Source organism: Trichosurus vulpecula, chromosome 2, assembly GCF_011100635.1.
Source record: "Trichosurus vulpecula isolate mTriVul1 chromosome 2, mTriVul1.pri, whole genome shotgun sequence".
In the NCBI taxonomy this organism is placed as follows: Eukaryota; Metazoa; Chordata; class Mammalia; order Diprotodontia; family Phalangeridae; genus Trichosurus; species Trichosurus vulpecula.
This window is the reverse complement of record NC_050574.1, coordinates 426,208,274-426,280,362: the sequence shown is the minus strand read 5'-3', so window position 1 is coordinate 426,280,362 and position 72,089 is coordinate 426,208,274. Positions and strand designations below refer to the sequence as shown.

General features: G+C 38.1%; 2 protein-coding genes across 2 annotated transcripts; both read left to right on the top strand.

The window, feature by feature from the left end:
* The first annotated feature begins 3,339 nt into the window (after positions 1-3,339).
* LOC118839156 (olfactory receptor 186-like) lies at positions 3,340-4,278 on the top strand. The gene has a single exon (XM_036746600.1). The coding sequence runs from the start codon at positions 3,340-3,342 to the stop codon at positions 4,276-4,278; it is 939 nt and encodes a 312-aa protein (XP_036602495.1).
* Positions 4,279-30,563: 26,285 nt separating this feature from the next.
* On the top strand, positions 30,564-31,520 carry LOC118839446 (olfactory receptor 5K1-like). The gene has a single exon (XM_036746915.1). It carries the CDS (start codon positions 30,564-30,566, stop codon positions 31,518-31,520), a length of 957 nt encoding a protein of 318 aa, XP_036602810.1.
* Positions 31,521-72,089: the final 40,569 nt, after the last annotated feature.

Sequence of the window (72,089 nt, the reverse complement as noted above, 5' to 3'; positions counted from 1 at the left end):
CTTTTCTCCCGGCTTGTGAATGTTTTTTCCCACATTTCCATCTATTCAATTTCTTCTATTCCTTCAAAGTCAGTTGAAGTGCTAGCTCATTTGGGGAGTGTTCTCTGATCCTATCACCTAAGAGCAATCCCTCTCTCTCAAAATCTCTCATGCAACCAAGACTTCCTCTATGCATCCATGCTTTATGCCCCTTCCAACCTCCTTTGTTTATCTGTATTAATCTTCCCTAATATATTGCAAGCTACTTCAAAGAAAGGGCTATAATATTTTCATCTGTAAGGTGTTGCCTGAAGGAAGGTATTGCCTTACATCATTTATATGATTGTAAGAAATGGGAGGAGGAGTTTTGTTTCCACAGAACTAAAGGTGTACTTCCCCCCCTCCTCCACCCCAGCTTTAGCAGAAACCAGGCCTCAAGGTCGGTTAGGTGAAGGTCAGAGGCTTGTATGCATGCTTTTTGAGAAGGCAGTCAGGGGAACCAGGTTGAACCAGTTCAAGCTTATCTAGGGTCTGGTCTTGGTCAAGAATCCAGGCCTATTGATTTGCATAATTTGCATATGTTAAAGTAGGAACTAGGGGAGTAAAGAATGTAGATTAATCCTAAACTAAGACAAGGAAAATCTAATTAACTTCACTTTTGATTCTGTATCCTTATTATCCTACCTATGTAAACTGTATAACCTAGGAAAACTATGTAAAAAGTAAAGATTGTGAAGTAACTATAACTCTAGCAGGAGTGGACGGAATGGTTACCTCTGCTCCTGCAGCTGTGTTGGTGTGAAGGTTCTAGTGAGCACTACACCCACTCTCTTGAGGAGCATAATAAAATGCCTTCCTCTGTCCACTCTAGTCCTGACTTCTTTGGGTGACAATGGGTAAATCACATGGATTTTCCTAAGGTTAAGGAAAGGAAAGCAATGAGCAGTGGAAGCTTATCTTGGCCTTACCTCCTGATCCTGGCTTGGGGAGTCCTGTGATCCCCACTGTGGTGTTAGGAAGTTGACCACTCGGGATTTCCCTGGGGAGCCCTGTGGTCTGCACAGCCTTCTTAAGGGGACACCACTTGAGACTTCCGACCCTGTCTCGGGAGCCTTGTGATCTTACCACCATCCTAAGGGGCCATCACTTGGGTCCTCCTTAGGATCTGACTCCTAGGAGGCCCTGTGATTCCCACAGATTAAGGGGGCCTACCACTTGTTCTTCCTCTGGCAGTCCTGTGGTCTGTACAGCCTTCCCTAGGGATTATCACAGGGTTCTTCCTCAGGACTTTGGCCCTGCTGAGGAAGTCCGGTGATCCCCAAAGCCTCCGCGTTTTCTCACAATTTGGGAAAGTCCAGTGATCCCCAAAACTGTGTTTCTCACAATGATTTGCATACAAAACATTTTTGTGTAAAACGCTATTTGAATATTTTATTTATTTAGCACACAGTTTTGTGTGAAGTGTTATTTGAATATTTTATTTATTTAAAATATCAACAAAAAGGAAATTTGCTTGAAATACCAAGAAAAGCAGTCTCTCATTAATTGACTAAAGCTATAGACAAGTCTGAGGACCTGAGAGAAAGGCAGCCCTCCAGATACAAGCGTTTAGGAGATCTGAGAGTGAACAGCTCCTCTGGGCAGGGGAGGGGGAAAGGGGATTACTTACTCAAAACAAAGATGGCTAAGGTGCACCATTTCCCAGCAATTAATTTACATTCGTCTTGTCAAAAATAGGCCTTTGAAGTTTATAGCTGGAAAGCTCTGAGTCAATGAACTAAGTGGGTACTATGGACCAATTGAAGATAGGTGTCATGTGAAAGAGATGTGGATTTTGCATTTTTCAACCAAAGATTGCATTGGGTCTTTACACATGAGGGAGCTCCTGTTGTGCTGCAGTAGAAACATTAGGAGCTGACAACAGAAGCTAAGAAATCAGAAATCACAAAACACAGAGGTCAATAGAGCTGAAAACCCAGCAAAAGTAAGGTAGCAGAATGGAGAAGGAAGAAGATAATGTCATCTACTCTGAGCTGAGACCAGCTGACTAGAGAGAGGCTCTGCAGTTGGTGCCGGGAGAAAAATGCAGTTGCTTGAAAGGGCAGTGTGGAGGTTAAGAATGATTTTCTGTGGTTTGAAAAAGCTGACTGAGCATATCTACTTTAACCCTTAAGTGACACTTACAGCTTAAAAGAAGGGAAAATCTTCAGAGGTTTGGTTACCTTGCCTTTTAATGTCTTCTTGGGCTCAAGAGGGGAAACTCAGAGAGCAGATCTCAATAGCTTTTCAGATCCCAGGCTTCTGGGTATGACTTTTTCTTGAAAGTGGATACTTGCCTGAGCACCCAAGAGAGACCACCTTGGAAGCTCTGTAATCTAAGGTTGCAAAAAGGAGCTTAACATGGCTTCAGTGGCCCAAGAGTAGCAGAGAAGCAACTTCAATCACCAGGAAACTGGAAAGGCCCTGAAAAGGAGCAGTTGTGCCCAGCAGCTGATGTGTGGTGCAAACTATTCCCTAAAGAGAACAAGGTCATGAAGGTCTAAAGTCCAGACTTGTGAGTTGCCTCTAGCACATGGGTTTTCCTACTGCTAAGCTTCTGTAAGTTTTCCTCCCATTCTTCCCCAAGGATGCTGTGTATATTGCTGGGAGAGTGTGATGGTTTGTGGGTTTACTCTTATGTACCGTTAAGTGATTATTCTTACCTCTTCTATTAGTAAATGTTTAAGAGTCAGTGATGTCATGTTGGCTGATCTGATTAAATGGGAAACATACCAGTGGGGTTTAGGAGGTACAGTTTTGAGTGGTAGGTGTATAATTTAGCCTCCTCAGGATTACCTCTATTTCCCTGATAGTGAGTTGTAGTACTGGCTGGTTTTCTTGAGGAATTTCCCTCATCAGTGTGGGTGTAGGTGAACCAGCAGCAGCCCACAGTTCGGGCCAAAACTGTGCCCTAAACTACATTTGCATTCCTAGTGCTTAGCGTAGTAAATATAGTAAAAATTCAATAAATAAATATTTGTTGGATTGGGTGAAAAATTATACAGAAATAGCCTATAACTTATTCAGATTAATTATATTGCTTCTCTTCTATACATTGGGGAACCAAGGATGCTTTCTTCAATGCATAAAATAACTGCATTTATTTAAAATTTTGCAGTTTTCACCAATAGGCAGGTTCCAGAATGCTTGTTATTCCTATAACATATATAAAGATAAAACAATCAGATCTTTAGATATGTTACTTAATAAGCAACCAGAGAAAAACATTTTATTTGCATTATAAGAAATCTACGTTTCATGACTCTTTGTGACTATATACCTTTACTTCCTTTTATTCTAACTTTTAGATCCTGTGTAGACATGATGGAAGAAAACAAGACCCTGGTAACAGAATTTGTTCTTTTGGGATTTACAGATCATCCAAGGCTTCAGGTTGTCCTCTTCATGGTGTTCTTAGGTGTCTACATCATAACCATGGTGGGAAATATTGGACTGATCATGCTTATCTGGATGAACTCTTATCTTCACACCCCTATGTACTTTTTACTTGGTGATTTAGCTTTAGCTGATGCTTGTATTTCAACCACAGTGAGCCCTAAGATGCTGGTGAGCTTTATAACCCAAAATAAAAGGATATCTTTATCTGAATGCATGGTACAATTCAATTTTTTTTCATTCAGTGCAACCACAGAATGTTTAATTCTAGCTGCAATGGCATATGACAGATATGTAGCCATCTGTAAGCCCTTGCTTTATCCAGTGGTGATGACTAATAGGTTATGCTGCCAGCTATCAATCTTTTCATATGTAGCTGGCTTTCTTCATTCTATCTTGCATGTGGGTTTGTTATTGAGGTTGAGTTTCTGCCACTCCAACAAAGTCCATCACTTTTTTTGTGATATTATGCCTTTATATAAAATTTCCTGTACTGACCCTTCTATTAATATTCTGATGGTTTTTCTCTTCTCTGGGTCAATTCAGGTCTTTACTATTTTGTCTATTGTAATCTCTTATACTTGTATCCTCTTTGCCATTCTGAGAAAGAAATCTCAAAAGGGAAGAAGCAAAGCCTTCTCTACTTGTGGTGCTCACTTGTTCTCTGTGTCCTTGTTCTTTGGCTCTCTCCTCTTCATGTATGTTCGTCCTCGATCATTGCATGCAGAAAATCAAGATATGATGGATTCCTTGTTCTACACTATTGTAATTCCTATGCTAAATCCTTTTATCTACAGCCTGAGGAACAAGCAAGTTACAGAAGCCCTGAGAACTGCATTAAAACAAATAATATTTCCTAAGTGAAGTTGTCAACCTGGTCTCTTATCTGATTTTATTAAACCAGTCACCAAATGATGCAGTAACACTTTGAATTTATATTTGTTAATGTGAAGATGAGTTTCTTGTCATCTCAGTCATATCTGATATAATAATTTATATTGTTAGCAAGATTTTAATATGGGATGTAGGACAAGATTTTAATGATGATGTTACTCTATTCACAAATGCAGCAATTAATTTTAATCTTAAATACAATTTTCTAGGTTAATTAAAAAAGAAAATACTGGGTTACCTATTCTTGCATTTAAAAAGGTGGCTGTCTTGAAGAGTACTTTAAAAATAACATTCCAAAAAAAAATAGCTTAAACAATATAAAGAAAAGAATGATGACAAGAACTTATTTTTGTTGCCCTTTAAAATTTAATAACTTACATTTACTTAATACATTGCTTTATTTTGTATTCACATATGTCAAAGCAGATAAACTGAGGCAATTTGCATTGTGTTTAATGTTCTGATGCATCAGAAATAATATTTCTTAAGTAGAAAATTAGAATTGGAAAAATATTCAATCCACTGTTTGGGGATAGTCCTGTGATCTAGAAGTGTCCCAGTTTGACACAAGAAGTCTACTGCTGTAGAAATCTTCATGAAAAGTTCTAGGAAACTCTAGATGTCTCTCAAGTTGTAGAATTTTACATGAAAATTAGAATTTAGGAATATTGGCTTTTAGGTAGAAAAGAAAAATAAAGTAAAATTATATTTTGTGATATTAAACCATAGCAATCAGTATCATACAGCTTCAAGGACTTCCAAGATAAGAGAAAGATACTGAAGATCACCACAAATCACAAAGATTAAAACAATAGTCTGGAGGAGAAACTAAATTCTGTCTTATAATGCAGATAAAATGTCAGTGTTTTCTGTTATCTTAAAATGTGTTCTAGTATTTGTTTTTAGGCTATTTTTGATTTTTATTATGAAGTATACCTTATTTTCCCCCATTCATTTGTTTATTTATTCATAACTTAAAAAAATTTAACTAAGACACCAAAAAAGCATTTCCATATGCATAGTAGAAAAAGATTATATGTAAAATTGTGAATAGCCATCGTTTTTTAAAAGTATGTAATAGATTATCTCAGGAAAGACTGATTTTATTCTGAAAGGAAACTGAAGGGGAAAAAGAAGCTAGAGCAAAAGGAATCCACTAAAGGAATTTACTATTTCTCAAAATTGAGGTACGTGAGAAGAAAAGCACACAAATGTGGAGGAAGGAGTGGGAAGGTGTCATATGAATTTCACTTTTTTCTAAAACAAAGAAGGTTGAGCACATATGCACATATAGTTTGGTGCAAATACATCAAACTGAAAAGGGAAATGAGGGGGTGCAAGAGGAATAATAATACAGGGAAAAGGTGAGTCTCAAGCAAAACAAACTTCTTAATCCTGAGGTGGCAAATAAAAGAAAAATTTTAAAAAGACCTAGGATTTTAGAAGGTGTCCATCAATAGGAGAATGGCCAAGCAAATTATAGAAAATATTAATGTAATATAATATTGTTTCACCATAAGAAAGGACAAAAATAGTCTATTTCAAAGAACCTTGTATAGTATGAACTGATATAGAGTAAAGGACAAGGAGAACAATTCATATAAGGACAATGACATTTCAAATGAAAATAACTTTGAAAGATTTTTAACAAAATAGTGACCATCTATGTCTCTAGAGGATATATGATGAACCATGTTATCTCTTGACGGAAGGGTAAAAGACTCAAGGTGCAGTAAGAGATACATTTTGGACATGGCTACAGTATGGGTTTATTTGCATGACTGCTGTTTGAAATTAGATTCTCTTTTTCCAATGGAAGGGGTGGGGGTTAGTAATACTGAAGCAAAAAAAAAAAAAATCCCATCACAGCTTCTTTTAAATGCCCAAAAGAGAACAGAAGGAAGTATAGACAAACAAAACATAGTACATTTTTGAAAGTAACCTATGGGATTTACTACATACTTTTAAAAAACAATGGCTAGTCACAATTTTACATATAATCTTTTTCTACTGTGCATACGGAAATGCTTTTTTGGTGTCTTAGCTAAATTTTTTTAAGTTATGAATAAAAAAACAAATGAATGGAGGAAAATAAGCTATAGTTCGTAATAAAAATCAAAATAGCCTAAAAACAAATACTAGAACACATTTTAAGATAACAGAAAACACTGACATTTTATCTGCATTATAAGACAGAATTTAGTTTCTCCTCCAGACTATTGTTTTAATCTTTGTGATTTGTGGTGATCTTCAGTATCTTTCTCTTATCTTGGAAGTCCTTGAAGCTGTATGATACTGATTGTTATGGTTTAATATCAAGAAATATAACTTTACTTTGTTTTCCTTTTCTACCTAAAAGCCAATATTCCTAAATTCTAATTTTCATGTAAAATTCTACAACTTGAGAGATGTCTAGAGTTTCCTAGAACTTTTCATGAAGATTTCTACAGCAGTAGACTTCTTGTGTCAAACTGGGACACTTCTAGATCACAGGACTATCCCCAAACAGTGGATTGAATATTTTTCCAATTCTAATTTTCTACTTAAGAAATATTATTTCTGATGCATCAGAACATTAGACACAATGCAAATTGCCTCAGTTTATCTGCTTTGACATATGTAAATACACATATTTATACAGCTTTAAATCCCCAGAAGATAATAGAAGGTCAGACAGGCTCACAGACAATTCGCACGGCTTTGAAAGTTACATGTTGAACTTATGATACTTTATATTTAAAGTAAAAGCAAACTGAACAAAAAAGAGATCCACCATTTCAGGCACAAATCTCTTCTTCAGTTCTACTACATGTATGGAAACACACTTTTTTTTTTACATTCAAGTTCATAATAAAATAAATAAATAAAAGAATACAATCCATTAAATTAATCCATCAAGAATTTAAGTGCCTACTATGTACTATGTACTGTGATAGATGCTAGAGCTAAAAATATAAATCAGAAATACTCCTGGCAGAACGTTGTGCACAGCCACAGGTATATGGATTCCGTGAGGACCAACCCTGACATACTGCGCTTTTCTCAGCAACCTAAGGAGCAAGGACAACTCCAGCAGACTCACGATGGAGAATGCTATCTTCATCGAGACAAAGAACTGCGAAGTTTGAATACAGACTGAGGCACACTACATGCTCGCCTTTTTTGCTTCTCTTTTGTTTTTGTTTTTGGGTTTTTTTTTTTGGTTCTGTTTCTTCTTTCTCATGATTCATTCCATTGGTCAAAATTCTTCTCCACGACTTGACTAGTGCATAAATTAATTTAATGCGACGTTATACATGACAGTTATATGAGACTCCATGCCGTCTTGGGGAGGGAGGGGGGAGGGAGGGGAGAAAAATTGGAACTCAAAACTATGTAGAACCATGTGTGGTAAACTAAAAATAAACAAAGAAATTTATAAAAAAAAAAAAAAAGAAATACTCCTGGCTCTGAAAGGGCCTTCTTTCTATGGTGGGGGCATGGGGGTGGAGCAACTCATGCACATATTAGTACATTATACATACATACACACATATAATATAGATATTGCGTATATTTACATATAAAAACACAAGGGAATTAGTGCAAGGACACTAATGGGTGGTTCCCAAGCTATGTGCTCCAGGGCACCACAGTGAACTCACAAGGATGTTTGAAATTTTTCTTGGAAACATAGCAATACTCAACATCTCTCAGCACCATGTGAGTAGCACAAACTTATTTTCATTTTTGATAATATATTGTGCTGCATTTTTGATGATGTTCTGAGTGTCTGAGATATGTTTTTCTTTTCTTGTACTTTCCACTAAGCCGATATCTTCTCAGATTTTCTTGTTTGCAGTGTCATATCTTTGCAAAACTGGGTTTTCAGTGGTTGCTGTGATGAAAAGGATGTCCCTCATGAATAGGAAATGGAATAGGAAATGAACGTAGTGATATCCAATCTGAATATAAGATTTAAGAAGTTGTGCAGTGCCTGGTAGATGCATACATTCCATTAGTAAGTAATTCTAGTTATTTAAAAATGAAAAGAAAATATTATTCTTTCAATTTATGTGTATTTTTTCCAAATGGCTAAGTTGGACATGAATACTTATTAAGTTGTTTAGTGGATGGAACTGTTCAGTATGATTTTCAGCCTAGTGTGTTATACAAAATGATGTGGGTGAACCAAGAAAATTTGGGGACCTCTGATTTGGGGGCCTTTCTGAAAGAAGCTGGGAATTCTGTTGAAGACATAGTGTATACTGGGCAATGGGAACTTGGTTATACAATGAAATGGAGATGTGAGATAGAATGCTGTGTGAGGAATAGCAAGAAGGCTAGTTTGGCTGAAGTGCAGAAGAGATGAAGAAGAGTAATGTAAATTGCATCTTGAAAGGTAGTTTATGAAGGGCTTTAAATGTTTTTAATTGTTGCAACTTGCTGTGTCTGATGGGATTTGTTCATCAGGTTTCCAAGTCCACAATGCCCAGTAGGACAACTTTACTTTATTCTAAAGGGAATTCTTAGAAACTATTGAGGGATTTCCATGTTTTTTTTTAATGTATCTGCTGATTACTGTTTTTGAAGCAAATTGAAATAAATACTTAATCCTAAGATTTGGAGCCACCAAAGAGAATCAGCACAAAGAAGTGACCATTGTGGCTTTTCTCCCAGTGTTTCCAAAGGTAAGCTTCTCTTTTTCTGGATCTCTCAATTGGATCTGGGTAAATGTGCAGTGATTTCCACAATTTTCTTTTTTTTTTGTAGAAAGCATATTAAAGCCCCATTTCCTGTTCATAGCAATTTTAGGCTGTCAAATATAGAGATAAAAATTAAAATGTTAGGTAACCACTAGAACCTTTTAAAAGGAGTAACACACGCCCTTCTCAGAACTTGAGTCTTTTTCCATTCATCTCTCATTTAACTTCTATCTCTCTCCCTGTTCCTCTGTTTGTCTCTTTGTCATTTTTTTCTGCCTGTTGTTATCCCTACCTCATTTTTCCCTTTCCATCTTTCTTCTCCCTTTCCCCTATTTCTCTTTATGTAAATGAAATATATGTGATGCATATATCATCCAACAAACATTTATTAGTTGCATACTATGCGTCAGTCACTGTGCTACATACTGGAGATCAAAGATCCAAGTCTTTACCTTCAAGTATATTACGGTATAATAGGGGAGATAATATGAATTACATATATATGCATATATATACACACATGTATATGCAGCTATATACATGATACATGACAAATGAATGCAAGATAGTTTTGGGAGGGAGTAAATTAGTACCTGGAGGAGGGAAGGGCACTAGATTCTTGTAGAAATGCACTGAGTCTTGAAGGAAACCGCAGATTTAAAAAAGTAGAAGAGGATGAAGAGGGAACAAATTCCATTCATGAGGAACATCTATTGCAAAGGCATAGAGATGAAAAATGGATTGTGTAGCCAACAGACCAATAGAGCTGTTGTATTTACTGAATCAAATTTTATTTTTCAATATTAATTTAAAGGCAGGTGAGTGCAATATTTTATATTTCTCTTCCCCCTGCCTCCATCTATTTAACTAAGTTGTCTATTTACTATTTACTGTCTATTTAATGCAAAAACAAAAATGGATTGTTTTACCTTGATCTGAAAAACTTCCTACTCCTTAACCTAGAGAATTGCTAATGATTCCCAACTTTTTGTTGTGCAGGATATTTCTACCCTCTCTGCTAGCACTGACATCTAACTGAAGTTTCTTAAGAAGCATTTTAAGACTCTGTTTCAATGAATCAATAAAAGTATTTATCTTGTATGTAACATCCATTCATTCTCAGGAAATGTCCTACCAGGTTTATTTACTTCAGGTAAATATCATCTATCTACTATATCGTTGTCATAAGTCATAAATTCCTTTCCTTTAATTGTTAACATCCTTTGGACCCTTTCCATTTTCCCCCTAAAATTCCATATGTGTGAGTATCAAATTAGAGCAAATAAAGCTGGTATATGACCTTGAACAAGGTACATCACCTCATTGAGTGGCACTGTAGCAAGCTGTGATAGAACTCTGCTACTGGGATCAGGAGATTTGGATCTGACTTTGACTCTGCCATTCACTTGTTGTGTCTCCCAAGTTCATTCAACTTCACTGAGTCTTACTTTCCTTATCTCTAAAATCAGGACTGGGCAAATCACTTAACTAGTCTGGTTCCATTTCCTAAAGTAAGCGGGCTGAGCTATCAGGGGTTCCTCAGGAGTGCCTCAAAACCCTTTCAGGGCGTCTCTAAGGTCAAAACTATTTTTGTAATAACTAAAAGATGTTTACATTTCAAATAGTAAATATCAATAGATGTAACCCACATAAACAAAAACTCTTGGGGGTGTCCTCAATAATTTTTAAGAATGTAAAGGGGGCCCCAGATAAAAAAGTTTGGAAATTACCTATCTAGATGATCTCAAAAATTCCAGAACTTCCAGTTATATTCTTATGATTCCATGACATTAATTAAGTGACCAACCTCAGAAGGTTGCTGCTAGGAAGGTGCTTTGTAAATATGACCTATTGTTTTTATTCTCAACAGCATCTACGGCAATAAAATGGTAAAAATTCTGCCTGGCGAAGAATATATTAAAATGAGATTTTGTGTGAAAGTGACTACATGTGCTTACAATTTAACATTCACTCTCTAGGCTTTAGTTATTACTTAATAGGATTACTAAAAATGCATTATCTGAAGTAGAGAACAACTCAATTTATACTGCAATTCACTTGAAATTATCTGAATAAAAGCAGTGTTTTTTATATCAAGGCTTTTCTTATAGTCATTATCTTGAAATACTAAGCTCAGCAAAGATTGAGAGATCCTTTTGATAAGAGTTGGACCTTGTGTTTGGCTAATTACTTTATAAAAACAAAGAATGCAGATCATTAGTTTCCACTGAGCACTGGGCTAGGAATCAGAAAATCTGGGTGCTAGACTCAAACTGGAAAGTGATCTGGGGCAAGTCTTTAAATATCTCTATGTCTTGGCTTCCTCATATACAAGATGGAAGGATTGAAAGATGTGAGCTATAAATGTCTTTCTTATTCTAAATTCCATGACTTAGATTTTTCATTACAAATTTCATTGACCATTTAAAGGATTTAAAGTCCTCCATAATTTGGTTCCAGTTTATCTTTAATCATCTCACCCTACTGCCCACATTATTTGTTCTAGCCAAATTATGCTACTAGCCTTTTTCCAACTCAGTCTGCTTCCTTTCACCTCTCTCTATTTTATGAAAAGAGGTGGACCATATGGTGTTCCCTTGCTTCATGTAGATTCCAGTTTTCTCTTTCTGTTAAGATCTTTCCTTTCTTTCACAATATAGCTCTCTTCATGACAATAACTTCACCTCCTCCACGGAGTCTTCTCTGGTTCCACTATCTCCTTAAATCTCTAAAGATAATCAGATTTCTTCTCTGTAAGCATAATACCATAAATTGAACTAGTTTTTTCATATGTGTCTTATCCCCTTACTATATCATAAATTCCTTGAAACAAGTATTGTAATTTCTTATCTTTGTAATTCTACTACCTGACATAGCATTTTGATCATAGAAGACACTAAATAGTTCTGGAATTAAATTGAACATAATTACTCAATGGCATATAACTTGTGCAGTTTAAACTGCTTTTCTACTAGATGGTAGGAGTAGAGAATTCTCTAAGTCCTATGTCTCAAATAAGTGCATTCTTTAAAATTTTCTTAGCATACCATTGTTTTAAATTCCATAGAGTGAATTTTCCTTTAATGTTCTGATGGTTTTTATCTTCTCTGAATTCATGGGTCAATGTTTATTAAGCACCAGTAATTATGTTAGGTACTGAGGACATAAAAGCCAAAATGGAAGAGTCACTATCCTTAAGAAGTTCGCATTCTGTTGAGGGAAATGACATACAAAATAAATACAAGATATATTTTTAGGCAAGGAGAAATGAGTAACTAGGGGGATAAGGAAAGACTTCATAGAGAAAGTGCCACTTGAGGTAAGCTTTAAGGGAAGCTAGAGATTCTAAGAGGTGCAAAGGTAGAGAGGAGAAGAAAGTGAGTTCCTGGCATGGGTTTTCACCAGGGTAAAGACATTCACTTTAAATATTCTACTTACTACCTTAAAAAAGAATTCTTAAGAGATCAGCAGCAAATCCTTGAAAAAATCTGTCACCTGTTCTCTTTCTCATACTTTGGTTCTTTTCTCTTCATATATGTGACCTATCTTTTTTCCCATAAAAATTGAAAAAAAAACACAAAAATACTTGGTGTTTTCAGTAGACTATTAAAAACAAATTTTGGTAGCAGTGGGTATGATTCCTTAGGCAAGGTACAAGTAGGACAATGCAACCTACTTGAACTTTTTTTTTTAGTATTTCAACTTATACTAGCTGTGATCTCAAAGAACATATGATGGGATTGGGTTAGCACAGAAATTCTGCAGGGTATGAAGTTGTCCTTAATACCATTTTGTGGGAAAGAAATGGATTTGCCCTAACTGGGGACTCAAACAATTCCAAGAAATTAATAAGAAACAGTAATTCACACTTTTATTATGCTTCAAAGTCAACAAAGAATTTTCTTCGCATCAATCCAGAGAGTAGGTAATTTAGGAATTACTATTATTCCCATTTTACAAAGGAAGAAAGTGAGGTTCATAGATATGAAATATTTTGCCCATAGTCACACATGATTCCATCATTGATGTACGTATGGAGAAAGAAGATTGCACCATTGAAGAGAATAAGGAAGGAGAAATCAAGCCCTCTAATTACAAGTAAATTGCTCTTCTAATTAGAATAATTTAAACCAAAGAGAGAAATGTAATGATAGGAAAAGATGGGATTGGGGTGGGGGAAGCTGAATAACTTAGCAATTTTATACCTTTAAGTCAGAACCTAGCTCAGATAATTCAATGTTTTTTACATTGAGACACGAGGAAAACATTGACCCCTTAATGTTGGCATTGGCATTTCAATAGGGCAATTGAAGACCCCACAGAATGTCAGCCAGAGAGGTTTAAAAAACAATTATGGGAGGGAGGCAGGGAATGAAGGGATGACAAGGGGAACTGGCCTTATATCCCCTTAATCATGTCCTGTGTCCATAGGGAGGGCCATACGTCTGTGTGAGCATGGCTGAGGAGAAGGCAGCAACATTTGCTAATAATTAGCAGTGTTGATTTTCTTTCCCTGTAAATTGTATAGTCTGAGCAATGCAAATACCTTGGGTAATTTAGTAGGCTAACAGGGTAGTTAAAACTTGTATGTATAGATGAAAGGAAGGAGAGAAGAAGGGGGGGAAATCCTATTAAATGGAGAATATTTCTATTTTATTAACATTCACTGGTCACAATATGGCCAGTACTATGAAGTATATTACATATAGTTAAATTACTAGGTTTCACATCTTCTAGAGTTTAAGAACTACAGCAACAAGATGAGTAAACAAGATAAGATGAGTCAAAGTACCAAAAACAAATATCAGATGTGACAGCACCAACTGTCAAGAATATGTCAGAATTTCCAGCAGGTGGATGTAGGTATGAGCCAGAAACTGTTGTTCTGTGTTTCCATACAATCTTTAATGATGGCTTACTTGAAAGTACATTAATCTTCATAATAATGAGAACTCTGTAACCCTCTCTTTCCTGTTGCCTCTTCCAACATGGTGTTAGAAAATCAATTGAAGAGCCCAACTTCCACTCAATTTCTGTCGTGTCCATGACAGTCGGGGAAAGCTACTAGACAAGTCCATTCATAACAGTCAAGATACCACACACCTAATATGTCCTATGAATTCTGACTTCATCTGATCTATAAAATAAAAGTTAAATTTGATATGCTTTGAAGTCCCTTTCAGCTCTAAATCTATGGTCTTAAGACTTTAATCCTATGACCAATGGCTTGGCTCAATTCAATTGGATCCAATAATTACTTTTTAAAAGTTTCTACTGTGTGCAAGGCGTTGGGAATTCAAAGACAAAAACAAAGCAAAATGTCTCTCTCTTTAAGGAGCTTCCATTTAACATGGGGTGAGCAATAGCCAAAAAGAGAAGGAATCACAATATATTCACAAAACACAAAAATACAAAAATACAATACAAAAAATACAAAAATAATTTTAAAAGGGAAAGTCTTGCTAACAACTAGTGGGATTGGTAAAGGCTTTGTGTAGTGGATGTTACTTGGGCTTGAAGGAAGTTCAGTTTTCCAAGAGGCAGAGTTGTGTAGAGAGAGTATGAGGATCCCTTGTGAAAAGGCTTGAAGTTTGAAGAAAAGGTGTCATATAAAGGGAACAGCTGGTTAAGGTGGTTTGACTGGGAGAGACATTGTGTAAAGGAGAGAAACATGAAATAAGATTTGAAAGGTGGAGGAATCAATCTAATGATTTTGTGTTTTATTCTAAAAGGAACATGAAACCAGTGAAGATTTTTTAATATGGATGTTGGGGGAAGAGGTAACCTGATTAGATTTGTGTCTTAGAAATACCAGTTTGGCAGATGTGCGGAAGATGGATTGGAAATCATTAAGACTGAAAGAAGGGAGAGAGGCAATGAGGGCCTAAATAAAGGTCTAGGCAGCAAGGTGGCATTGTCCATACACCTCTGGACTTAGAATCAGAAAGTCTTGACTGAATTCCAATGTGGCCTCAGATACTTAGTAGCTATATGACTCTGGGCGAGTCACTTAACCTCTGTCTGCCTCAGTTTCCTCATCTCTAAAATGGGGATAATGATAATATTAGTACCTGCCTCCCAGGATTGTTGTGAGGATAAAATGAGATAATGTGTAAAGTGCTTTGCAGACCTTGAAGTGCTATGTAAATGCCAGCCTTCTTCATCATCATCATCATCATCATCATCATCATCATCGTCACCCATCATTTCACCCATCATCACCCATAACAACCCTATGTGAGTAGGAAGAAAAGGATAGATAGAGAGATGTTGTGGAGGCAGAATCAACAAGACTTGGCAACTAATTGACTATGAAGAGGGGTAAGGGAGAAGGAAGGATTACTTTTTAAAAAATTAATGTTTAGTTTTCAACATTCACTTTTATAAGATTTTGAATTCTAATTTTCCCTCCTCCTTCTCCTCTCCCTTCCCCAAGATGGCATGCAATCTGATACAGGCCCTACATGCACATATTTCCACATTAGTCATGTTGTGAAAGAAGCACCAGACTAAAAGAGAAAAACCTCCAGAAAGAAAAAATGACAAAAAAAAAAGAAAATAGTATGCTTCAATTTGAATTCAGACTCCACTGTTTTTTCTCTGGATGTGGATAGCATTTTCTATTATGGGTCTTTTGGAATTGCCTTAGTTTATTGTAAAGCTGAGAAGAGCTAAATCTATCAAAGCCGGTCATCACACAACATTGCTGTTCCTGTGTACAATGTTCTCCTGGTTCTGCTTGCTTCACTCAGCATCAGGTTATGTAAGTCTTTCCGGGATTTTCTGAAACCTGCCTGTTCATCATTTCTTATGGAACAATAGTATTCCATTACATTCCTATACCACAACTCATTCAGCCATTTCCCAATTGAAGGGCATACGAGAGGGAAGGATTATTACAAAGTTGTCAATTTAAGTGACAGAAACAGTGACATCTGGAGGAGGAATGCATTTTGGGTGAAATATAATGCTTCCATTTGGGACATGATGAGTTTAAATGCCCATGGAACATCCAGGTAGAAATATCTGGCAGTCAGTTGGTGATGCAAAACCAGAATCTATGAGACATATTGTGCCAGATCTATAGATGTGGTCATTTTTTCATAGAGATAACAATAAATCTTGTGGGAGTTGATGAGATCAACAAAGGTCTAAGGGAAAAAAGGGAAGAGAACAAGCATTTATTAAGTACCTACTATATGCCAGGCACTCTGCTAAGCACTTTAAAGATATCTTATTTGAAACAAAGGAGAGACGATGCTGGGAGAAGAGAAGAAGGCCCATTACAGAGTCTTTGTTGTTGTTCAGTTGTGTCTGACCTGTTACTCCATAAGAGGTTTTCTTTTATTTTTTTATTTTAATTTATTTATTTAACATATTTAGTTTTCAGCATTGATTTTCATAAGAGTTTGAATTACACATTTTCTGCCCATTTCTACCCTCCCCCCCACTCCAAGATGACGTATATTCTGGTTGCCCTGTTCCCCATTCAGCCCTCCCTTCTGTCACCCCACTCCCCTCCCATCCCCTTTTCCCTTACTTTCTTGTAGGGCAAGATAAATTTCTATACCCCATTGCCCGTGTATCTTATTTTCTAGTTGCATGCAAAACCTTTTTTTTGTTTTTGAACATTTGTTTTTAAAACTTTGAGTTCCAAATTCTCTCCCCTCTTCCCTTCTCACCCACCCTCCCTAAGAAGTCAAGCAATTCAACATAGGCCACATGTGTATCATTATGTATAACCCTTCCACAATACTCATGTTGTGAAAAACTAACTATATTTTGCTCCTTCCCTAACCATCCCTCTTTATTGAATTTTCTCCCTTGACCCTGCCCCCTTTCGAAAGTGTTTGTTTTTGATTACCTCCACCCCCATCTGCTCTCCCCTCCATCATCCCCCCTTTTTTTATCTTCTTCCCTCTTCTTTCCTGTGGGGTAAGATATCCAATTGGGTATGTATGGTATTCCTTCCTCAGGTCAAATTTGATGAGAGCAAGGTTCACTCATTCCTCCCTCACCTGCCCTCTCCGCTCCTCCCACAGAACTGCTTCCTCTTGCCACCTTTATGCAAGATAATCCACCCCATTCTATCTCTCCCTATCTCCCTCTCTCAGTATGTTCCTCTCTCATCCCTTAATTTGATTTTATTTCTTTTAGATATCTTCCCTTCATCTTCAACTCACCCTGTGTCCACTCTCTCTCTGTCTGTCTCTCTATATATATATACATACATATATACATACATGCACATTCACATATATATATATATATATGCATATTCCTTTCAGCTATTATGATATTGAGGTCTCATGAATCATACACATCATCTTTCTATGTAGGAATGTAAACAAAACAGTTCAACTTTAGTAAGTCCCTTATGATTTCTCTTTCTTGTTTACCTTTTCATGTGTCTCTTGATTCTTGTGTTTGAAAGTCAAATTTTCTATTCAGTTCTGGTCTTTTCAATGAGAAAGCTTGAAAGTCCTCTATTTTATTGAAAATCCATATTTTGCCTTGGAGCATGATATTCAGTTTTGCTGGGTAGGTGATTCTAGGTTTTAATCCTAGCTCCATTGACCTCCAGAATATCGTATTCCAAGCCCTTCTATCTCTTAATGTAGAAGCTGCCAGATCTTGGATTATTCTGATTGGGTTTCCACAATACTCAAATTGTTTCTTTCTGGCTGCTTGCAGTATTTTCTCCTTGATCTGGGAGCTCTGGAATTTGGCAACAATATTCCTAGGAGATTTCTTTTTGGGATCTATTTGAGGAGGCAATCGGTGGATTCTTTCAATTTCTATATTGCCCTGTGGCTCTAGAATATCAGGGCAGTTCTCCTTGATAATTTCCTGAAAGATGATATCTAGGCTCTTTTGTTGATCGTGGCTTTCAGGTAGTCCAATAATTTTTAAATTATCTCTCCTGGATCTATTTTCCAGGTCAGTGGTTTTTCCAACAAGATATTTCACATTGTCTTCTATTTTTTCATTCCTTTGGTTCTGTTTTATAATATCTTGATTTCTCATCAAGTCACTAGCTTCCACTTGCTCCAATCTAATTTTTAAAGTAGTATTTTCTTCAGTGGTCTTTTGGACCTCCTTTTCCATTTGGCTAATTCTGCCTTTCAAGGCATTCTTCTCCTCATTGGCTTTTTGGAGCTCTTTTGCCATTTGAGTTAGTCTGTTTTTTAAGGTGTTGTTTTCTTCAGTGTATTTTTCAGTATTTTTTTGGGTCTCCTTTAGCAAGTCATTGACTTGTTTTTCATGGTTTTCTCGCATCCTTCTCATTTCTCTTCCCAATTTTTCCTCTACTTCTCTAACTTGCTTTTCCAAATCCTTTTTGAGCTCTTCCATGGCCTGGGACCAGTTCATGTTTTTCTTGGAGGCTGTTGGTGTAGGCTCTTGCACTTTGTTGACTTCTTTAGACTGTATGTTTTGGTCTTCTTTGTCACCAAAAAAAGAATCCAAAGTCTGAGGCTGAATCTGGGTGTATTTTCGCTGCCTAGCCATATTCCCAACCAACTAACTTGACCCTTGAGTTTTTCAGCGGGGTATGACTGCTTGTAGACTAAAGAGTTCTATGTTCCACGTTTGGGGGGGGGGGGATGCGCCAGCTCTGCCACACCAGCACTCCTCCTTCCCCAAGAACCCCCAATCCAGACTGGGCTTAGATCTTCAGCAGGCTCTGCACTCCTGCTCTGATCTGCCACTTAATTCCTCCCACCAGGTGGGCCTGGGGCAGGAAGCAACCGCAGCTGTAGCTGCTCCATCTCCGCTGCCCCGGGGGTGGTGGCTGAACCTCAAACTCCTTCCACTCCTGCAGCTTTTCCCACTAACCTTCTTGGCTGTCTTTGGTGTTTGTGGGTTGAGAAGTCCGGTAAATGCCACAGCTCACTGATTCAGGGCGCTAGGGCCTGCTCCGCCCGGCTCCTGGTCTGGTTGGTCTGAGCCGCTCGTGCTGGGCTCTGCTCTGCTTGGCTCCCAGCTCCCAGCTCCCAGCTCCCAGTTCCGTGTGGGATAGACCTCACCCAGAGACTGTTCAGGCTGTCCTGGGCTGGAGCCCTGCTTCCCTCTGCTGTTTTGTGGGTTCTGCAGTTCTAGAACTTGTTCAGAGCCATTTTTTATAGGTTTTTGAAGGGACTCTGTGGGGAGCTAGTCCCATGCTAGTCCCTGCTTTCCAGCCGCCATCTTGGCTCCACCCAAATATACTGGAGTGGTTTACCAATTCCTTCTCCGATAAGTAAGGCAAACAGGTTAAGTGACTTTCCCAGGTTCACACAACTAGTGAGTGTTTGAGGCTGGATTAGAATTCAGGTCTTCCTGATTCCAGGACCAGCACTCTATCCACCGAAGCATCTAGCTACCTCCACACAGAGTCTTTGGGATTACTAAAGTCATCAGATGGGGAGGGGAAGAGAGGATGATGACCAAACAAAGGAGACTATAAAGGAATGGTCAGGCAAGTAGGAGGAGAATTAAGAGAGAACATTGCAGCCAAGGTAAAGGGAGGAAAGAATGTCCAGGAGGAAGGAGTGATTGATAGTGTCCAAAGTTGCAGAGGAGTCAAGTAGAATGAAAAATGAGAAATTGAGGTGATTCAATTCAACATATATTTCTTAACTGCCTATGCATACAAAGCACTGTGCTAAGTGGGGAGGATATAGACAATGAAAAAAATAAGAAAAATTCCAAACCTTCAAAGAAAGAACTTAAGTCTAACTGGAGGCATGAGAAAATAATCCATCCAGATAAAGATGTTTGTTCTTCAGTAAGAAAGGAAGAAAAAAAAATAGTACTTCACTTTTGTATTCCATGACTCACAGTTGTAAGACAAAACCAGAAGAATATTAATGTTTTTGTTTCAGATGCAAGCTTGTGTAATTAAAAGAACTGTACAGTTTCCCAAATGGAAGCCATACCATTCTTGTCTTCCTGTTCATTTTTGGACCCAGCTCATTATCAATTTGCAGTATCTACCTAAGATTTATACCAATGGGCAAGCTATAAGCATTGTCTATCCATCTGTATTTGACAATGAATCAGATGACCCTTGGTAGTAATTGAATTTCTTGTGAACATCCTGAGGAGTTTTTACGTTCATTAGCGCATGACAAGATGTACTGAAATTGCCAGTCAAAGCAGTTAAATAAAATAGCATATATGTACATTCATGTACATAAACATATATACTTAATTTTTATATGTGTGTACATAGGTATGCACATACATACAAAAATTTAAGTTCACTCAAGAGACTCCAGAGAATGAGCTCTACCAGTCCACTCACCATAGCAGAGACCGTAAGAGTTAGTGAGAGAACTAGTAGTGGCAACAGTGGAGAACTGAGTGAGAATGGAAGAGAGTGAAGGGAGCTTTTCAGTGATGTCCAGAAAATGCTCTGTGTTCATGATTCTGCCAATATCAAGTAATGTCAATGTTCACATAAAGTCCAAGGTGGTCCCTTTCCTAGAGATGAAAATAAAAGAACTGGAGGGAATCATCTTGCTTATTCTCTAGCTTACCAGGGAGAATTATTAAGTCACTTTAGGAAAAATAAAAGTTCTTCTAGGAGAAATTAAAGAAAAAATCTGACTAAGCAGAGGGGAATTATAGTCTGTCGTGGAAGGTACCTGGAGGGTACAAGTATATGGCACAGAAAAGAAAGAGAAGATGGATCACCTTTGCCATATGCAGTTATGTAACAAATATAAGACATTTCCTGCAATTCTCGAGTTGTCTCAGGGAACTGGATTGTCTCAGAAAAAAGCAACTTCTTAACGCTCCAAGGCATGATAAGACAGTGTATAAATGTTAACTATTATTGTTGTTGCTGAAATGATGCTTTTATTTTGAGAATACTGTGCCTTATGCCTGCTTTCATGTTGTTTTAGCAAGTTGTCAATGATACATAAGAAAGCAATTCTTGAGTATGTCAACAAATTCAAGAAATATTTTCCCAAATGTCATTAATTGCCTACTTAGTGAGTGAGAAAGCACAACTTTCAAATGTTTATTTTATCCTTTGAGTTGCTGACAGACATTTTAAGCCATCTGGCATTGAAAATTCACATGCAGCTCTAAAAACAGCAAATATCTGAGAAAATTCACTTTAACAAGAATTCACTGGGTAGGTATTCACCATCATTCATGGCCTTGTGTAGGACTAAAAGAAACAGCATAAGAAGTAGTTCCTCATCTCAAATTGTGTACAATTGAGTTGCCAAGGCTAGATACTATGTGGGAAAGGGAACAACGCTAGACAGAATAAGAGCAAATATTGAATCTCATCTCTTCAGACTTTTCCTATAGTCATGTATAGTTGTGGGTGCCTTGGTTTAAGAGGGACATTGGTAAACTTGTTTACCCCAGAGTGGGGTAAACAGGATGGTGACTAACTTTGAGCCTATGTCATAGGAAGATCAAGTGGAGGAATTGGGAATATTGAGAGTGGAGAAAAGAAGTCTTGGAGGGTGGATGGGATAGGGGTGGGGACATTACTTGAAAGGCTGTCTTGTGGAGAAGTGATTACATTTGCTTTTCTCTTTGGTCCCAAAAGTTAAGGACAAGGTACTATGAGGAGATTTTGCAAAGAGGCAAATTTGGGCTTACCATCAGGAAAAACTTCCTAACAGTTAGCATTGTCTAAAAGTAGAATGGGCTGCCTCAAGAAGTGGTGAGTTCTTTCTCCTTGAAGGTCTTCAAGCAACTCTTGGATCACCACTTGATGAGTACGTTATAGTAGTGATTCCTTTTGTAAATGAGTTGGAATAGATGGCAACACAGTCATTGCTGTTATCATCAGGGGTCATAGAGGAAGTCTAATTAGACAGAAGGTCTGGGAATGATTCTGTTATGTCTTGATGATTTGAAAAGAAAAATGGAAAAAGAGGGGAAGAAGAATATATTGAAGAGCAGTGAAAGGAAGGTTAGAGAAAATCATTTAATATAATTGGGGTGCATGAGTAGAAGTCCATACAAAGAAGAAGGGGTTAGAGGAGCAGTTGATACTTGAACCTCCCCCTCATTGAACTGGTCAAAGGAGGGAAGAATACATAGACATATACACATGTGGTTGGAGATAAATAGATTCCAATCCAAAGGGAAATTTGAGGGAAAAGGAAGGAGGGAGGGGCAAAATGGAGGAAGGACAGATTAAGGCAATAAGTCCAAAGAAAAATAAATTCTAAGTAAGGATATGCAAAAATATTTATATTGGTTTCTGAGGACAAAAAAATGCAAATCTGAGGGGGTGCCCATCAATCGAGAAATGACTGACCAAGTTATGGTATATAAATGTGATGAAAAACTATAAGAAATGATGAAGTCTGATTTGAGAGAAACCTGAGAAGATTTGTACAAATTGATGCAGAGTTAAATGAACAGAACCAGGTGAATAATTTGTAGAGTGACAACAATATTGTAAAGACAAACAACTCTGAAAGACTTAGAGCTCTTAATAGTGTAACGATCAACCACAATTCCAGAGAAATAATGATAAACATGTTACCCATTTCCTGATAGATAAAAGACTCGGAGTGTATAATTTCCCCTCCCCCTTCCCTGCCCCTTCCCCAGCTGACATAATTTGGTGTTTGGACTCTCTGTGTGTCCTTGGGTGTCAAGACAGGTGCCAGTCGATTTGCACTGGACTGGGAAACTGCTTGTGCATCTGAGATCTGTGTAGATAAGCAGACCCTCCTATCTTCATAGCGGTTCCCAATGGAAAAGAATGCTGTTTTTGCCACCTTAATTATTCATGATTTTTCCTTCCCTGCTACTCCCAACTGGATGGAGATTTCTATTACCCCTCCTCTCTTTGAGGTGATTTCATAAATATGCAAGCTTCTGTTTGAATTGTAAACTCTATGCACTTGCTTAGGCTTCCACATGCATGTTCACTTCTTTTGTTATAAATCTAGTTGCAATTCAGTGTCTCATGGATTTCTGACATTACTTTTGTATATATATAATATTTTATTATTTAATATTTTAGTTTTCAACATTGATTTCCACAAAATTTTGAGTTACAAATTTTCTCCCCATTTCTACTCTCCCCCACTCCAAGATGGCATATATTCTGATTGCCCCATTCCCCAGTCAGCCCTCCCTTCTGTCACCTCACTCCCCCCCAATCTCCTTTCCCCTTACTTTCTTGTAGGGCAGGATAGATTTCTATGCCCCATTCCCTATATATCTTATTTCTCAGTGGCATGCAAAACCAATTTTTTTTTACCATCTGCTTTTAAAACTTTAAGTTCCAAAGTCTCTCCCCTCTTCCCTCTCCACCCACCCTCCATAAGAAGGCAAGCAATTCAACACAGGACACACATGAATCATTATGCAAAACACTTCCACAATACTCATGTTGTGAAAGACTAACTATATTTCCTTCCATCCTATCCTGTCCCCCTTTATTTAGTTTTCTCCCCTGACCCTGTCTCTTTTCAAAAGTGTTTGCTTTTGATTACCTCCTCCCCCTACCTGCCTTCTCTTCCATCATCCCCACTTTTTAATCCCCTTCCTCTACTTTCCTGTGGGGTAAGATACCCAATTGAGTGTGTATGTTATTCCCTCCTCAGGTCAAATCCAATGAGAGCAAGATTCACTCATTCCCCCTCACCTGCCCCCTCGTACCTTCCAAGAGAACTGCTTTTTCTTGCCACTTTTATGTGAGATAATTTACCTCATGCTGTCTCTCCCTTTCTCCCTCTCTCACTACATTTCTCTCTCACATCTTAATTTGATTTTTTTTAGATATCATCCCTTCATATTCAATTCACTCTGTGCCTTCTGTCTCTATATATGTATATTCTCTTCAACTACCCTAATGCTGAGAAGGGTCTCATGAATTACACACAACATCTTTCCATGTAGGAACATAAACAAAACAGTTCAACTTTAGTAAGTCCCTTATAATTTCTCTTTCTTGCTTACCTTTTCATGCATTTCTTGATTTCTGTGTTTGAAAGTCAAATTTTCTATTCAGCTCTGGTCTTTTCATTGAGAAAGCTTGCAAGTCCTCTATTTTATTGAAAATCCATGTTTTGCCTTGGAGCATGATACTCAGTTTTTCTGGGTAGGTGATCCTTGGTTTTAATCCTAGCTCCTTTGACCTCCGGAATATCATATCCCAAACCCTGTGATCCCTTAATGTAGAAGCTGCTAGATCTTGTGTTATCCTGATTGTGTTTCCACAATACTCAAATTGTTTCTTTCTGGCTGCTTACAGTATTTTCTTCTTGACCTGGGAACTCTGGAATTTGCGGACAATATTCCTATCTTTTTGGAATCTTTTGCAAGAGGCGATTGGTGGATTCTTTCAATTTGTGTTTTACCCTCTGGCTCTAGAATATCAGGGCAGTTCTCCTTGATAATTTCTTGAAAGATGATGTCTAGGCTCTTTTTTTGATCATGGATTTCAGGTAGTCCAATAATTTTTAAATTATTTCTCCTGGATCTATTTTCTGGTCAGTGGTTTTTCCAATGAGATATTTCACATTATCTTCCATTTTTTTATCCCTTTAGTCCATTTTTATAATATCTTGATTTCTCATAAAGTCACTAGCTTCCACTTGCTCCAATCTAATTTTTAAGGTGGTATTTTCTTCAGTGGTCTTTTGGACCTCCTTTTCCATTTGGCTAATTCTGCCTTTCAAAGCATTCTTCTCCTCATTGGCTTTTAGGAGGTCTTTTGCCATTTGAATTAGTCTATTTTTTAAGGTGTTATTTTCTTCATTATTTTTTCAGTCTCCTTTAGCAAGCTGTTGACTTATTTTTCATGGTTTTCTTGCATCACTCTCATTTCTCTTCCCAATTTTCCTCTACTTCTTTTACTTGCTTTTCCAAATCCTTTTTGAGCTCTTCCATGGCCTGAGACCAATTCATATTTTTCTTGGAGGCTTTTGTTGTAGGCTCTTTGACTTTGTTGACTTCTTCTGGCTGTATATTTAGATCTTCTTTGTCACCAAAAAAAAGATTTTAGATTCTACGTCTGAGTCTGAGTCCGAGTCTGAGTCTGTGTCCTTCTTCACTGCCTGGCCATGTTCCCAGCCAGCTCATTTACCTTTGAGCTTTTTGTCAGGGTATGACTGCTTGTAGAGTAGAGAGTGCTTTATCCCAAGCTTTAGGGGCTGACCTGCTGTTTTCAGAGCTACTTTTACTCCACTGTTACTGCAAGCTCTGCCACAACAGTGCTCCTCTTCCCCCAAGAACCGCCAACCAGAATTGTGACCTAGATCCAAGCAGGGAAAGCAAGCCCTGCATTCCCACTATGGTCTGCCACTTGATTCCTCCCACTGTGTGAGCCAGGGACTCTGGAAGCAGCTGACACTGGAGCTCCACCGCTGCACCACCTCTGCCACCGACAGAGCTGGTGGCCAGACTGCTTTCTAACCTGATCTCGCTGTTTACCCACTAAACTGCTCCATGATCTTTGGTGTCTATAGGTTGAGAAGTCTGGTAACTGCCACAGCTCAATGATTCATGGGCCTGTGGCCTGCTATGGGCTGACTCCCATTCTGGTCAGTTCCAGCATGGGCCACAGTCTGCTCCCAGCACCATGCAATAGACCCTTCCCAGTGACCATCCAGGCTGTCCTCGGGCTGGAGACCTGCTTCCCTGTGCTATTTCATGGGTTCTGTAGCTCTAGAATTTGTTCAGAGTCATTTTTTACAGGTGTTTGGAGGGATTTGGGGCAGAGCTTAAGCAAATCCCTGCTTTCCAGCTGCCATCTTGTCCCTGCCCCCTGTAATATTATTCTTGGTTGACAGTATTTGCCAGGTGCTGTGCTAAGCACTTTACAAATATTATTTCATTTAATTCTCTCAATAACCCTAGGAAGTAGGTATTATTATTTTCTCCATTTTATAGGTGAGGAAATTGAGGAAAACAGAGGTTAAGTGACTTGGCCAGGGTCACACAGCTAGTGTGAGGCTGAATTTCAACTTTGGTCTTCTTGGAGCAACTGGGACAGCTAGGTGGCACAGTAGAGTCAGGAAGACTCATCTTTCTGAGTTCAAACCTGGCATCAGACACTTAGCAACTGAGTGCCCGGGGCAAGTCACTTAACCCTGTTTGCCTCAATTTCCTCATTTGTAAAATGACCTGGAGAAGGAAATGGCAAATTACTCTAGTATCTTTGCCAAGAAAACCCCAAGTGAGGTCATGAAGAGTTGGACATGACTGAAAGGACTGACCAATGACAATTTCCTGACTCCAGGCCCAGTGTATCCACTGGGCCAACTAGGTGTCTACTACTTGTCTTTGTCTTTTTACAGCATCATAGGGTCATAGGTCAAGAGCTGGATAGGATTTCAGAGCCTATTTAGTCCAAACCCTTGTTTTACATGCAGGGTAACTGAGGCTGAAGGAGATTAAATGATTTGCTCAAAGATTAGCCTTTGGTTTTTATGAGTAATGTTGTGCTGGATGAATGCCCTTTCAAGAGGGGGAAGAAGGGAGACCAGTAAAGTGTGTTTTAGTGAGCTAGTTATAAAGTGATGAGAGCTAGGACTTAATTGGGAGCTTAAAATTTTTTTTATTACTGTATAATTGGTTTCCTTTACAATCCGATGTGTTTTATTTTACGTATTTAAAAACATTTGTCTGAGAAAGCGTTCTTAAGATTCATCAGACTATCAAAGGTGTCTATGAAATAAAAAGGTTAATAATCCCCGGACAGATGTTACCTCTGACTGGAGAGTGATAGACACATATAAAATAAATTTTAGAGGAAAAATACAAGAGATGGATGAAAAAGAGATAAAAGTCATAGCTAGCTTTTTTAATAAAGATGTTTCCTAGGGAAATTTTGCTTGCACTCTGAATATTTCTCTTCTTTCTACTTCTCCTCCTCCTCCTCTTTCTCCTCCTCCTTCTCCTCCTCCTCCTTTTTCTCCTCCTCCTCCTCCTCCTCCTTCTTCTTCTGTCTTCCTCCTCTTCATTTTCTTTCTTCTCCTCCTTCTTTCTCTCTCTCTCCATATGTATACATATATATATATATGTTTATATATTTCCACTCTCTAGAGAGCTAGTTGTTGTTGTTGTTGTGTGTATGTGAACATTTAACAACTAATTGTCTGAGGAGTGGGAAATCTATGCATGATACACTTTGAAGTTTAAGCTGGGTTATTAACATTTTCCATATCACTTTCTTAGACAATTACCAAAGTGATAAATCAAGCCCTTATCTGTAGTGTTTGCTGATTTCCAAGGTATAAATGCTCACACTGAACATTTAACAATCTATTCTTGTCAGGCCATTTGAGCTGGCTCCAGCACACTATTTCTTAAATGTATGTTGTTCCCCTCCAGTAGAATGTGAGCTCTTTGATGGTAGCAGGAACTGTTTGTTTTATTTATTTTTCCTTTATATCCTGAATACTTAGCATAGTACCTGGCTATATACTAGATATAACATATGGTATAGCATATATACCATAGAGTATAAGCTCCATGAGGGCAGGAATTATTTTATTATTGTCTTTGTACCACCAGTGCCTAGAACGGGCTTTTAAAAAATGCTTATCGATTGACCCCGTAAAATAAGGCACATGAATAACTTCTATATTCATTGCATTTTCTAACTTGTATCAATAATGGGAATCTAGCATATTTGTCAAGCCTATTAGTATCAAATGAAATGCTATATATGTAACAACCAGCTGCTGTGGAGGCATAAGACTAATAACACCAGCACACAGGAGGGCTGCCAGCACAGGTTCTTTGATCTGCTTTTCTAAGGAAAGCAACTTTAAGGAATTTACAATCTCACTTTAATTAAACATACATATATCATTCACTTAGTTCAGGGGAAAAAGTCAGCACCCTGAACTTCAGAGAAAACACAAACAGAAATTGCAAGCAGAAATTACATAAACAGAGCAAATAATACAAATCAGCAGACAGGGCTACTAACTATCCTTCCACAGCAATACATACATAGGCACCAGAGAGAGAAGTACCAACATCTGGGTTTTCAAAGCCGAGGGGCTCCTTAACAATGACTACCCAGAGTCTCGTCTGGCCAAATCATCAGGAACACTCTTCCAATGAGTGACCCCCAAGCAAAATGCAAACCTCAGAGTATATATACACTTCTTCAAGGTCAGAGGGCATCACAACCATGTGACTCAAACCCATGTGACCCAGGTTTTCCTGTGACTTAAGCAGGTTATCAAAGACTCCTGATTCACTCAAAAATGCTTGATTGAAACAAAGGCAAGACTCAAAGACACTTGATTGCCTTAGTGCTGAGAAGCACTCCAAAACAAAAAAAAACAGCAAAAAGTTCTACCCTGCTTGCCATTACAATATATAAATCATTTTGAAATCTTGAAGTGATATGTAAATGCTAGCTAATTTTTAGGAGAAGGATGGCTTTCCATACAGTCGTTATTATCAGAAAGTCACAACGTGAATTCTGACTCCAGAAAATTAGCTAAAAATTATCATATTTCTCTATCTTCCAAGATCAATATTTTCAGTAGGACTTCTCTAAGCCACTAGTAACCTAACAATATCAAAACATACAGAAATTCTCCATTTTGCCCCTGGAATTCTAATGGTATTTTGACACCTCTCTTTTTAGATCCAGCAGAATTAAAATTAAGTCATGCTCTAAATAAATTACAGACTGAGGGAGACAGAAAATAGGAAAATTTCATGTTGATATCTTATAAGCAGAAAGTATCACACTGGGTTTTGTTGTGGACAGATGTAAGGTAATACAATAATGAAAAATAATTCTAATTATTGTACTTAGAATATGGAAAGTTGCATAGGCAGTTCCTTGATAATTTTGGTCTAAACGTGATGAGAAAGCTGAAAAGGAGCACTGAATAAACATCATCAGGATTTTGGAAGAAAAACAAGCAGACCATTCTACTTCACTACAAAGCAGGAATCTTTGCCCTTGAAATGCTACAGGAAGCCACCATGATGGCTCTCCAAAAAAGACGGAACAGAAGAAGAGAAAGCCCAGAAAAGGACAACTAAAATGATGAAAATAATGGAGGATCTTCCAGACAGTAACACACTAAAAAAAGGAGACACACCTAAGAGGGTAAGCAATATTAAAAATTAGTACAAATTATAAAGGATAAAGAGAGGCGACATGATATAGTGGAGAGAGCCAATCTCAGAACTAAGAAGACTTGGGTTCCCACCTCTGACACATGCTATCTATGTGACCCTGGACAAATCATTTTACTTCTCAATGAGTCTAAGAGTATAAGTTCCAGAGAAGGTATCAACCTGCATTGGAAAAGGAATTTTTCCATACATGTAGTTTTATACACAAATGAAACAATATATCTAGTCCCTATCCTTTAACATAGAATATCAATAATGTAAATGGAGACATGCTTACCAAAATCTGTAAAGCTAGTATTACAATATGCCTTCAAAGCTTGAAAAATGAACTTTTGGGACAAGCAAAAGCAAGATGATCATGGTACAGTGGGTAATAATCTTATTGAATCCATTATGCAAGCATGACTGTATGAATAAATTCAAGAATAATTTGGAAAATTCAGTATGATAGATCCATTAAAATTTTAAGGAAATCTAGAGCTTTGCAGTGAGCCTCCCTAGGTTATTGAAATGACTATCAATGCCTGGCAAGGAGGCATTTTGATAACATTGTCTGAGACTGAATAGTGAAATGGATAGAACACGGATCCATCAGTGCTAATTCCTGTGGAATTTCCAAGCTCAACACATTGAAGAGCATATGATTCTGGAATAGATGCACCATTGGCTATAGTAATTGCTAGATAAAGGAATATATTGGCAAATGAGACTTACATTTAAAAAAATGCATCATATAGGAGGCAATCAACTGCTATCATTTTAGTAGTTTGAAAATACAAAGCCCAATCACCGATCTTTGATAATAGACTAGGCTTGCATAAATTCTTGAAACCTTTTCAACACAGCATAGATTCTTAAACCATGCAAAAAGAGTCCAGGCCAACCTAATCTGATCTTTTCTCTCTGGCACCCAAAAAAGCTTCAGAAGCTATGACCAAAAAAACTCAGAGAAATTAATATTCTCTTGGAAGTGAGCAAGACAATCCATCTCTTGGCTTCAGGCATTTTCTCTGGATGTCCCCCATGCCAGAAACGCTCTCTTTCCTTAACTCTGCCTTTTGATTTCCTTGGCTTCAAGTGCCAACTAAAATACCATCTTTTACAGGAAGTCTTTTGAAACCCCTTTTAATTCTAGTGCCTTCCTTCTGTAAATTACTTCCTATTTATCCCATATATAGCTTGTTTTACATATTTGTTTTCATCTTCTCCTCCACCCCCACCCACCCCACCATGAACTCCTTGAAGGTGTGAACCACCTTTCACCACTTTTTGTATCTCTAGCACTCAGCACAGTGCCTGACTCTTAATGAATGTTGACTGATTGAGGTGGCTACACTTTAGAGTTAAGGATATAATGCTGGGGGAAAGTAGATTTGTTTGTACTCTAATGTCTGCTGAAGGGAGTTAGGAGAAAGAGTTAGGTATATTTTGAGTTGCACCCTAACATATATCCAAAATCCTTGTTTTCAGGAGACTGAGATGGCTGAGAATATCACTTTGACAACAGAGTTTATCCTCACTGGATTTACAAGTCATCAAGAACTGCAGATTCTTCTATTCATACTTTTCCTTATAATCTACCTGATAACCATAATAGGCAACATTGGACTGGTGATATTAATTTCAACTGAACCCCGACTCCATTCACCTATGTATTTGTTTCTTGGTAACTTGGCATTTATGGATGCTTTTAGTTCATGTGCTGTTACTCCTAAGATGTTAATGAACTTGTTTTCTAAGGATAGAATGATTTCCCTTCATGAATGTATGGTACAATTTTATTTTCTTTGCTTTTCTGAAACTTCAGACTGTTTTCTCCTGGCAGCCATGGCGTATGACCGCTATGTGGCGATATGTAATCCACTTCATTATCCCACCATAATATCAAAGAAACTCTGCATCCAGATGATCACTGGATCACTCATAGCTGGCAACCTTCATTCCATGATTCATGTTGGCTTTCTATTCAGATTAACTTTCTGTAAGTCACACCAAATCAATCATTTTTTTTGTGATGTTCTTCCTTTATACAGACTCTCTTGTACTGACCCTTATATTAATGAATTGATGATATTCATCTTCTCAGGCTCAATTCAAGTCTTCACTATAGGCGTGGTCTTGTTGTCTTATCTTTACATACTTTTTACAATCTTTAGAATTAAATCAAAGGAGGGTCGAGGCAAAGCCTTTTCTACCTGTGCATCCCACTTTATATCTGTCTCAATATTCTATGGTTCTCTTCTCATCATGTATATTCGGCCAGGTGCAGTTAATGAAGGAGCCATAGACATACCTGTTGCTATTTTTTATACAATAGTAATTCCCTTTTTAAACCCTTTTATTTATAGCCTGAGAAATAAGGAAGTAATCAGTGTCCTAAGAAAAATTATGGAGAAAAAAATCTCAGGGGGATTTGGAACAAAATTTGTACACTGAAATTCCTTTGTTTGAATATGGTTAAGCTTTTCATAAACAAAGTTATCAAAAAAATGGAAGAGAAATACTTTGGATAGGACCAACTCAGTCAGAAAAGCATAAAGTCTAATTGAGAAATGACTTAACAAATACAGAAACTGGGAACTAGGGTACTATTATTATCTTAATTTAAAGACCTGAAAACAAGATTATTTTCAGAACGAATTGTGTCAGAGAGTTAGTCATCACAAAACTCAAGAAGTTAACACACCACCAGTGGTAAATGTGGAAGAGAGGAATCTGTTGAACATTATCCATAAATCCATGGATCTATACCACTGTAGGATTCAGTAGGAAGTATAAAGGAAGATGTGTCACCATTAGGGAATAGGAGTTGATTTTGTACAAAGTCTTTCTCTTTCTTTGCGTTCGCATTTCAAGTCCCTAGTATAGGATGGATGATGGGAATATAAAATAAAGGAGTACTAGGAAAAAGTGCAACCAGATTGAGCAAAAAACAAACAAACAAAAAACCTCTAAACAAATGCACCCCCACCCCAAACCTCTCAAAAATAGCCTCGACATTCAATGAATTCAACATGATCACTCCTTGCTTAGAGTAGGCTCTTCTGCAGCACTGTTTGGTTCTGAACTCAAAGTTTTCTGAAGTGATTGCTTTGGAAAGTGGATTTACACAGAATATACTTATTATATCATAAAAATCATGCCAAATCTTGTTGTTCTATGATGGCAGTTGCTGCATAAATATCATTAAACCATTATTAACAAATTAATCTTGTAATGACAATTCTTCACACTTGCTTAAATGATGCTATTTGTACTGAAAATATTATTTCTCATACATTTTTACATGAACTAAGTGAATTTCTGATGAAGACGAAGCCATTCTTGAAATAGTCAAAAAGCTAAAGAAATATTTTCCCCAAATGGTGTTATCTGTCTACTTGGTGGATAAGAAAGTAAAACTGTGTAACCTCTTTGAGTCCAGGGTAAATTATTTTATTTATGGATTTATTGACAGCTTTAAATACTCACCTTATATTAAAAATTCATTTATAGCAGTAGCTATAAATTTATAGCAATTACCTCAGAAGCTCTGATCAAACAAATATTCTTGTTTTACTACTGTTCTTGCTGCTATGGGGAATGCAAAAAATACCCTAAAGACATAGTTCCTGCCCTGAAGTGACTAACAGTCAAATTGGCACAGCAAGGGAAATATGAATAAAAAAGAGAACAGAACTTAACAGTATGCAGTATGATGAAATACTAGATTGTGTGGTTCAGACATTTTATAGGATTTCAAAGGAGAAAGAAATCAATGAGTGCAAGTGTAATTATGGGGGACTTTATAAAGGGGGTTGACTCAGGTCTTGAAAAATAAGTAGGATTTGGATAGGGAAGACTGAAAGAAGTATTTCAAGCAAGGATAACAGACTAAGCAAAGGAATGAGCAACAGTTATTAACAAGCTTTGTGAGCACACTGAGGAGAGAAGCATGACTGGAGTAGAGGTATGTGTCAGGGATCAGTGAGTTTGGTTAAGTAGGGTAGGCCAGTTAATTAAGGAGCATGATTGCTTGGCTGAGGAACTTAGATTTTATTCTGTAGATGATAGGGAGCCATTGAAGTTTATTGAGCAGTGCTGTACAATGGGGAAGCAACACCAAAAGTAAAAACAATGTTTTAGAAAAGTTGATTTGGTGGCAGAGCAGAGATGCTCTGAAGCCATGGATTCCAGTGTAGATGCTTTTGCAGAAATCCTGTCATGAGATAGTGAGAACTAGGACAAGATGGTGTGATAGAAGGATATTGGACTGCCTTTGGAAGAAAAATGGACAACAAATGTTGTCTGATCTGATGCAGGGAAAGGAGCAGAAGAGGAAGTCAAAGAAATGCCAAGTTGTCAAGACTAGGTGAAATGGTGGTTATCCTTATGGGTGAAATGGTGACATTAAAAAAATGAGGTTCTTTAGAAGAAATTTTATGGAGAGCCAGCTATATCCTGTTTAAGCCTCATTAAACCTCTGTGAAGCAGTCTCTTAGATCTTTGCATGGCAAGGTCAATTGAGAATGGGTCTATGCATGGCAAAGGCCAGCTTCAGGATAAGAAGACTTGGCAAAGAAAACCTGCCTTCGTAGCTGATTCTCTATATGGGAGATGACAGAAATGTTTCAATCTGATTATCTATGTGGGACAGAACATAAATCTTTCAATTTGGTTAGCCTTGAGGAAAAATAGTATCTCACTCCCAGGAACAAGGAGATAGAAAACTTAACCAGTGCTTTATTGTACTCTTCTTAGAAGTCAGGATGACTCATCAATTAATGTGTATAAATACTGTCAGTAACTCCATTAAAATCAGTCTATAGCCTGACTATGTGACTCACCTAGCCCCATGTTTGTGTCTTTTTGTGTCAATTACTTCATCATATATTCACGCCACTGCTGGCACAATTTTTTTTCCTTAGAAGCTGAGTTCATTCATACATCCACTCAGTTTCAGACATATTGATATTTTTTAGTGACAGTATTGCAGGGGAAAATGTCCAACCGACATTCGGAGATTAGGGGCTAGAACTTGAATCAGAAGTCATAATTTGCAATGTTGATGGATAAAAGGAAAGTCTTAGTTGAACTAGTAAAAATCACTAAGTTCTTCAAAGGAGAGAGGAGAGAACCAGGAACAGAAAGCAATGAATTATAGCTTCAGAAATTGTCACAGTTAGAGAACAGGAGAATAAACAAGAGTCACTGAAGGAAATAGTCATCTCACTATGATGGAAACCGGAGATAATAGTCCTAGGTTTTCATTCTACTTTAGCCACTAATAAGCTATGTGACTTTGGGTATGTAACTTTAACTCCATTTTCTTCATCAACTAAAGAAAAATAGAGTTGGCCACAAAATAGTTAAAATTACTTTGAGCTTTAATATTCTATGTTCTAGTTCACTATGCAGAGAAATGAATGGTGAGAAAATGGAGGCTGCAGAGAGAGAATTTTATTTTCAGTATGTTTGGAAGTGAAAAGAAGAAGAAAAATGCAATAAGATTAAGTGGTAAGGTCAAACAAAGGTTTTTTATTCAAAATAAGGAAGGCAACTGGATATCTGAAGTTCAGGATGGTGGGAATGGATCAATAATCAATCAATGTACAAACATTTATTAGGTTTCTATTATGTGCCAGACACCATACTAGGTTATGGGGATATATAGATGAAAATGAGAGTACACAATACACATATCATATGTACATATATAAATATACACCTGTATACATGTACATATAATAAACACTTATGTATATGCATGATGTGCATATATATATATATGTACACACGATATTGTGTTGTGTTATATTACACATTGTGCATGCTATGGCTTTTTGGAGCCACATGTGAGAGTTGGGTCATAGATGGACACCAAAGATGGATGAGCCACCCTGAAAAGGGCTCGACAAGTCCTTTTACTAGAGGTGCTAGTCCTCCCAGTCATATCTTGGTAAAGCTATCTGGGCAAACTGGCTAAACCAGGTTGAGGGAAACCCACAGGGGTCACGCCCTTCCGAGCATTAGGGGGATGTCTGTACAAGCATGTGAAGACTTCCCCTGGCACAATGGGCAGATGAGAACAATTTATTTCAATAGCCATGAAGGTGGCTGAAGCAGGCATTGTGGAGTACTTAGAGCTTGGTCAGACATCAAAGATGCCAAGGTCATCCACTGCATCCCAGGCCATCACCTGGATTTTGTTTTGCCACTGGACTTTGATGACTCAGGAAGAGTGAGGCTGATGACTTTGTGTAACTTTACCTCACTTAAATACAATTCATGTGCAAGTCAAGACATCACCCATGATGTCACTGGTCCTCTTCAAAAATGAAGGACAAATAACACGTGTGTATATATATATGTATATGTATATGTATATGTGTATGTGTATGTGTATGTGTATGTGTATGTGTATGTGTATGTGTATGTGTATGTGTATATATGTTTCCCAGAAAGATATTTATTATACAAACATACTATATGTGTACACACATATGTATACATATATTTATAAATATACATATACATACATACACATATCTAAAAACAGACCTGTATTTTCATCAGGATATGGAACTCCTGGATAGGGAAACTCCTTCTATCAATGCATATCCTTCTCTTCAACTTATAATCTGAGAGCATTGCCTGAGAAATTAAGTGACTTGTCAATACATATTGGAGGCAAAACTTGAATTCAAGTCTTCCTAGTTCCAAGCCTGGCTCTCTATCCTCTGGGTCACACTGCCTCCCTAAATAAATATATACAGAACAAATAGAAAATGAATGCAAATTAGTTTAGGGAAAGCACTCTCAGCTGGTTGGATCAGGAAAGACTTCATGTAGAGGGTGAATTGATGATGTGACCAACTCCAGTGGCTTCCTATTGCCTTTCAGATAAATATAAACTCCCCTATTTAGCTTTTAAGGCTCTACACAACCTTGGTCCATTCTACCTTTTCAGCCTTGTTGGACACTGTTTCTCCTCTTTCAAGTTATAGACAAACTGACCATCTCTCTGGTCTTCACCCATGGCATTCCACCTTCAGCCTTTGCACTGGCTGTTCCTCATCCCTGAAATGCCCTCTCCTAACCTCTACTTCATCAAATCTTATTCTTCCTTTAAAAGGTAACTTGGACACTATCTTTTGCATGAAGCCTTTCCTGTTCCCTCTAATTGCTGTGACCTCCCTCCCAAACTGCCTTCTTTAACTACTTTTATATATTTTTATTTGCTAACTTTATACTATATAGGTTTTTATATATGCTCATTGTCTCTCCCGTTAGAATGTAAGCTCATTTTGAGTGTGGTTTGTTCATTTTTTGTACTTGCAGGTTTTCCTCACTCCCCCTGGATCCCCAGCACCTCTTACAGTGCTGGGCACATAGGAGGTGTAATAATTACACCTACTGATTGAGAATTACACTGAAGTCGATTGATTTAAGGTAGCATCAAAGATGCCAAGGTCATTCACTGCATCCCAGGCCATCACCTGGATTTTGTTTTGCCACTGGACTTTGATGACTCAGGAAGAGTGAGGCTGATGACTTTGTGTAACTTTGCCTCACTTAAATACAATTCATGTGCAAGTCAAGACATCACCCATGATGTCATATGTAAATATACACCCATATACATGTACATATAATAAACACATATGTATATGCATGATGTGCACATATCTACATATATATGTACACATGATATTGTGTTGTGTTATATTATACATTGTAGGTGTAATGAACTGAGTCATGAAAGAAGATGATGTGAGAATAAGGAGGGAGTCAAGGAATATTTGCAATGGCACAGAGATGAGAGATATCTTCTTGCACATTAGGAACCTCAAGAGGGTCAAGATTAAACATCCTAGAGAGGGAAAAGATAAATATGGGGGGGAATGTCCCTCAGGAGTCATGACAGGATCAGATCCTACAGCACAAAGTGGTTGGCAAACTATGGCCCAGGGTCCAAGTCCAGCCTGCTGCCCCTTTTTGTACTGCCTACAAGCAAAAGATAATTCAAGGGTTATAAAAAATAGGTGATGGGCTGAATTTGGTCCCTGTGTCACAGTTTCCCAACTTTTGCTTTCTATGGCTGCTAGATGGGGGTGAATTTGCTTGTGAGATTTTTATATGTCTAGAGACTGTAACTAAGGCAGTTCTTTGTAATTCATGTCTATTTACGGACACTTGCTGCTTTGGATAGTGAGGGGGTGGCAAAGTGCTTTGTGCATGGCAGATGCTCACTAAATGTGATGGATGAATGAAAGAATGGAGGTTACAGAGTTAAGTGACTTCTAATAATATCTAATGAGGACAATGCTCATCATTCGTAAGCTTAGACAAAAAGGTAGAAGCTAGGTATATCACAGAAAAAAGACAACTAGCTATCCTTAGGATATGCTTAGCTCTTCCTAGAAACCATTTTTCTCCTCTTTCTCATCCAATTCCCAATACCTATTTAGTGGGCAAGACTATAGATAGACTAATGAGACAATATTTAGGTTAGGGTAGGGATGGTTTATGAGATGTCTCATCATTCTAGAGGGTTGACTTGTACAAATTCTGATTCTCTTGAGTTGGATACGAATGGAGGAGATGACATAATGCAGAGGGGGTGAACAGTGGAACATATGTCCTGGATTCACACCAGGGTTGGAGTATAATGAAAAATAGGTCATAATTGTAGGATGAGAATAGAGGTTGCTCAAATCTGTTCTCTTTCTTTATATTCCCATCTAAAGTCTTGGGAGTATTAGATCAATTTTGGTGATATTAAATAAAGTTTGCTAAAACAAAAATGTTTTAGTTAGTTAGTAAGTTTAGTTAGTTCCAGGAAAGATGGCAGCATGAAAGTCTTAGTCAAACCTGACTTTCTCTACAGGGGTTCTTAGCCTGTGGTCCATCAATTTACTTTGTAAAAAAATTTGATAACTGCATTTCAATAAAATTAGTTTCCTTTGTAGTCCTATGTATTTTGTTTTACACATTCTGAAACATTATTCTGTGAAGAGGCCTATAGGCTTCACTAGACTGTCAAAAGGTTAAGAATTCCTGTTCTAGGACAACATTTAGGAACAACGGGAAATAGTGTAAAAGGAATCAGAGAAGTAATAAACAGGATAGATAAGCTAAAAGGAGGCGATGCTTACTGAAAGAGAGAGACAGAGAAACACACGGTGGGGAGAGGGAGAGAGAGAGAGAGAGATAGAGAGAGAGAGAGAGAGAGAGAGAGAGAGAGAGAGAGAGAGAGAGGTGGGGGGGAAGGAGGGAGGAGGGAAGGAGGGAAGGAGGAGGAGGAGAAGAAGAAGAGGATGAAGAAGAAGAAGAAAAAGAAGAAGAAGAAGAAGAAGAAGAAGAAGAAGAAGAAGAAGAAGAAGAAGAAGAAGAAGAAGAAGAAGAAGAAGAAGAAGAAGAAGAAGAAGAAGAAGAAGAAGAAGAAGAAGGAAACACAAACACATATTCACAATAAAAGACCAGTATTAAGGTTGCTTGATTTTTTTTCTTCTGCATCTCCATCCCCAACGTGGGAGGAGGCAGAACATAGATGACAAGATTCCTGCTAAACCTCTTTATTCATGGTTTCTCTAACCTGGATGCCCCATACAGGCTTTCCAGTTGCCCTGATTTGTATCTTGCCATTGGACCCAGATGGCTCTGGAGGAGAATCCAACTCACTTGCAAGTCATGGCATCACCTTCTTGTTGCCATGGTCCTCTTTGAGAAGGAAGCACAACAACAACAACAACAACCTGAATGGGAGAAGAGCCCCACTGGCTCAGTATTTACAGATGGGAAGAGGACAACACAGTGTCTTCCAGTTATGGCATTCTTAGGATTAGGGGGTGGTAATGGTGGTGGAGGGTGGGAAATGTACAGATACTAGGATATGATCCTAGCTCAAAGAGGACTGCAGAAAGGTACAGAGCATATAGATGAGTATCCCAAACCTAGTCTCCCTGTTGTCCTCTTTAGTACTCTAGACCAAGCTTGCTGGAAGGCACAGGGCTAAAAGTAACGATCAGCCAAGTCTGCTTATGTACTCCAAGCTGAGGGTTGAGAATTTGGTGTGACCACAGAGGGGCCTCCTGTCCTACACTGGGATCTGCACTGAGGGACAAGAAAGTGTGACAATGACTTAAACAGCTGTAGAATAAGGAGAATATGGAAAGTGTCCAAATATTTTGGAGACACCCAGTTTTCCAGAGCTAAGGGCCCACAAGCAGGTTGTGCCCTGATATTGGAATAACGGTAATTCTTTGCACTCTGGAATGATCTCACCCTCTGGCAAAGTGTATTGATTGGACCAGCATCGACTGTTCATTGAGAAATTTAGCTGCCCCTATTTCCCAGGGCTGCCCATCACATATTCCCAAACCCTATTCCTTGTTACTGACAGATACTGCACTCCTGTTCCCATTACAGAGCTCTGGTTCTGTACGTCATAGAGTAATCATGACCCCCAAGACATGGGATAATACTGTTCCCACAGAACCCATGGGAATAGTAACTCAACACCTAAAAATGATTGTCATAGTCCAGCCCACTTATGTATATAAGCATTGTCTGTACCTCAAATTTTAAGCTCTGAAATAAATTATACTACTACTTTGTGTCCTGACACACCTCCCTCTAGCCTGCTCTGTTCAGCTCTGGCCGTTCCCATGTTAGAGACCAGTCTATGCTGGACTGCATTCGAAATTCTGTTGACAAAAAAAATAGCAATGAGATTTTTACTATCCAACAATGAAAAGGCTGAAGATATGAACCAACAGAAGATAACTATTCATACCACAAAGACACTATTAAGAGAATCCCAAAGTAAAATTCTAGAAGGTAGAATTCCATAATAATGTCAAGTAAAAACCCAGGAAAAAAGTACGCATTTAGTCAAGAGAACCCCAAATACGGATGGATGCAATAAAAGAAGAGATGAAGTAAAAGATAAAAAATGAAATTAGAGCTCTTGGAACAGAACTTGGAAAAAACTTAGAATAAAAGGTGGAAAACCTTACCCAAGTTGTGAATACTCTGAATAATAAAATTGAGTGAACAAAACTCAATAATTTATTGGGATAACAATTATTGGAGCAAAATCAAAAGAATGAAAAATTAAACCACCTATCTATCTCTGTTCCAGAGGCTGCTTTCCCACTCCTATGGCTTCATTCTTTGATTGATGAGTTCCTTCCTAAGCTTCCATTTGTGAAAGCACACACAGCAGCCATCATAATTTCTTTAAACCTGAGCCAGCTTATGCCACTCCAGATGCCACCTCCATCCCTTTTCAGCATAATATATAAGTATATGAATATGGATATATACACACATACATATATACATGTATCTCTGTATCTTCCCCACTAGAATATAAGCTTATTAAGAGCAGAGGCTGGAGGGGACAGGGCCAAAACTAATTATTAACCAAGTTTTGCTTGTATTTATGTTCCCTGTGCTTAGCACAGTACCTGACAGATAGTAATTGCTTAATAACGCTCTATCTATCTATCCAACTAACTCCCTAGGTATCTAGCTAGCTAACTAGCAAGAGAGCTAGCTAGCATAGCCATAATGTGTGTGCATGCATGTGAGTGTGCGTGTTTGTGTTTGTTTTTTTAAACATGGGCTCCTGAATGGCCACTACAGACATTCAAGGACATGGATTACATGGCAAAGGCAATCCACTATAACTGGAAGTTTAGGAGGACTTAGTCTAACCACTAAGTCTAGGATGCAATTGTTTTCACTTTGCTCTAGATCTAGTTTCTCATGACCCGGAAGAAACGTGCCCTCCTCAGTGCTCTCACAATCACTTGGGGTTTTTTATTTCTACATCCTGCAGCTGCTTTCATAAAATCCCTTCTGCTAAAGCCAATCTGGCTCCATGGTCCATGAATATCTGTCTTCATTCATCTGCTCTTTCACTAGATTGGAACCAGGGATGATGATGTTTAAGAGGTCATTTGAATCACAAGGGGAAGACAAAATTGTCTTCATTTGGGTATCATCATCTTCTTTATAATTAAAGGAGCAAAACACTTAATATTAAGCATTTATTACTAATCATGCTTAATAGATAGACCAAATGTTATTAGTGACTAAGTTCTCTCTCTTTCCCATAACAAGAAACATTGTCCATTTGACAAGTGGTCAAATAATATGAACTTGAAGCTTTCAAAAGAAAAAATACAAACTATCAAGAGTTAGATGAAAGGATGTTGCAAAACAATAATAATAAGAAAAATGAACATTAAAACAATTTTTCAATTTTTACCCCATACAATAAGTTTGCCAAAGATGACAAAGGATGAAAAAGATAAATTCTGCAATGTCTGTGTGAAGACAGTTAAACTAATGATCTATTAGGAGGAACTGTGAAAGTCTAACCATTCTGGAAAACAAGTTGGAATTATACTGAAAACAAGTTGGAATTATACGGCTAAGTTGTACATGTCCTTTGACCCAGTGATACCACTACTATATATACAATGCAAGAAAGGTAAAAAGATAGAAGAAATGGTATGGATTCTATTATGCATGCATACATACTTGTATATGTATATATATATATGTATATATATATATATTATACATCTGCATATGTTATTTATTGCAGCACTTTTTAATAACAAAGAATTGGAAGGAAAATGGGGTATGAGATATGACTGCATTAATTCTGATGCATGAATGTTACAGAATATTGTTTTACTATATGGGGGGCTACATGGTGAGATCTATGCATAAGGAAAAGTACTTTTGATGGTGCCTTTGACAGATATAGGAAAAGTGGAGAGAGGGGACGTTTTATGGGTAAAGATCATGAGTACAATTTTAGACATGGTGTTTCAGCAATCTGGCTAGCAGCTGTTGTGGGGGTGAAAGACCAACACAAGCCCAACAACAAGCATGCTACCAGCATGCTGCAAAAGCCCAGGTTCTTTTGATCTGCTTTCCTAAGGAAAGTAATGTTAAGGGGTTGACAAGTTTACTTTAATCTAGCATACAGACATCATTCACTTAGTTCAGGGAAAAAGCCAGCATCCTGAACTTCAGATTAAAATACACAAATTACAAACATGGACAGACAGACCAAATACAATTCATAGTTACCAACATCTAAATTCAGCCTGGGAGCTCATAACAAGGGCTGGCCCAGACTCACATAAGCCACCATGGCTGTGGGTAAGAGCTCTGAAAAAGAGAAAGCCAACCCCTGGTTTTATATCTTTTTCAGGGTCAAGGGTGAGTCACACATGCGACTCACCCACTTGACCTAAAATTGTCACAAAGAGGTGACTTAAACCCAAGTGGTCTAAAAGCCTCTGATGTCCCAAACATGTCACTCAAACTCATGTGTAAACTAGGCCCTCCCCTGAGGCAAAGAGGTCACCAAGGACTCTCAATCTAATCAAAGAAACAAAGGCCAAACTCTTCAAGGGCACTTGGTTGAACTGAGTGCTAAGAGCCCATTTTGTTTACCAACACACATGTTTAGTTTAAGTTGTTTATAGGCCATTCAGTTTGAAATATCCAATAGACAGACATTGATTTTAACTAAAGTTCTGGAGAGAGACTGGACCTGGATACATTGATCTACGAGTTATCTGAATAGAGACAACAATTAAATCTATAAGAGCTCATTAGGTTATCAAGAGATAGTAAGACTGAGAAGACAAGAGAGCTCAAAACAGGATCTTGGGGGATCACCAACAGTTAAAGGGTGAGATGGATAATGTTAAGGGGTCCCCTGAACTTGTCTTTTTAAGTTGCCACATTTTCCAGAAGCACTGGACCCTGAGCATACAGGAGGCCCTGAATGTGTCAAGGAAGAAGCCCCACCCCTAGCTGACATAATTAGTTATTTGGAAACCCTGGGTGTCCTTGGGAGTCAAGACAGGAGTCAGTCAATCTGCAACAGACTGAGAAACTTTGTGCAACTGGGATCCTTGTAGATAAGCAGACCATCCTATCTTCATAGTCTAGCTATTCCCAAGGGAAAACAATGCTGCTTTTGCCACCTTACTGTTAACAGGATTTTCTATGTAGTGCAGATGTGAATACCAGGAGCTGCGCAAAGCAGGCACACAGACAGGAGTGCCAGGAATCAGGTAGCAGTTTAATAATTATTTTCAGAGAGAGGAATGCTCTCTATGCTGAAGTAAAGACACAGCTTATATACATAAATTACAAGTGGGGAAGGAGGGGGAAGGTGGATTACAAAACAATCATTTCTAGGGCCTGAGTGATTTCCCACAAGAAACGCACAAGTCTACAATGCAGGTGTTCTGGAGTCCTGTGGGAATGGTATTGTTTCAAGTCTTTGGGGGGGGCCGTCTTTCCTTGGTGGGGCACAGAACCAGAGTTCTGTAATGGGAACAGGTTCTACAATCTTTGATTCGCTTCACTTAATGTACACAGGCACAAGAATGTAGAGATTGTGAGAGCATTGTCAAGGGTTTGATCATTTCAAGCTGCATTGTAAGTCTCTGACTCCCAAGCCAGAGTCTCCTGAGAAATCTAAATTATTAGTATGCTCATTACACATATCATATCGATTAATATAAAAATCATAATTCCCTTCATATTACTTATTCAAAATTCCTCCTCCCCCACAGGAAGGAATTAGTTCTTTCCCCACCCCTACTGCTCTTTGTCTCCTCCTATCCTATTCCCCTTAGGAGGAGATTGCTGTTCTTCCTCCTCACTTGTTGCAATTTCATAAATATGCAAGCTTCTGTTAGGATTGTGAACTCCTTTCACTTGAAGTTCATTTCCCTTGTAGTAAACCCAGTTTCAACACATGTCTCATAGACTTGTGATTTTTTTGGTTAACAGCAATGATCTAGCGAAAAAAAAGACTGAGAACTAGAAGTTAGATAAGGAATATCAGTGGGCAGATTCTTGCTCAGACATGTCTAAATAGTCTGACTAGTTGCCCATCTCTGAGTGCACAGAATCAATGGAATCAGGGAATTTCAAAGTTGAGAAAGACCTTAGAGGCCATCTATTCTAAGCCATATCTGAAAAGTGACCATGAATCCTTTGCTTGAAGACTTCCAGTGGCTCCAGTGGATCTACCACTTCCTGAGGCAGCCCATCCCATTTTGGGACAGCTGTAATTATTAAGAAACTGTTCTTGACATCAAGCCTAGGTTTGCTACTTTGCACCTTTCACCCTTTGCTCCAGATAATGGCCTTTCACTCCAAATATAATGTCTAATTATTCTTTTACATGATATCCTTTCAAATAATTGAAGACAATTAACATGTCACACCAACCACTGTTCTAATGACTCTTCGGGTTGCTTAATCTTCTCCTGTAGCTTCCCAAAAAGCATGGGGAAAGCTAGCCCATCCTCTGGATCCCCAGTGGAAAAAAATCACTTCCTGAGAGGTAGTGATAGAGAAAGCCTGAGGCTATCTTGTCACTGGGGCAGGTTCACACTTCTCACCTTTATTCCTAATCCTTGCCTCTTTCATTATAACCCTAATCTTATTGAGATTCAACACATTCTCCAACAAGACCTGTGGATCAGAGACCTTGTTTACTGTGTTTGGACCCTGCCTGCCTTGGTATTGCCCTACTTGTCTACTTGTGCTGTTACTAAATTAGTTAATTCCTCCTCTGTCTTCTGCCTTCTGTTCTTTGCCTTCAGGGCAAAAAAAAAACCCAAAAAACAAAACCAAGACCACATTCACTTCTGTGGCTGGTGGCTGAATACGAAGGACAGCTTACTTTTATTTTCCTCATGATGATATCAATCAGCTTTTTGGAAGCCATTAGTGAGGGTCAGTGAGGGTCATTCTTGAGGTGTCTTTATCCTCCATGTCAACATCAGCAAGACCCATTATTAGTAATGATATTTTAGTGAAATATTAATATTTTAGTGGGAACAAAGAGGTTTTTCATACTATTTATAAACAGAATATTTTCAAAGTCTTTTACCTCTCATCTTTTTAAATTTCTATTTTAGGGAAAACTAACTTTAACTTTATTTCAATTCCATCCACTTCATTAATTTTTAAAATTTTGATTTTTCCTGTTGACATACAATGATTTAGAACTGATATCTGGCTCTAAGCTTACTTGATACTTAGTCTTAATGGCTATCATAGCTGAAAATGTATCCCAAATGTAGAAACAAATAGAAATGAAATGTTAAGGCTAAACATTAGGCTGAAGTAAACTTAAATATCATATCTGGTGAGTGACAACTATAGGGAGAACATTTTCAATTGACTAAGGAGTCAAAGATAAGGAGGAGGCTGAGAACCTGGAAGATTACAAATATGGGGGTAATTGTGATAGAAATATGAAAGTTCTGAAAAGGGATAGGTTTTAGGGGGAAAGAAGTTAATAAAATTTGTGATGCATGTCACAATTCATCTATGTCTGCTCATCCTGTGCTACTCACTGTATCTCACTGAAATGTGAGGTGGTGAGTGAGTGTAGTGTTTGGGTGTGGAATGTTTTCCAGCCTTTAGATCAGAGAGCTTTCCCAGCTAGGCTAGCCACAAGGTGATTAGAGGGTGGGGAATAAGGATACTAGAGGGAAGACAGGGAAGTTTCTTTGCATGGTTGTTGTGGAAGCCTGAGTCATGGTTAAGTTATAACCTCCTTGAGGGCCACTTCTAGGTGTTAGCATGGGTGGGAGAGCATAGAATGGAGGGTGATTGAGTTACAATGGTGAAAGGAATGTTGCAGTTACATTTGACACAAGCCAACAACTGTCTATTTCAGGGACGTTGGGAGGCAACCAGAGGTATAATGAAGCCGGCTTGGAAGCTGATTGCAAAATTTCAGTGTGAGCATTTATAACTCAGAAACTGGCAAATGTGCAAATCAGCACTTGATTTACTGTTTTGTTGATTATTTAGATTCAAGAAACCAATGGGACTTCCGCGGTGGAGCCAATATGGTGGCTGGAAAGCAGGGACTTTCTTGAGCTCCCCACCACATCCCTCTAAAACCTATAAAAAATGACTCTGAACAAATTCTAGAACTGCACAACCCACAAAATAGCAGAGGGAAGCAGGGATCCAGCCCAGGACAGCCAGGATGGTAGCTGAATGAGGTCTATTGCGCATGGAGTGGAGGGGAGCAGAGCTCAGTGTGGGAGGCAGCAGGACCAGCCAGACCAGGAGCCAGGCAGAACAGGAACTAGCACCCTGAATCAGTGAGCTGTGGCAGTTACCAGACTTCTCAACCCACAAACACCAAAGACAACAGAGAGGGTTAGCGGGAAAAGCTGCAGGGGACAGAGTTCGAGGTTTGGCCACTGCCCCAGGGGCAGCGGGGGAGGTGCAGCTACAGAACTACAGCTGCAGTTACTTCCAGCCCCAGGCGCACGTGGTGGCAGGAATTAAGTGGCAGATCAGAGCAGGAGTGAAGAGCCTGCTGAAGATTTGCATCAGGTCCGGGTTGGTGGTTCTTGAGGAAGGAGGAGTGCTGGTGTGGCAGAGCTGGATATGTAGAAATAGCTCTGAAATCAATGGCACATCCCCTCAAGCTTGGAACAAAGTACTCTTTGCTCTACAAGCAGTCATACCCTGACAAAAAACTCAAGGGTCAAGTAAGTTGGCTGGGAACATGGCCAGGCAGCAAAAACACACCCAAATTCAGTCTCAGACTTTGGAATCTTTCTTTGGTGACAAAGAAGACCAAAACATACAGCCTGAAGAAGTCAACAAAGTGCTAGAGCCTACACCAAAAGCCTCCAAGAAAAACATGAGCTGGTCTCAGGCCATGGAAGAGCTCAAAAAGGAGTTGGAAAAGCAAGTTAGAGAAGTAGAGGAAAAATTGGGATGAGAAATGAGAATGATGCAAGAAAACCATGAAAAAGAAGTCAATGACTTGTGAAAGGAGACCCAAAAAAATACTGAAAAAAAAATTGAAAAAAACAACACTTTAAAAAATAGACTAACTCAAATGGCAAAAGAGCTCCAAAAAGCCAATGAGGAGAAGAATGCCTTGAAAGGCAGAATTAGCCAAATGGAAAAGGAGGTCCAAAAGACCACTGAAGGAAATACTACCTTAAAAATGAGATTGGAGCAAGTGGAAGCTAGTGACTTGGTGAGAAATCAAGATATCATAAAACGGAATCAAGGGAATGAAAAAATGGAAGACAATGTGAAATATCTCATTGGAAAAACCACTGACCTGGAAAATAGATCCAGGAGAGATAATTTAAAAATTATTGGACTACCTGAAATCCATGATCAAAAAAAGAGCCTAGATATCATCTTTCAAGAAATTATCAAGGAAAATTGCCCTGATATTATAGAGCCAGAGGGTAAAATAGAAATTGAAAGAATCCACAGATCACCTCCTCAAATAGATCCCAAAAAGAAAACTCCTAGGAACATTGTCGCCAAATTCCAGAGCTCCCAGATCAAGGAGAAAATACGCAAGCAGCCAGAAAGGAACAATTTGAATATTGTGGAAAAACAATCAGGATAACACAGGATCTGGCAGCTTCCACATTAAGGGACCGAAGGGCTTGGAATACGATATTCCAGAGGTCAATGGAGCTAGGATTAAAACCAAGAATCACCTACCCAGCAAAACTGAGTATCATGCTCCAAGGCAAAATATAAACTTTCAATAAAATAGAGGACTTTCAAGCTTTCTCAGTGAAAAGACCAGAGCTGAATAGAAAATTTGAGTTTCAAACACAACAATCAAGAGAAGCATGAAAAGGTAAACAAGAAAGAGAACTCATAAGGGACCTACTATAGTTGAACTGTTTTGTTTACATTCCTACATGGAAAGATGATGTGTATGATTCATGAGACCTCAATATCATAGTAGCTGAAAGGAATATGCATATATATATATGTGTGTGTGTGTGTGTGTGTGTGTGTGTGTGTGTATACATATATATACATATGTGTGTGTCTATGTGTGTATATATGTAGGTATATATATATATAAATATATATATATATATATATATATATACATATATATATATACACACACAAACAAAGGGCACAGGGTGAGTTGAATATGAAGGGATGATATCTAAAAAAATAAAATCAAATTAAAGGATAAAAGAGGAATATATTGACAGAGGGAAAAAGGGAGAGACAGAATGGGGTAAATTACCTCACATAAAAGTGGCAAGAAAAAGTGGTTCTGTAGGAAGGGAAGAGGGGACAGGTGAGGGGATATGAGTAAATCTTGCTGTCATTGGATTTGACCTAAGGAGGGAATACCATACACACTCAATTGGGTATCTTATCCCACAGGAAAGAAGGAGGAAGAAGATAAAAATGGGGGGATGATAGAAGGGAGGGCTGATGGGGGGAGAAGGTAATCAAAAACAAACACTTTCGAAAAGGGACAGGGTCAAGGGAGAAAATTCAATAAAAGGGGATGGGTTAGGAAGGAGCAAAACATAGTTAATCTTTCACAACATGAATATCGTGGAAGGGTTTTACATAATGATATGCATGTGGCCTATGTTGAATTGCTTGCCTTCTTAGGAAGGGTGGGTGGAAAGGGAAGAGGGGAGAGAATTTGGAACTCAAAGTTTTAAAAGCAAATGTTCAAAAACAACAACAAAAAAAACGTTTTTGCATGCAACTAGGAAGATACACAGGCAATGGGGCATAGAAATTTATCTTGCCCTACAAGAGAAGAAGGGAAAGGGGGATGGGAGGGGAGTGGGGTGACAGATGGGAGAGCTGACTGGAGAACAGGGCAACCAGAATACATGCCATCTTGGAGTGGGGGAAGGGTAGAAATGGGGAAAAAATTTGTAATTCAAACTTTTGTGAAAATCAATACTGAAAATTAAATACATTAAATAAATTTTTAAAAAAAGAAAGTAGCAAAACAAGAAAGAAACCAGTGGAGAAAGTGTTAATAATGCAGAGTAAACCTAAAAACATATCATGTATACTTTTTTTGAGAGCTTGTTTTTAAGCATTTACCAGCATGTTCCAGGTTGTAAACCATCTCCCTATTCTCTGATTTGTTGATCATGCATCCTTTATGGCCCAGGCTCCCAAGAGAACATTTCCCTCACCCCCTAAGCCCACTTTGCAGAACACTGAGCTTGGCAACCAAAAAAACTTTTTTCAGAGTAAAAGATGAAGTTCAGGAAATGGTACTTCAAAAAATTTAATCCCAAACTGAGTATCTCAATTCAATCATCCTATTAAAAATATTGACTTCTAAAGATCACAGAATCTCTTTAGTTATGAAGATGACACTACAAAACTGCAAATAGTAGAAATACTTAAATGCTTGTTGATCGATTATTTACAAGTAGGTCCACCTATTGAAAACCTGAGAGAGCTTGTAGTAGTCAAGTCAAACCATAACAACCACCTCCCCTGAGACCTGGATGGAAATGGCCCAGGATTTTGAACCCACGAGACTTGGGAATATTAGTCTTATTTCCAGACCACATGCCACAACCATGATCTGAGAAAGTAACTACTATGCAGAAGGAGCCAGAGAAAGCGAAGATGAATACATTATGTAGTGAGAACAAAGGAATATCCCATGTACACAATTAGGAACCCTATGATATAGCAGGAGCACCTTGCTGACAAAGGTCCATATAGTCAAAGCTATTGCTTTTGCAGTAACAATATATGGCCGTGAGAGCTGGACTATAAGAAAAGCTGAGCACTGCAGAATTGATGCTTTTGAATTATAGTACTAGAGAAGACTTTTGAGAGTCTCTTAGACAGAAAGTAGGTCAAACCAGTCAATGCTTAAATTAATTCAGGTTATTCACTGGAAGGTCAAATTCTGAAGCTTAAGCTTAAATACTTTGGTCACAGAATGAGATGAAACTCGTCAGAAAAGACCCTGGTGTTGGGAAAGATTGAAGGGAAAAGGAAAAGAGAATGGCAGAGAATGTGAAGGTTAGATAGTGTCATGGAAGCAATGAATATGAACTTGGACAGACTTCAAGAAATAGTGGAGGAAAGAAGGTCCTGGTCATGGAGTCACAAAGAGTCAGACACGACCAAACAACTGAACAACAAAAACAATAATAAAGGCAAGGAAAATCCTCATCATATCCTTCTATGGTGAACTTATGGGAAGACACAAATGAGAATCCCAATGGGCAGGCATGGATGGGTTGTGAATCAGATCATTGGAGAGAATACCTACATCAGCTCCATTTGAGTAAAATGAGCAAAGTGAAGTAGAGGAATAATTGTTTACTTAAATTAATCATAATAGATAGCACCTCTGAATACTTAAAGATTTTTTAAACCTATTTTTATCAACAGCAAATTTATTTTTAAAATAATCTCAATAGTATATATATTTTCAAAAATCTAATTCACTTTGTGTTTACAGACATAGATGCTATATGTTATGAATTTATTGACTATTCTACCTCTACATCTTTCTCATCCATCTCCTCTCTATGTACATTACCTCCTAGTTTAATCCCTTACTACTATTGCATTGGCTTCCTAATTGGTCTTTCTAACTTAAGTCTCTCTTGTCTCATCTATGATGAGCTACGCACTGTGACAAATTCTGGGGATGCAAAAAGAGCCAAAAGACCATTGTTGTCCTCAAGGAGCTCACAATCTAATATATAGACAACAAACAAATATGTAAAAACAAGCTATATATGATAAAAAAAATAATTAATGGAGAAAAGGCACTAGAATGAAGAGCAGTTAGGAAAGGCTTTCTATAGAAGATTAATAACAATAACTGGTATTTATGTAGTATCTACTCTGTGCTAAGTACTTTACAAATATTTTATTTGGGAGGTGGGTGCTATTTTTATCCCCATTTCACATTTGAAGAAACTCAATTGAGACAAACAGAGGTTAAGTGACTTGCTCAAGGTCACAAAGCAAGTAAGTGTCTGAGGTTAGATTGGAACTCAGAGCTTCTTGCTTCCAGGGGCAGGGCTCTAGCCACTGTACTACCTAGTTGCTTAAGTCATTCATAGTTGGTTATCACACAATGTTGCTGATACTGTACAATGTTTTCGTGGTTCTGCTCATTTCACTTTGCATCAGTTCATACAAGTGTTTCCAGGTTTTTCTGAAATCTACCTGTTGATCATTTCTTATTATATTACATTACATTCATATAGCACAACTTGTTCAGTCATTCCACAGATGATGGGCATCCCCTCAATTTCCAATATTTTACCACCACAAAAAGGGCTGCCATAAGTATTTTTTGCACATACAGTTCCTTTCTACCTTTTTATGATCTCTGTGGGATACAGACCTATTGGTGGTATTGCTGGGTCAAAGAGTAGGCACAGTTTGGTTGCCCTTTGGGCATAGTTCCAAATTGCTTTCTAGAATGGTTGGATATGTTCACAACTCCAACAACGGTGCATTAGTGTTCCAATTTTCCCATGTCCTCTCCAATATTTATCATTTTTCTTTTTTGTCATAACCAATATGATAAGTGTAAGGTGGTAGCTCAGAGTTGTTTTCATTTGCATTTCTCTAATCAAAAGTGATTTGGAGCACTTCTTCATATGCTTAAAGATAGCTTTGATTTCTTCATCTGAAAACTGCCTGTTCATATCTTTTGACCATTTATCAATTGGAGAATGGCTTATATTCTTATAAATTTGACTTAGTTCACTATATATTTGAGAAATGAGGTCTTTATCAGAGATACTTGCTGGAAAGATTGTTTCAAAGCTTTCTGCTTTCCTTCTAATCTTGGTTGCATTGGTTGTGTTTCTGCAAAAGCTTTTAAATTTAATATAATCAAAATGATCTATTTTATATTTGGTAATTCTCTTTATCTCTTGTTTGGCCATGAATTCTTCTCTTCTCCATAGATCTGACAGGTAGACTATTATCAAGTTTCTTTTTTATAGGACTCCATAAGGTTACCTTCTGCCCACATGTGTCTCCCTATGCAGTGACTAGTGCCCAAATATCCATTAGCTAATCAGTACTGCCCTTGAGCCACATGGACTTGCTTAAATTTCAAATGTGGGGAACAGGAGTCAGGCCTACTTAGAAACTGGATGATGACTAGGATCTCAGGTGTGTTTTTTATACTTTTAGCAAAAGTTGTTTAACACATAATTCAATTGTTAGTTTACTTCAAAATTACTTATAAAGTTGTTTATAACATTTTCTCATTGGTGGTCTATACTAATGGAGGATCTAAATACATTTATTAGGGTTTTTTTAAAGCAAATGTTTAATACACACAGTCACCAAATTAGTAAACATTTATTAAGTACCTACTATGTATCAGGCACTGTGCTAAATGCTGGAGTTAGAAAAAAAAAGAGACAAATGACAGATCTTGGCCTCAAGGAACTTACAATCTAATGGGAGAGACAACAAACAAAAAATTTGTATAACTGTATACAGGGAAGAGAAGAAATAATTAAAAAAGAGAAGGCAGCAGAATTAAGAGTGGGGCAAAGGCTTCCTATAGAAGATGGGGTTTCAGTCAGCACTTGAAAGAAGCCAGAAAAACCAGGATGCAGGGATGAGGAGGAAGCACATTCTAAGAATGGGAGATAGCTAGAGAAAAATGCCTAGAACTGAGAGATGGAGGGTCTTGTTGTAGGAATGGTAAAATAAGGAGGCCAGTGTTATTCCATCAAGGTGTCCTTACCTTTGTAAACCGAGCCCCAGAGCCATTGGTTTGAGACACTCTTTATTGGTTGAGATCAATGTCCCATGCTTTCATGAAGGGGGATGACATTCTCTGTAGGTACTTCAGGCACTTCTGGCTTCCAGTTTTGAGAGAGAAGATGGAGCCAATTCCCCTTTAGATTGGTGAAGGGAGAATAAGTCTCTGGGAAGAAGCTGACATGAGAGGAGTTAACAGTCTCCATCATGTCCCTTTTCCCAGCTTTCTACACTAGAGACTGTGAGGAGTTTCTCCTTGGGTGATATCTGGGATTCCCTTGGTTGAGCTGATTTACTTTGCTTTCAGTGGGAGAATCTCACTCTATATTAGATGGTATATCTTATTGTTGAAAAACAATTTATAGGAAAAAAAGGTTTACTCAAGATGGCTCAATGAATCATAAAATGTAAATTTAAAACAAAATGGAAACAATTATGCTAAGTTGAGAAACTATCTCATTAAAGTAATAGAACATATTCTCATTACACCAGCTACCAAGAGGTTTTTCCACTGCCTCCCTAATACTACTATCTGTAGGACTGACAAGAGTGTGCCCCTGGATTATTTAGAAGAACAGGCTTCAGTAACCTAGTTCTGTTCTCTTGCCTATGATCTCTGCTTTCTGGTCAGGAAGAAAAGAAAGGCAATCCACCTCTTCAAGGAGTTTACAATTTAAAGGGGCAAGACAATATATAAAAAGGAGCTGAAAAGGGGAAGGATTTCAAGGAGTACCTTGGCTGGGGCTTAATATGTTTGTGGAGAGGTGCAGATGAAAAATGAAGAGTTACCTGGAAAGTTCTGAAGTCTCTATAAAGAAAGGTTTAGGGAGGAAACTATTACTTCATCTTCTAGCCCTCCAGGCAGAGGGGACAGGCAACTAAAGGTGCTGAGGAGGTACTGAATATCTAAAGCTGTTTCAATCTGCATACACCAAGTAAAGAGTTCATCCCAGGGGAATGGGGTAGGACTATGGCATGATTTTCCTGGAGTGATAACCAAGCACACAGAAACTGAGATGAAAACTAAACTAATGGAAAGTGAAATAAGATTGAAAAAAATCTGAAACAGTCTCTTACAATAAAATAATTTTTGATTAATTTATTTTTAGTTTTCAACATTCATTTCCACAGATGGCATGCATTCTGAGTGCCCCTTTCCTTAGTCTACTCTCCCTTCTATCACCCCACTCCCCCCTTATCTCCTTTCCCCTTACTTTCTTGTAGGGCAAGTTAGATTTCTGTATATTGCCTGTATATCTTATTTCCCAGTTGCATGTAAAAACAATTTTTGACATTTGTTTTTAAAACTTTGAGTTCCAAATTCTCTCCCTTCTTCCCTCTCCACCTATGCTCATTGAGAAGGCAAGCAATTCAATACAGGTTATACATGTGTCATTATGCAAAACACTTCCATACTAGGCATATTGTGAAAGACTAAATATATTTCCCTCCATCCTATCCCATCCTCCTTTTATTCTATTTTCTCTTTTGACCCTGTCCATTTTCAAAAGTGTTTGACTACCCCCTCCCCCAATCTGCCCTCCATTTTATCATCCTCCCCTATTATCCCCTTCCCCCTAGTTTCCTGTAGGGTAACATACCCAATTGAGTGTGTATGTTATTCCCTCCTTAAGCCAAATCTGATGAAAGTAAGGTTCACTCATTCCCTTTCATCTCCCCTCAATTCTCTTCAATTATAACAGCTTTTTCTTGCCCCTTTTATGTGGCATAATTAACCCCATTCTATCTCTCCCTTTCTCCTCCCATTATGTTCCTTTCTTATCCATTAATTTTATTTTTTAGATATTATCCCTTCTTATTCAACTCACCCTGGGCCCTCTGTCTATATACGTGTATATTGCCTTCCACTACCCTACTACTGAGAAAGGTCTCATGAGTTACAAATATCATATTTCCATGTAGGAATGTAAATGGTTCAACTTTAGTAAGTCCCTTAGGATTTCTCTTTCCTGTTTACCTTTTTATGTTTCTCTTCATTCTTGTATTTGAAAGTCAAATTTTCTATTCAGCTCTGCTCTTTTCATTAAAAAATGCTTGAAAGTCCTCTATTTCATTGAACCTCTATTTCATTGAAAATCCATATTTTACCCTGAACTATTATATTCAGTTTTGATGAGTAGGTGAATTTTGGTTTTAATTCTAGCTCCTTTGACCTCTGGAATATCATATTCCAAGTCCTTCGATCCCTTAATGTAGAAGCTGCTAAATCTTGTGCTATCCTAATTGTGTTTCCATAATACTTAAATTGCTTCTTTCTAGCTGCTTGCAATATTTTCTCCTTGACCTGGGAACAATATTCCTAGGAGTTTTCCTTTTGGGATCTTTTTCAACAGGTGATTGGTGGATTCTTTCAATTTCTATTTTACCCTCTGGTTCTAGCATATCAGGACAGTTTCCCTTGAAAATTTCTTGAAAGATGATGTCTAGGCTCTTTTTGTGACCATGGCTTTCAGGTTGTCTGATAGTTTTAAAATTATCTCTCCTGGATCTGTTTTCCAAGTCAGCAGTTTTTCCAGTGCAATATTTCAGATTTTCTTCTATTTTTTCATTCTTCTGGTTCTGTTTTATAATTTCTTTATTTCTCATAAAGGCATTAGCCTCCATTAGCTACATTCTAATTTTTAAAGCACTATTTTCCTCAGTGATCTTTTGGACCTCCTCTTTCCATTTGGCCACTTCTGCTTTTTAAGGCGTTTTTCTCCTCATTGGCTTTTTGGAGCTCTTTTGCCATTTGGGTTAGGCTATTTTTAAAGTGTTATTTTCTTCAATATTTTTTATTCTCATTTAGCAAGTTGTTGACTTGTTTTTCAAGACTTTTTTTTGCATCACTCTCATTTCTTTTAACAATTTTTCTTCTACTTCTCTTACTTGATTTTCCAAATCCTTTTTGAGCTCTTCCATGGCCTGAGACTAATCCATATTTTTCTTGGAGGCTTTTGATGTAGGATCTTTGACTTTGTTGTCTTCTTCTGCCTGTATGTTTTGATCTTCTTTGTCACCAAAGTAAGTAAATGGTTCAACTTTAGTAAGTCCCTTAGGATTTCTCTTTCCTGTTTACCTTTTTATGTTTCTCTTCATTCTTGTATTTGAAAGTCAAATTTTCTATTCAGCTCTGCTCTTTTCATTAAAAAATGCTTGAAAGTCCTCTATTTCATTGAAAATCCATATTTTACCCTGAACTATTATAGTCAGTTTTGATGAGTAGGTGAATTTTGGTTTTAATTCTAGCTCCTTTGACCTCTGGATTCTATAGGTTGAGTTTTTCTATTCTGTCTGCTCATTTTCCCAGCCAATTATTTGACTTTTGAACTCTTTTTCAAGGTATGACTCTGTTTCCGGGATGGAAAGTGCTCTATCCCAAACTTCAAGGGTTTTCTAAAGCTGTTTTCAGAGATACGTCTTGGCATCTGTAAATTTTCAGTTCTTCTGAGGTGGTGTGATCCAATGAGAGGTGTTTTCTCCTTTCCTGCCCTGTGCTCTGGTCTGTGAGTGACCACAAGCACTCTTTTCTGCCTTGGAACTGTGAGGAGGATTCCCTCTCCATAGCAACCACAAGCCTCAGTGCCAGCAACGAGATTCCTGCAATCCTGCTTTGATTAGCTGCTTGATCTGTGGGCCCGGAGCTCTGGAAGCAGCTGTTGCTGCTGCCTCTGCTGCAGCCACCTCTGCCACCAGAGGTCTGGGGCCAGACCATGCCTTTCTCTCACCCAACTGAGTTTTCACACTGCCCTACTAAGTTGTCTTTGGTATTTGTGGGTAGAGAAATCCGGAAACTGCCACAGCTCAGTGATTCAGTACCCTGACACCTGCTCTGCTTGGTCTGCTCCAGCCTGCTCTGTGCCTGCTCAGCCCATGCTGCTCTGTGCTCCACCCACAACACGGTGCAATAGACCTTTCCTTTTGACATTCCAGGCTGTCTTGGGCTGGAGACTTGTTTCACTCTGTCATTTTATGGGTTCTGTATCTCTAGAATTTGTTTGGAGTCATTTTTGCAGGAGATTGGAGGGATTTGGGAGAGAGCTCAAGCAAGTCCCTACTTTTACTCTGCCATCTTGGCTCCACCCCCTCCCCAATAAAATAATTTAAAGAGAAAACTCTGTGATCCATCTTTTTCTTTTTTATTAATAAAAAATTTTTCAGCCAGTCCTGTGATTTCACAATTTTACAAAACACCTCTAAGTGAAGAATTTCCTCTGATAATACAGGTCATAGCATCCTGGAAGTTAAATGACTTGCTTAGTGCCCTACAACCTATGTCAGTGCGAGACCTTGAATCTGCATTATCCTGACTCCAAGGTTAGCTCTCTATCAATTACATCATGCTTTCTCTATTTTAAAAGTTGGTAGAAAAATTGATGTTTTAAGAAAGCCTTTATAAGTAAATTATGTTGCAAATAGGCAAGATTACTTGAACAAGAGGTGAACAGGACTACTTTATGTACTGCTTTATGTTCAGCTTACATCATCTATGATTTTAATAAAGAGATGTTCTGTTGGATGCTGAAATTAAACAAGTTCATCCTTTATGAGGACCCAGACTGAGAATTCAAAGAAGAAAATAATAAATAACAATAAGGCCCTATGAGGCCATGGAAAAATCATTTAGTTTTGTTGAACCTTATGAAAATTACCAAGATTTGCCTGCTGGATTACAGGTTAAGGAGGGATTCCCAGTAATCAGGAAATCACAGATCCTTGATACATCAATGGATTATGTTTTACCATTTACAAAATGTTCCCCTCAAAAGCACCCTATGACTTGGGTATTGGAAGCATGATTATGCATATATAACAGATAGGAAACCAAGGCTCAGGTGATGAATTTATTTTCTTTTGGTCACAGAATATCACACAAAAAATATGATGGAGTATGTTACAAGTGAGCACTCAAATTCAGTTCATCTTGGTCCAAGTTTTGTTTCTTCTACTAACCCAATGAGGAATAACAAGGAGGAAAACATATAGCAAGAAATAAAGCATCTGCATAGGAAACTTCACGGTTGCATGCAAAAACAACTTTTTTTCAACATCTGCTTTTAAAACTTTGAGTTCCAAATTCTGTCCCCTCTTCCCTCTCCACCCACCCTCCCTAAGAAGGCAAGCAATTCAACATATGCCACATGTGTATCATTATGCAAAACCCTTCCACAATACTCATGTTGTGAAAGAATAACTATATTTTTCTCCTTCCTATCCTATTCCCCATTTATTCAATTTTCTCCCTTGACCCTGTCCCTTTTTGAAAGTGTTTGCTTTTGATTACTTCCTCTCCCTATCTGCCCTACCTACTATTATCCCAATTTTTATCCACTTAACCTTATTTTCCTGTGGAGTAAAATACCCAATTGAGTGTGTATGTTATTCCCTCCTCAGGTCAAATCCAATGACAGCAAGATTCACTCATTCCCCCTCATCTGCCCCCCTTCCCTTCCAACAAACTGTTTTTTCTTGCCACTTCCATGTGAGATAATTTACCCCATTCTATCTCTCTCTTTCTCCCTCTCTCAATATATTCTTCTTCCATCCTTTAATTTTATTTTATTTTTTTAGATATCATCCCTTCATATTCAACTCACCCTGTGCCCTCTGTCTCTCTGTCTCTGTCTCTGTCTGTCTGTCTCTGTCTCTCTGTCTGTCTCTGTCTGTCTGTCTGTCTGTCTGTCTCTCTCTACATATATATATATATATATGTGTGTGTGTGTGTGTGTGTGTGTGTGAGTACATACATACACACACACACACACACCACACACACACACACACACACACACACACACGTATGTATGTATACTCCCTTCAGCTACCCTAATACTCAGGTCTCATGAGTTATACACATCATCTTTCCATGTAGGAATGTAAACAAAACAGTTCAACTTTACTAAGTCCCTTATGATTTCTCTTTCCTGTTTACCTTTTCATGCTTCTCTTGATTGTGTTTGAAAGTCAAATTTTCTATTCAGCTCTGGCCTTTTCATTGAGAAAGCTTGCAAGTTCTCTATTTTATTGAAAATCCATATTTTGCCTTGGAGCATGATACTCAGTTTTTCTGGGTAGGTGATTCTTGGTTTTAATCCTAGCTCCATTGACCTCCGGAATATCATATTCCAAGCCCTTAATGTAGAAGCTGCTAGATCTTGTGTTATCCTGATTGTGTTTCCACAATACTAAAATTTTTTTCTTTCTGGCTGCTTGTAGTATTTTCTCCTTGATGTGGGAGCTCTGGAATTTGGTGACAATATTCCCAGGAGTTTTCTTTTTGGGATCTTTTTCATGAGGTGATCAGCGGATTCTTTCAATTTCTATTCTTTCAATTTCCTTTGGCTCTAGAATACCTGGGCAGTTCTCCTTGGTAATTTCTTGAAAGATGATATCTAGGCTCTTTTTTTGATCATGGCTTTCAGGTAGTCCAACAATTTTTAAATTCTCTCTCCTGGATCTATTTTCCAGGTCAGTGGTTTTTCCAACAAGATATTTCACATTGTCTTCCATTTTTTCATTCCTCTTGTTCTGTTTTATAATATCTTGATTTCTCATAAAGTCACTAGCTTCTACTTGTTCCAATCTAATTTTTAAAGTAGTATTTTCTTCAGTGGTCTTTTGGACCTCCTTTTCCATTTGGCTAATTCTGCCTTTCAAAGCATTCTTTTCCTCTTTGGCTTTTTCGAGGTCTTTTGCCATTTGAGTTAGTCTATTTTTCAAGGTGTTATTTTCTTCAGTATTTTTTGGGTCTCCTTTAGCAAGCTGTTGACCTGTTTTTCATGGTTTTCTCACATCACTCTCATTTCTCTTCCCAATTTTTCCTCTACTTCTCTTACTTGCTTTTCCAACTCCTTTTTGAGCTCTTCCATGGCCTGAGACCAGTTCGTTTTTCTTGGAGGCTTTTGTTGTAATCTCTTTGACTTTGTTGACTTCTTCTGGCTGTATGTTTTGATCTTCTTTGTCCCCCAAAAAAGATTCTAAAGTCTGAGTCTGAGTCTGAGTCAGTTTTCACTGCCTGTTCTTGTTCCCAGCCAACTACTTGACCCTTGAGCTTTTCATTTGGGGTATGACTGCTTGTAGAGTAGAGAGTACTTTGTCCCAAGCTTGAGGGGCTGTGCTGCCATTTTCAGAGCTACTTCTAAACAGCAAGCTCTGCCACAGCAGCACTCCTCCTCCCCCAAGAACTGCCAACCCGAAACATGACTCAGATGGAAGCAGGCTCTGCACTCCCACTCTGATCTGCCACTTAATTCCTCCCACCAGATGGGCCTGGGGCTGGAAGCAACTGCTGCTGTGGCTCTGGAAGCAGCCTCAGAGCTGTACCACCTCTGCTGCCCCTGGGGTGGTGGCCAACCATGAACTCCTTTCATTCTGTCCCAGAAGCTTTTCTCACTAACCTTCTCTGTTGTCTTTGGTGTTTGTGGGTTGAGAAGTCTGGTAATCCCCACAGCTCACTGATTCAGGGTGCTATAGCCTGTTCTGCCCGGCTCCTGGTCTGGTTGGTCTGGGCACAGTCCACACTGGGTTCTGCTCTGCTCCGTTCCCAGCTCCATGAGATAGACCTTACCCAGTGACCATCCAGGCTGTCCTGGGCTGGTGCCCTGCTTCCCTCTGCTATTTCATGGGATCTGCAGTTCTAGAATTTGTTCCGAGCCATTTTTTATAGGCGTTTGCAGGGTCCTGGGGGAGAACTTTACACACATCCCTGTTTTCCAGCTGCCATCTTGGCCCAGAATAAACATTTCTAGCCTCTTCTCCCCTTACTCCTCTCCAAGAAGGACTTTAATTCCTGCCAGAAAGGGAAGCAGGAGGTTGGAACTGGAGGCCACCACTCTCCTCTCCTTTGAAAGAAGGAATACTGGGCTAGAATTATATCTACTACACACTATTTGTCTAGGGGAGATGATTTTTAGGTTTAGTCTGATAATTGTTCTGATAATTGTTTGTTATTGGGGAAGCAAGACTCCAAGCTTTATACCCAAGGCTTAACTCTCTTCCCACCAAATAATGAACATACATAGCAATTAGCAAAGAAACCCATTTATCCAAGATTGCAAAACAGATATCAGTAAAGGATATGTATGAGAATGTATACCAGACAACATAGAATAAAGGAGTTATCTCTTTGCAAGTGAAGTAACTCAGTTTAACTGAGAGTCCCAGTTCTCACCCAAGGGGAAGGTCCCCAAAGTTTCAAGTATGATTTCCTTTGTAATCCTCTGAATTTTATTTTATGTATGTTTCTGAGAAGGCATCCATTGGTTTTTCCAGACTGCCAAAAAGACCCATGATAACAAAACAAAACAAAAAAGTTTTAACAATTCCTGATCGAGAGAGGTAATGTATATGGTCCAAAAACATCATTAACTTTTAGAAGATGAAAGCAAGAGCACACAATGAATGCAAAGAGTAGCAAGATCCCATAAGAATAATTGGTAAAGGCCAAATTGAGTTGAGACCTCCACTGCCAAATACTCAACCAGAGTCAGCACCAACAGTAGCCTCCAGCATCTGCCCTTACAACACCAGCTAACTTCACCCTAGAGGAACACAGTAGTGACTAAGGCCCACCTCCATGGCCTTTCCCATGTAATACCATACCTTGGAAAATAGGAGCATAAATGATCTACCACCCACTACTACCACTATGGATAGCAAGCTCTCATCTTCTAAACTGTTAAACCTGAAAATTTGGTTGAAGGAAACAACAGAGCTAGGTGATAGAAAAATCCATGTTGTTTATTATTTTCCCTTAAAGCATAGCAAAGCTAGCTTACTTGTATGTACAAGGAGTCAGAGTATAAACTCTGACTGCCTGAACAAAGCAATGAGAAAACTTATATACGTTATTTAGCAGAGCTAGCAAGCCTGTATTACCTCATTTTTATGACCCCCATGTATGTTTAACCATGATACAAGAAGAGGATTTTCCTTAATGGAATAGAGTTGTAAAGGATGTTGACAAAAGTCAGTTGAAACTACAGCCCAGCGTCTCTGTGTCTCATTACATTCCATAACATAGTATATACCTGTAGAATATTAAGCAAGGTAATCTCTCTTGGGGTTAGGGTAATGTCCTTAATGATCTGGCCTTGTTGACAGAGGTAAGGGTATTGCCTGAGCAAACTTTTAGAGAGAACAAAGAAGCCCAGGTCCTAGATCTTCATCCAGTTACTCATTAATTCAGGCTCTGGGTCTGGTTGAAATTAGAAAATGATATAAAATAGTATAATATTTTTCACATTTCCTCCTTTTGGTCAAAGGTAAGCTGAAAGCTTCACCTGAAGACCAATTAAGGTGTGGAAAAACCTCTATCTTCCCCAGGGGTAAAGTTGTAAAAATCCTTATCTAGGTGGATTCAGGTTTTTTTTTCCTCTTTCTGTGTTTGGACGTCCCCAGAGATGGACAGTAATTATAAACTACTTGTAAACAAGAAGGGGGAGCAAGTTGCAAGGGGGATCAGTAGGGAGCACAATGGGGAAACTAGAGCACCTAAGTAAAATAAGCTAAAGACACCAAAGGTACAAGTAAACAGTCTTGGGAACGCAACGGACTCAGAAAGGGAAAGAGCAGTTCTTCATTCAGGTTCTGGTCCGGGCTCTTGGGAAGGTTGCCTGTGTCTGATGCTGTCCCCTTCAGGCTCTTTGAAATGGGAGGGCAAGGTGTCCTATGGGCTCAGATATCCACTCAGGAGCACGGGTAATCATCAGATGTGATAGAAGAATCAAGGAGTCCATATCCACATGTTGGCAGCTATAGAAGTAATCAGATCCGACAGGAGCTCCCAGAACACATGTGATTTGATAATTGATAGAAAAACAGCACAACATAGGTCCCAGCCACGCAGGGCTAAGTTCAAACAGTACAATAAATGGTTCAGTATGCCAGCCACACAGGGCTGAGTTTAAATAATTACAATAAAGTTTCAGGTGCCTGATTGTAGTTATCTGGTTCCTAGATAGTAAAAGAGAGTTCTGCTTCTCTGGTTCAGATCTAGAAATTCTCAGACAATTCTAACTTAATATAACTTAATCACTTAAATTTGGCTCTCCCTTTTTTTTTTACTTCAGAGTATTTCAGTTTATATATCATCTACTGTCTCTAACCTTACCTAAATTTTGTACCTGGTATAAGAGTCCTTTAAAGTGTGAAGGTCCAACCATAAATTGAATTCATCTTCCTTTTAAAATCATCAGACAGATACTTTACAAAGGAGATATAATTTCACTTGTAACAATATCTTATACGATTTCCTTGTGCAAAAATCCAAATTTAAGATCTTATTACCTAAACACACTTATTAGCTTGAATTTCCATGACTGATAAATTTTTGGAGCCAATCATACACATCTGTATATAATTCTTAGAGGAATCAATCTGATCCTATTGCCTTTTTCAAAATTTGCTATCCTTTTTTATTAGACATTTATCACATTACATCTTTGTTTATTACTTTGTCTAATCATTTCCTGCTTTTGGAGGATGTTATCTCTATATTCTTTTAATCTTTATTTGGTCATGAACATAGGTTAAAATTGTAAGCTATTCATTCCTGTGTCCTATTACAATAACTCAGAGATATTCCAATATTCATCTATTACCTAATAGATTTAGCACTGTGCTTACAAAACTTCTTGATAATATAAATTTGCCATGAAAGGAAAGAGGGACAATGTCATATATCTTAACAGAAGGAAAGAACTTCCTTAGCTCTGTTTGATTCCAGGCACGAGTCATATCTGTTAGCCAATCATATAGCCATTAGATGCTGAAAGCAGGGCTTAGGAGTAATCAGGTGGGGATTTTCCTTTTCAGAAAGGAAATAGCAGAATTGGAAAATAGAGTCAGGAAGATCCTACCTAGGTTGTGTCCAAGGTCGTCTTCAAGACTTTTTCCCAGGCATAGACATCCCTTTAAAGTCCTCAGTCTGTAATGCCTGCCACTCCACTACTGGCTTCATATGACCTATTCCTGTAATCAGAGCTTAAAACAATATTAAATTGTAGTCCCATAAAATCTTAAATAGCAAATAAATATCCTTCAGATAGGACTGTCCCAAATTTCATTGAGCTAATAATTATCAAATCAAATCAAGCTACATAACTTTTCCATCTTCTAAATACTTCCTCACACTCTCAACTTAACTTAAACCATTTGAAACTAGTATTCCTTTGGGACAGGAGAGGCTTAGCTAACTTCCATTTGTCCCTAGACTTTCTTATCTGCCTTTCCTATTTTCCCTCAACCTTAATTTACCTTTCCAAATCTTTCAAACCCATTCAGTCTTCATTTCAGCCATAAGACAAAACAACTCATAAGTTAGTACTTTCATTGTCATAACTGTGTGTACTGGAATCCCATTCTAGCTTCTTAAACACACAAAGACACAAAAAAAAGTTTGTTTTTCGTGATAACTCATTCTAAAAGAAAGGAACACTTATTAGAGAGATCTGCCATCTCATCTTCTCCTCAAGGTGGGTTCTTTTCCATCAGAAGGCAAGCTTCACTAATAAGAACTGTATCCTTAAGACCCACATCCTCCTCGAAACCCAATCTTATCCTAAAAATGCATCACTTTTGCTGACTTTAAAAAGCCAGGTTTTTTTAGGCTTCTGACCCCTACTGTTCTTTCTTTCAGTAAAAACTCAAATACCAGTAATTGTTGCCCCTCCCCTTTCCTTCCCTTCTGACAGGTGGGCTAAGGTGAATCTTCTTATCTAAACTAAGGGCGGGGAGGAGTAAGGAATTCAGACTGTCCTTTCCAACCTCCTTACTCAAAAAGAAACCTTGAATAAGACATGGAATGGCCTTCAACCTCCCTCCCAAGGCTTCTATAGATTCCAATAATTCTAATAAGGTTCTCACCCAGAAACTCCGAGAACTCACAATAGGTTTGAACTGCAACCAATTGGCTTACAGGTGGAAATTCAGCGGGCCTTCTAAAATTATACAAACAGATTTTACAGAACATTTTCAAAAGTATTTTCCCTTCTTAAAGCAAAATAACCTTTAAACATTTGGATTCATTCACCAATTAGTCCATAAACCTCCAGATTAACATACATAAATACATCTTTAGATGATACAGGCTTGAAAATCATACCCCTGTATTTTTCAAGGTATTATAACAACTCAATTCTTTGTTATTACAGAAGTTCTAGAATTATTTTCCTTTCTTAAAAAAAAATTTTATCCTGATGTTAAAAGGTATGCTCGCTAAACTTTCCTGAAGACAATTATTTAGAAGGTTTTAAAATGATAGACATCTCCTTCTTTTTCCTTAAAGCAAATTAACCCTTAAATGCTGGAATTCACTAACTAAGTTGGTGCCAAAGTCCTCATTCTCAAATATTGCCCAGAATTCCTAGATATTACAAAGTTCCTTAGTCAAAAACGTATTATAATGGGGAGGACACTTAGTTTCTATAATTACATAACCAATTAATTAGCCTTATCACAATAATAATGTTTACCAGGACTTTAAAAACTTTTTCCATAAGAATTCCTCTACATAGAAAACCACACAAGGTTGATAAGAATTCATGACTAGATGGTTTCAAAAGTTCTTGTTTCAGTTAATAACCTCAATTTCTTAATTAACTACAATTCTTAATCTAACAACATCCAGATTATAAGAGGAATTATTTTAATCACTAGTGGTAACATTTTAATTTCTAAGGCCCAATACTTAGAAAAGATTATTGCCTTTAAAACCATATTTTTTCAATATTGCTGATACATCTGTTTGTCAAATTACACAATTTAGAAATGTAACAGTGCCCTAAACATAATTATGCATTTTAAAACTTGAAACAACGCTTTTATCAATTTAGGTGAACACATTTCTAAATCTCCATGCACAGAGAATCTTTCATATCATTATTTGAAACTATAACTTTAGATCACCAGATGTATTCTCATAATAGAAAACTTTTTCACACAGAGTCTGTTCTCATGGTTAAATATCAGTATTATTTCTTGTTATAACCAAATATGACAATTCCAAATTTTATCGCATCCCTTTGAAAACCCAATTCACATATATCAAAATCAGATTAAAATTGCTATAATATCATTTCTTACCACACAATGGTCTTCTCAAATTCCACAATCTAAGAGAATTTTGGGAACACAATGCAAGTTTAGAAATACAGAAACAATAATTTTCAGATGACATCTATTGCATTTCCAGATTACCACATATAGAAATTATTTAGCTTATTACTTTTGGTATTTAAAAACCACTTCAAAAGTTAACAATTACATTAAATCAGAGAGATAATAATGTTGTATCTATCATATACCAGACTTTATGTTACGCATTTTACAATCATTATCATTTTGATCCCATAACAACCATCATTATTATTTTTCCCTTTACAAATCAGGAAAAAGGTCAAACAGAGATTAAAATACAGTTTTGCAATTGGAACAAGTGTAAAGTTACCTAGAGCAGAAGCTAGTATCCCAGTGGTGACAATTCTGGGAGGCAGAAAGTCCAAATCCATCTACCTCACCCTTCCCCCACAACTGCAGAAGTTACTGAGCCTAGGGCAGTTTACATCTACTAGGGACAGAGTGGGCAGAATGCATAGGACCTGGGTGACAATTCCAAACTTTGCCAGAAAGGATGGACTACAAAGGTACCCAGGGGCACAGGACTGTCAGAATACTGTGGGTCTGTGAATTTCTGTCCTTCTCCTCCTTTTACCAGGTGGGGAAGGATGATTTAAGTTTTCCCTACAGTTCTCCTGCATTATCTTCTCCTAATCTGATCTAGGAGGAAAGGAGTTTGTTTTAGCTGCTCAAACTTTTACTGCAGCTCTGGTTTGGTCAGAGACAAGACAATGGTGAAAGATCTCAATGATTGTAACTCAAGTAAACTTCACCTAAGTGATCAGCATTGGGAGGGTGTTTTAGCAAGAGTGAGAGGTCCTGGAGGGATTTTACAGTCTCAGGAGTTCTGTCCCAAAATCCAACTAATCAATTTCCAAACTTTTAATGAATAATCAATCCCAGAATATGCTAAAATGTTTCAGCTCTATTTTTTCTTCAAGTTCATTTGGCCAGACCAAACATTGAAAAAAAGAAAATAAGATTCTCTGTTTCCCTAACTGCAGCCTTAGAATTCTCTGGCTACCTGCGTTTCAGATTTTGCCAAAGTATAGACATTTTACAGCACAGGCTCTTCACACAGACAATTAACAGACAATTAACAAAACAAATACAGAACAAATACAGACTGAGCTCAGAGTTTAAACAACAGAGAATTAGAAGCTTTCATGAGTTAGCTATTAGCACCCCTATGGCCTTTGGGGAAGCCTTGGCGTTCCTGATTTTTCTGACTCTCCATATCCTATCCCTTAGGAAGGGGGAAAGGGAAGATGGAGGAAGCAGAATAGAGTTACCTCCCTCTGGATCAGAGCCTTTCCTGGGAGGCAGATGGGGAGGGAAAAAGCAAAGTACATTTTTTCTCCCCAGGATCAGGGCCTCCAAGGGAAGGAAGGAAGGGAGTGGAGGAACGGTTGGACTTCTAGTTCTAGTTTTTGACTGATCCATAGTTAATTTTCTAGATCAATCAGTGTTTCCAGGGGATCTATGTGCGTTTGCCTGCAGATCTGATCCCTGCCCCCAGAGCTAGCTTAAAGGGAATTTTCAGACTTCAACCAATTTTGTGGGAGTTCTTTTTGGAAGCTGGGAAGAGAGACAACTTACCCCCACATTGTCAAGGCCAAAATTCCAGGAAAAATTAATCCTATGGCACCCAAAAGCGTTGGCAAGGTTGGGCTGCATTGTCCTGTTTCCATCATTTCCATCCGAAAGTCACGGCACTATAACTGTTAAACCTGAAAATTTGGTTGAAGGAAACAACAGAGCTAGGTGATAGAAAAATCCATGTTGTTTATTATTTTCCCTTAAAGCATAGCAAAGCTAGCTTACTTGTACGTACAAGGAGTCAGAGTATAAACTCTGACTGCCTGAACAAAGCAATGAGAAAACTTATATACGTTATTTTAGCAGAGCTAGCAAGCCTGTATTACCTCATTTTTATGACCCCCATGTATGTTTAACCATGATACAAGAAGAGGATTTTCCTTAATGGAATAGAGTTGTAAAGGATGTTGACAAAAGTCAGTTGAAACTACAGCCCAGCGTCTCTGTGTCTCATTACATTCCATAACATAGTATATACCTGTAGAATATTAAGCAAGGTAATCTCTCTTGGGGTTAGGGTAATGTCCTTAATGATCTGGCCTTGTTAACAGAGGTAAGGGTATTGCCTGAGCAAACTTTTAGAGAGAACAAAGAAGCCCAGGTCCTGGATCTTCATCCAGTTACTCATTAATTCAGGCTCTGGGTCTGGTTGAAATTAGAAAATGATATAAAATAGTATAATATTTTTCACAACACTTAGCCCTATCCCTGGTATTACTTAATAGTTGGAAATGTAATAGTAACTATACCTTTCACCTACAGTTCTCTCATCCTCATCCTCCTCAACCTTACTCCACCCATATCCTGCCCAAACTCTGCCTATTCTTTCCATTCTACCATTTGCAGTTCCCACTTGATAATCAACTTCCTTTCATTTTTGCCCTCTTCTTTCCAAAGTCTTGCACTTACTTCTATCTACTCATTAAGACCTGGATTTTCCCAGATGATATTGTGCCTCTGGTGATTCTCTCCAGCATTCATTGTGCCTTTTCTTGTCTTTGTTACCTAAGCTGGTCCTGTAGGGACAACTGGAATGCTCCTTGTTCCACACTGCCACTTCTATAACTTTAGCACTCTCTCCTCTTTTGAAGTTTATCATACGTATCATAGTTGTATACTGTCTATAAGGACAGCTATAGAACTATTCCTGGGATATCTTCTTTTTTCTTTCTGCATGCTTTCACTTGATAAGCTCACTAGCTCTCAGGGGTTCAACTATCCTCTCTATGAAGATGACTTGCAGAACTATATATTCAGCCACAGTCTCACTCCCGAATGCCAATTCTTCATCACCAACTGTCTGTTACTATCCATTTCAAATTGAATTCCTTTGTAAAACCTCAAACTCAGCATATCTAAAACTGGACTCAGTTTTTTCTACCAATCCATCCTACTTCTAAACTTGAATGAACGAATGAAAAAATATGTACTATGTGCCAAGCACTACTCTAAGAACTGGGGATACAAATGCAAAAGCAGAGACAGTCTCTATTCTAATGGATTTTACCTTTTCAAGAGACAACACACACAGGGGAGTGATGGCCAGGGAGGGGTACTTTGATGTGTAAAGTTCCTGGGAATGGTGAATGGGGCCAGTAGGAATTACATTGACACCACTCTGTCCTGAAGACTTGATCTGATCATAAGTGAATCATTCAAGTTCATTGTTCTAGAATTGGATGTAGGGTAAGGTTTGCACCACAGTGAGGTTGTTAGAGAGGAAACTATGAAAGAGGTGGCTGGAAAGGAACATGGCTGAAGCTTTCCTGAAATAATATTCTCAAAGAAGCAGCTACTGATAAAGGAAGTAGAGTCTCTGGTGTGGGCCGCAAGGTGGTTAGTGAGTAGGCTATGGAGAAGGCGGTAATTCTTACTGTTTTCTTGGCAATATCTTTTACTCCTCACTTTCATTGTTCATCGCCAATTAGTTGCCGAATCTTAGCATTTCTACCTTCACTACATCTCTTGTATCTGATGCTCTGGTAGATACCATGGCCAATGGGGAGGGAGAAAGGAGAAGAAACACTATTCCCCAAGAGTAATACCTTCTCATGGGTCAGGATTTTTTGGGTGGGTCCTGCCTGCTACCTCAATTTCTCAAACAGCAATCTTTTAAGAATAGCCTGAAGGCATGGCCAATTATTATTCATCCAATGAAGTTGCTCCCTTCTGATTCACTGAAAGACCTTGTTTGTACCTCCTAAAAAGCCACTTTGTCTCATTTTCACAGTTAATTTAACATCTCATTATCAATTCCTTTTCTATGATTAGGTGATAAGATTTCAAGGACCAACTCCTATATAAATTTAACCAAGTAAATATAAATTTCTGAAAAGAATAGTTCTAAGAATTTAAAATGCAGTATAAAATAATTCAGTTTTTCAGTGAGTTTAGCATCATATAGATAGCAGTAGTTGGGAAATTTAATAGGGAAACCAGGACAACTGAATACGGGGACAACAAGTAGCAGTAATAGACAATAGCTATGAGGATTCCATCAGCCTCTCCCCTGTCTTAGGGCTGCTTTCAGAGAAAGCAGAAGCTCTGGGCTGATGTTTATTATGTTGATCCATTCTACTCTGTTTTTAACCAGAGCTTTTTGTTTCAGCTATGCTATGAAAAAGGATTTTGTCAGGTGAGATCTCTCTGTCGTAGAGGAGTATGAATTTGAATTTCTACTGTTCTTGAGCAATTTTCCCTGCATACTTCTGTGTTCTTGTATGTTTTGTGTGCTCCTGATGAAGTCTTGTGTGCCAAACTATGCTTTGAATTGCCTGAAGTCTTGGACAAAAGAGCATTCACTTGGGACTCTGTATCATTCTAATTACATCATTCATCTTTTAGTATTTATTACTCATCACCAGCCTTCATATGTTGTTGTTTGTTGTTTGTTCTTTGTTTTCTAAGAGGAACAATGACATGGGGATGATGTCTTGACTTGTCTATAAATCAGAGTCCAGTGAGGCAGAGTTGCACAAAGTCATCAGCCACACTCTATCTTCCAGAGTAAATCCAGTGGCAGGACAAGAGTCAAGACCAGCAGCAATGGCCTAGGATGCAATGGATGTACTGGGTGTCTTCATGTCTGACCAAGTTCTAAGTGCTTCACACCTTCAATCACCTTCATGGCCATTGGAACAAATTGTTCTCATCTGTCCCTTCCGCTGGAGGAAGTCTTTACAAGCTCAGGGTAATAATCTCCTTAACTCACCTACAGGTTTGAGGCCTGTCAGTCACCCTCAACCTGGTTTAGGCCATCTGCCAAGATGGTTTACTGGGGTGTGGATGCTGCACATGTTACAGCTTCTTGGAGCGACAGGAGAGAATGGAGGCTCAGAGGAACAAGGCCTCAAAGGAATCTTATGGCCAACATATAAGATTTCTTATTGAAAAGAAAAATTCATAAGAATCCCAATTCTTCAGGATTCTCACTGTCCTTGTGATCCTCTCCCCCTCCCCTCAAATTGAAGCTATCTACCAGCCTTAGGCTCTACAGTAATGGGGATTATGGACATTTGCCACTATGCCTGACTTGGTGAAACATTTTTATAAGAATAATGTTAAAGTCTTGGAAGAATTGTTGGAATTTTTGTGATGGGACTGAATATTTTTTGTACCAACTACATACAGTGGGGATAAATGATATGCCCAGGTCTTCCCAGAGTGTAAAGCCAGCTATGAACACACTATGCTACCCTACTGCCTGTTGTTAAAAACAAAAAAGAAGCAAAGAAGTACCCACTGTTTTAGGGGAAAAGACACACTTGCACACGTGCACACACACATACACACACACACACACACACACATGAAAATAATAGAATAAGAACGTAGAGGTTATTCATGGCTTTTTCTTATCTCTACTTCAGATTTCATGGAAAAGAGAAAAAGGATGAAGTTAGGTAAATTAAAAACAACTACACACCTTTAAACGGCTTATGGTCATGTACATTTGCCTTAATGCCAGGATCTCAAAGGGCACATTTAATTAATCCCAGCTGACTTTATGTATAATGTTTTGGGGACCAGATTTCCTAGGCTAACATTCTCTACAAAAATATTCTAATGTCAACTCCAGGGAAATCCTTGTGAATTGTTAAGAAACTTGAACTTTTTTTTCATAATGATATAATCATTGTTACTAACCTCTTGGCAGACATAAAGAAGTCTCCTAATATGCTCATATTTTAAATCCCATAAATTCCAAAGGACATGATTTTATTTTCTCTTTTTTAAGAATTAATAACATCAAGCAAACAACTGGCTTCTTCAAAGTTAATGAAATTTAGGTGAGATAAGAGATTTCTTATTTATTATTATTATGTTAAATGGCTGCATTTGAATACATCTATTTCTCCAAGTTCTTTAGCTTTGTTGTTAAATTTTAATTTTTTTATCTTTTAGTTGTTTTTCTTTATTTCCTAAAATCTGAGAAGCTCTGCTACATGTAGTCCTCTTATGCAGCTGGATCATCAATACAAGTGAATCATTAATTTACTGAGAAATATGCTGGTAAGAGGACAGCATTCTTCCATGGAAGAAGAGCCTGTTCTAGGTACTGGACATGTAAATACATTGAATGAACATAATCTCTATTCCTAAGGCAGTGACATTTTATGCCATTAATAACCCAACAATTTGAGGCAATATTGACATTTCTAAACTCTTTCTCCTAAAAAGATATGTTGAAAC

Bases quoted from the DNA above. Each gene is read 5' to 3' on its own strand.
- LOC118839156 (XM_036746600.1), top strand. From the start codon at position 3,340: ATGATGGAAGAAAACAAGACCCTGGTAACAGAATTTGTTCTTTTGGGA.
- LOC118839446 (XM_036746915.1), top strand. From the start codon at position 30,564: ATGGCTGAGAATATCACTTTGACAACAGAGTTTATCCTCACTGGATTT.